This window comes from Coffea eugenioides, chromosome 1, assembly GCF_003713205.1.
Source record: "Coffea eugenioides isolate CCC68of chromosome 1, Ceug_1.0, whole genome shotgun sequence".
Classification (NCBI taxonomy): Eukaryota; Viridiplantae; Streptophyta; class Magnoliopsida; order Gentianales; family Rubiaceae; genus Coffea; species Coffea eugenioides.
This window is the reverse complement of record NC_040035.1, coordinates 8734165-8806253: the sequence shown is the minus strand read 5'-3', so window position 1 is coordinate 8806253 and position 72089 is coordinate 8734165. Positions and strand designations below refer to the sequence as shown.

Below are 72089 nucleotides of genomic sequence, written 5' to 3'. Positions count from 1 at the left end.
GACTGACCAAGTGAAGGCAGGCTCGGGTGTTGATCCCACTGACCAATTTCTTAAGTGAAGGCAGGCTCGGGTGTTATCCCACTGACCAACCAATTGAAGGCAGGCTCGGGTGTTGATCCCACTGACCAATTTGCCAAGTGAATGATCCAGCGAATGGCAGGTTCGGGTGTTATCTCACCGACTGATTATCAAGGCAGGCTCGGGTGTTATCCCACCGACCAACCAATTGAAGGCAGGCTCGGGTGTTGATCCCACTGACCAATTTGCCAAGTGACTGACCAAGTGAAGGCAGGCTCGGGTGTTGATCCCACTGACCAATTTCCTAAGTGAAGGCAGGCTCGGGTGTTATCCCACTGACCAACCAATTGAAGGCAGGGTCGGGTGTTGATTCCATTGACCAATTTGCCAAGTGAATGATCAAGCGAATGGCAGGTTCGGGTGTTATCCCACTAACCGATTATCAAGGCAGGTTCGGGTTCAATCCCACTGACCGATCACCATGGCAGGCTCGGGTTTAATCCCACTGACCAATTCATCACACTGGGACAAATTTTTGGATAATTTTTTTCAAGCAAGCCTTATACAGTTTCTTTATACATGCCCGCATTTCTTTTACTCTGCCACTAGCCGTGGGTCAGTCCCACTAGTGAGCATTTCCTTTTGCATCGCCACTAGCCGTGGGTCAGTCCCATTAGTGAGCATTTTATTTTGCATCACCACTAGCCGTGGGTCAGCCCCACTAGTGAGCATTCCATTTTGCATCGCCACTAGCCGTGGGTCAGTCCCACTAGTGAGCATTTCCTTTTGCATCGCCACTAGCCGTGGGTCAGTCCCACTAGTGAGCATTTCATTTTGCATTGCCACTGAACATTGGTCAGTCCCACCAGTGAGCATTTTATTTTCATTGCCACTGAATATGGGTCAGTCCCACCAGTGAGCATTTCATTTTCATTGCCGCTAAACATGGGTCAGTCCCACTAGTGTGCACTCCATTTTCATCGCCACTGAACATGGGTCAGTCCCACCAGTGTGCACTTAAATTTTATTCGGGTCAGTCCCATGATGTTTTTATTCGGGCCAGTCCCATGATTTTAAATTTTATTCGGGTCAGTCCCATGATTCTAAATTTTGTTAGGGTCAGTCCCATGATTTTAATTTTGTTCGGGCCAGTCCTATGATTTTAAATCTTGTTCAGGTCAATCCCGCTTTTAAATTTCTTGTTGGTGTAGACACCAAATTTTGAATAATTTTATGTGGCATCTATTTCATGATTTTCATTTTTAGATTGCTTGCATTCGTTGTTTACTTTTAGTTTTAATTTTTAGTCTTAGCTTTTAAGTTTAAAATTAGCGTAGAGTTTTTAGAAAAAAAAGGGAAAACATCAAAAATATGTTATAGTCATTTTATTTTTATTCAATGCTTTCTTGAAAAGAAAAATTCAAAAAAATAGGCTTTAGTTAGATCGGAAAAATGAAAAAAGAGAAAAAGGGAAAAGGAAAATTTGTTCACAAAAATATGTTTATTTATTTAAATTCAATCTTTGGGCACTTTAGTTATTTTTATTAAGTTATTTTGGGGAAAATGAAAAAAATGAAACAAAAAGAGATGGAAAAATGGTCATTTTTGTTGTTTTTAGTTGTTCAGTTTTTAAATTATTTTCATTATTATTATTATTATTATTACTTGGTTTTTGGCAATTTGTTATTGTTATTATTTATATTTTATCATTTCTGTATTTATTAAGTTTATTAAGTTAAAAAAAAAAAAAAAAAAAAAAGTGTAATGCGGCATGCAAGCTGCGTTTTGTCGCAGCTTGCAAAAAAGGGCTCTTGGGCAGCTCCTTGGCAGCAAATATGGAAGAAAGGACTGGAGGTTTTAGGGTGAGGGAGGTTCCATATAAATAGAAAGGGAGCCAGTAGCCGCAAAAAAAATAATAACGAACGAACGGCAAAAGAAAAAACTAGAAACCAGGAGAGATAGAGAGGTTTTGGGGGCGGCTGTGGATGAACGAAAGAACAAAACAGAAAGAGGAGAGGATCGGGGGGAGATAAGGAAAAAAAAACATCAAAGAAGAAAGGAAGGCTAAGGGGGTTTGCTGGGGTTTTACGGGCTGAGAGTTGAGGGAAAAATCTGGAGAGCAAGAGAGGTTGATGACGGCAAAAGAGGGAAAAGCTTCGGGAGGAGGAGAAGAGGACTATCGGGAAAAAGAAAAACAGAGGGAAGTTTATGGGCAGGAAACAAAGAGAGCAAGGGAAAGCTAAGGCTAAGTTGACGGAAAGAAACCAGAGAAAAGGGAGGCGGCCGTGAAGACTGGGGTTGAAAAGGAAGGAAAAGAAAACAGCGAAGAGGGCAGAGAACATAGGGATTCTTTTGACGGTTGAAGGGAGAGAGTAGGTGAGGGCTAAAATTGGTTAAGCAGAAATGATAAGGGAGGTTTACGGCTGATAGGAGCTGAAGGTTTAAACTGGCGGCTGAAATCAGAGAGAGAGGAGGTTACGGTAAAAGAACGGCAAGAGAGTGGAAGAATGAAGAGAGGAAAAATTGCCACAAATTTCTACAAAATTTCACGACGAGCAGCCTGGTTCTGTTTCGAATTCAGGCGCAGATGTTAGGTTTCTGAGGAACCTTTTGCTTTCTGCATCTTCTCTGGTCATTGAAGGACAGCTTTGGTGTTGAGTAGCTTCCATAAAAAGGGCCACAAGACTTTCAAAATTCTGCTCTAAGTCTGCCCGTCATTAGTTTCGAATCTTCGCCGGCGAGAATTTGCAGACTTAATCTCTCGGTTTGAAGGCGTTCTTCAGAGTTCACGTTCTTAGGTAACCTCCTTCGTTAAGTGCAACTATCCATCCTGTTGTTTTTTCTGTTCATTTCCATCTCTAAATGGAGCCCAGCCTGTTAAGCTGAAACTTAGTTTTGTTTCTTACGAATTAAAATCTGGCCAATGCAAAGACATAGCAGACCTTCGTTAAAGCAATGGTTGATAACTTTGATTTTCGTTGGAGTAGTTGAAGCCTTGTATTACATGTTTTTCAGTAGATGTTGATGCCATGAAGTTGCGTTTTCCTCTTCCCACTCCCTATCCCAAGTTCACGCATTTGGATTAAGTTGATGGTTGTGAAAATCTGATTTGAATGTCATGTCTATCATTTGAGTTTATTACCTGGTTTGTTTCCTGACCTGATGCCTTGAGAGGAAATAGAATGAATGGTGTTTGGGTTTGCAAATTTGTGTTTTAAGCACTTGAGTTATGATCACAATTTTGCTGGAAAATGAACAACTCCAATTGCCGAATGCTGGCTGGACTTTTCTCTAAGCACTGGTGTGTTTTTTCTGTTTATGTTTTGGCTTATTAGGACGTTGAATTTGCTAATTTTATTGTTAAGGTCAAAGTCATGATGTTTGTTTAAGATTCTAGCTGTTGTTTGAATGGAAAAGTTGCATTAGAATGACCACAAGAATGGCAAGAAACATTGCTGGAAAATGTACATAGCTGGCCGAATCTTCATGTCTTACGGTTTTAGTCTTTTGTTTACTCTTTCATTTCGGTTCCAAGCTGGTATCTTGTCTAGATGACAGTTCAATCAAGCCTTTTATTGGTTGTTTGCATGAATATGTCTAAGTGCAAGAAGAAATTGCATGAGAATGGTTGTGGAAGCAAAGATTTTTCCTGAAGCTGCGAAATGGTCATAGCAGAAATTTTCTTCATGGCATTGGCATGATTTTTCTTTTATGCTTTGGTTTGATTGAATGTTGAAGTTGTTTGCGGAAATGAAGTTGGTTTGATTTGAAAGAATTTTGATTAAGTTTGTGTTGGGGTTGACACTTGTTTTGCGGAAATGAAAGTAGCAATGTTGTTTTGGGCCGCAAAAGCTTTCGGCAAAAATGATTGTTGCAGAAACAAGTTCCTTACGCTTGTTGCATGAAGCTTGCATGAAAATAATTTCCAGAATTTGCACTTTGGTCCCCCAAGTCTCCCCTTGTCCTACTGTGGCCCAATCGATTGGATGATTTCCTCAATTTGGTCCTTGGTAACTTGTAGTCCTACAACTTCATTGCCTATTTATTTCAATTGACTACCATGCCTTGCTTCAATTGCACTTAATTCATGACTTTAGGGGCTTCACGACCAAATAAGCTTATGTTTGCCTATTTTCTTTAATTTTCTTAAACAAATTTTGTTGCTTGACCTTCGTCTTGCTCTGGGGCCTTTAAGGTTTGTAAAACGCTTTAATTAATTTCTGATTGATTGATTAATGGTTGCTTTAGGGATTCTAAATTGCAAGTGAAACCACTCATTGACCCGTAGTTGATCTTGGGCCCTTGAAATTCTATAATAATTAATCGGGCTTAAGGGGTTGTAGAATGGATTTAAAGGATCTAGTGATATCTTTTTCCCACATTTGTAGTTAATTTGGTTTTTCTTGGATTCTTTGGCATTTTGTTACTTAGATACTAATAAATTGCTTCTCATTTACCTTTTTGTGAAATTTCTTGTTGGATTTGGTTTTGATTCTTAATTTTATTTTATGTTTTTTCAAGTCCCTTAGTGTTTATAATAAATTGGCTCTTTAAACCCCTTTAATTTCTCAATTGGGTCGTTGCTTGTCTTAATTGGTTAAGTACGAGTAGTTTACTTTCTTTGGAAGGCCTCAAGTGATTCAATTTGGCGTTTATTTCCATTTTCTCTGATTTATTTGATAATTTAAGTGGTACCTTGACTTTTCTATTATTTTGGAGGGTAAGTTAGTAATTTCACTACGCTAGGGCGTTGCTTCAAGGGAGGTACACTCTATCCTTCATTTGCACTTCATTTGACCCTACGTGCTCCTACGTGCTATGTGAATATGCATGCCTACTCCGCTTTCCTTATCTCCTTGCGTGCATTTACTTGCTTTTACTTTTATTTAAGTTTTATGGGGTATGTGTACACCTCTTGGCTTGTAATAGATAGTGCTCGGAGAGCATCTGGTCCATTCACCCTTTCCCTTTTATGCTTTCATGGGGTATGTGTACACCTCTTGGCTTGTAATAGATAGTGCTCGGAGAGCATCTGGTCCATTTCCCCTTCCCCTTGGTTGCTTGTTTTTGCTGTTACATGTTAAATTGCTTTAGTAGGCTCTTGCATCTAGTCGAGCATGCTAAGTGCTACGTGCTACGTGTTTACGAGCATTTTGGCATGTCTACTTGCTTTCATAACCATGAATGAATAGAATGGATGAATGTACGTTTCCGCTAGTCCAACGCTAGTCGGAATTCATAGATGGGCTAGTCCAACGCTAGACCCAATAGGATTTTTCCTTTGTTCCTCATTAGCATATCATTTGCTTGTTCACCACATATCATGCATTTTTCTTAGTTTTTTCATTTGGCATGATCCTCGAACCCGTTTTCCCCCCATTTTAGGATTTTTGCATTTCATGCTAGTTACAGGGTTCATTTGCTTGAGGGTCCCCTTAAATATGGGATATAGACGAGTGTGGCTTTTTCTAAAGCCTTAGCACGCTTATATCCTCTCTATAAAAGGGCAAATTAAGTCGCGATTTAGGTCTCCCCGTCCCAATATGCATGAATTCCCTAGGCTCATGCATTCTAAGTCCACTCCATCATTACACTTTCACTTTCCCTCTCATTTGCACACGTACACCTTTTTATCCTTTCACTTGCACATGAACACTTTTCCTCCCACTTTTGCACACGTGCACCCTTGAGTTTCTTCACTTGCACACGAACACTTTTATCATTACTTGCACACATGCACTTCATATTATCATTTCACATACCGTACATTGCCCACTCACGTGCACACTTTCATTTACATATTTATTTTCTTTTATTACTTTTTCAAACTCATGTCCTCACATTGCACGCATGCATTTCATTCATTTGCATCCCACTTGCATTATTCGTGACTTCTTCAAAGGATTGATATTGGGCTTCACAATTAATGTGATTGGCACCACTCAACCTTTGAAGGGAAATTTCCCCCAATTCCCCTAGGTCTAGGGTTTGCATTCATGTAGGGCACTCAAATGTAATAAATTCTTTGGTTAAAACAAGAAAATCTTTGATTAAATCAACGCAACTAGCCTTGGCTAGGTCAAAGGGGTGCCTTGGATTCTATCCTTGCCTTCCCCTTTGTCAAACGTGACTCCCGAACCTTTTTCTTTGGTTTACGTAGACTAGGAGTCGTTTTAAAAAGGGTTTATTACTACTTGACTTTAAAACTCATTTTTGGGTGACTTGGTACACCTTAAACCATTACCAAGTGGCGACTCCAAACTTTTCATTTCAAAACCCTTTTTAAAACTATTTTTTGGCCAAATCGTCGCTTTCCAAAGTCCCATGGCCTTTACTTTTACTTTGCACACGTTCACACACCACACTTCACACACATACATTCGACGATCGAAAAGTGGGGCGCGACAGTTGGCGACTCCACTGGGGACATTCGAGAGTCCGAGCAAATTTGATTTAATCAACCTTTTCCTTCTTTTAACCTTTTCATATATTACATTTGGGTGTTTTAGGGTTGCATTTTTTTTCCCTTTTAGGATTTTGCATCCCTCGCGTCTCAAACCAATCCCTCGACTCATGAATGTATGTTTGGATGTATATTTACTTCTTTATTTCGCGCTTGCATTGCATTTGGGAGGGGGTGTGTGTCACCTTTAGAGTCTCGCGTGGTTCTCAACCCCTTCCCTCAAAATAGGGGAACACTTCATACGTGCATGTTTACTTGCTTTATCCCATTTTATTTTATTTTTCGTGGGCGCCATCCCACACCGCCTTGTAGGATTAGGATCGATTGCCTTGGGTAGGCGGATGGTGTGCTCTGCGCCCATAGCGCTACCTAAGGGATCACTCGAGCCACCGACCGAAGGCCCTGGGAGTGATGACCCTTCGCCTTTAGGTCTGAAGGCTTGGGAGCCGAAGCTTTATCGAGTCTAGGCATTAGTGAACCCCAGCCTCATGCATCCATATTAGAATGACCTAAGGTAGAGTCGGCCTCACCCTATTTTAAGCACATTAGGCACGAGGGAAGGGGTTCCACCCCTTTTATTTGCTTTATTGTATTTCTTTTCTTAATTGCTCCCAATGTGTTATGTGTACTATCAATTGCACTAACCATTCTTTTGTTTCTTGGCTTGCATTCATATGCCTTACCGATAAGAGGCCCTTTTGGCACTCTTTTAGTGACTCACCCTCTAGATAGCTCACATGTTTAAATTTCAGTCTTTGCACTTGATTTTCAATAAATATATTTCATTTTTAGACTTTTTCCCCCCGATACATTATTTATGTCCTTTAGGTCATATTTGTCACATATTTACATCGCTTTAATAAACTGGCATCACGCATAAACCCTAGAAAGGGAATGCCATTTGGGGGATCCCGCGTTAGGAATAAACCACCCTATGTCTCGGATATATAATCCAAATGAGACTTGCACGTTTACCTTTCTCGTACCATCCGAAGGGGTAGTGCACAAGGTAAGGTAGGATCCGATCATTTTCATAGAGTGATCTTTGGAATATGAGCATCTAATAATCACTTTTTGGCCATTTTATCAAAAATTGGTAAAAATCCCTTGCGCGAAGGACATTAATTCGAAGGAAATTCACAAATGATTCCTCATTGTTGAGACGATAAATATAGAGGCCAAATTTTGATTTTAGAGGCTCATAGACCAAGGCATTGTAATGATTTCTTGAAACCACCCAGTGGGCGAATAATTCAATCGATTTTTGAACAAATCATCCATCTTATCCAATCCATTTTTTTTCAGTTCATTCAATTTTAGTACAATCTAATCATTTTTGAATAAATTCATTTCATCCAATTCTTTTGACCAATTTACCCTTTTTAGGGTCATTCGGTCGCTTTTGAATAAATTATCATTTCAATTGACCAAATTACCCTTTTTAGGGTCTTTTGACCAATTTACCCTTTTTAGGGTCATTCGGCCGATTTTTGAATAAATCCCTAATTGAATTTCATTCGTTTGGCCAATTACCCATTTTTAGGGCAGCCGAGCCGATTTTTGAACAAATCAAGTTTCGTTCAATCTATTTGATCAATTTACCCTTTTTAGGGTGATCTGATTAATTTTGGATAAATTAAATTTCTTTTAATTCATTTGACCTGTTTCCCTTTTTAGGGTAATTTGGTCGATTTTAAATAAATTGTCAATTTCATTCAACCCATTTGACCAATTAGGATTTCAATGTCGAAATTCCAAATTGGGAAATCTAGTCAATTTTGAAGAAAACCGTCCATTGCACCCAATCACTTGATCAATTAGGGTTTTGACCCGTAATTCACTGAGAAATTTTATCAACGAATTCCAATCTCTTTGATAGGAAGTTCGTCAAGGTCAAACCCGTGCGTTTTTGCAAAATCTTGTACCGATCAAAAGTGATCAATCCTTGCGGACGAGGTCCTTATTTTGACAAACGTCCCTTCTCATTCCAATTGACCAAATTCTTTCAAAATTATTTTTTTTCACTCCATGAGCTGATTGGATCCATCAGGTATGGTATAGTGCCTACTTCAGAGGATTGCATCCTCATTCTAGGCCTACCCTTGGCACAAAAAGGGTTCCCCCATAGGACATGCATACCGATTTTTTATTCTTACTTACTGACTCTGGGTATTTTTCTTTTTGTTTTCCCCTCCCCCTGCATTTATAAAAATGTTTCAATAAGGCGAGAATATTCTTCTATATCTGATAATTTTGATCCAATAAAGCTTGACGATTACAAGTATTGCTTGATTCTTGGGCAGACATTGCCGCGAAAGCATAAAGGGGAAATTCTATTTATTTGATTTGTTAATACATTTTGTTCCCAAAAGAAAAGAGACAAAAAGTGTATATGTGGAGCTCTGTACAAGTCTCTCTCTTCTCATTTGTACCATAATTGAATGAGAAATTTTGTTTCAAACTTTTTCAGCAATAAAGTTGTGGACAATTATTGTTTTGTGTAAATTTATGTACATTTCATTCTTTATTCTTATTCATTGGAGCTTTTATGATGAATTTTGAGAAATAAGACCAAATTGAAGATTTCCTCAACCTCCGGCCTGAAAATTCATAAGTGTATGCTTTCTAAAATCTTTACGTACACTAGATTGGAGATCCAAACTATACAATAAGAGTGGTCAGAAAGGAAAAGGATGAGCGATCACTCAAAAGGCCCAATGAGATATCTTTCAACCCAAAAAAAAAAAAATCAGTCACATTGATTGATGAATTGCAAGTTGGGGCAATCTTTGCTTGAGAAATTTTCACTGTGTCTAATTATATTCAACTCACATCTAAGTGAAAGCAAAAATGTGCATTATTCTTATTTGTTTGGAAAATTTAGAATGATACTTCAAGCATTCGTTTCACTACCTATACAGATTTTTATCATTTGCTCTCCCATTTGAGCTTTTAAAAGAATAATTTCGTTTCAAATAATGGTTTTAATGATCACTACCCTACATTGGGAAGATTTTCAAAAGGGAATGGATTCTCAATGAGCATTTCGTTACTCTGGTTGTCATGAAGTGTAAGAATGATACTTTGGCCATCGCTTCTACAATCCTAAACACTGTTTATCCCTTGCATCCCCATTTTGAGCTAAAATTGGTGGTTCTTTTCTAATGCACTCATGGTCGTACCCCACATTGGGGAGGGAGATTGGAGAATTTTCAAAAAACAAAAAAAAAAGGAAAAGGGAAAAAGCAAAAATGCTAGAATAAGGAGGGAACCGCAAATTGGGGAAAAATCGGTTCCACTTGGGTTCCAATTTTGAAAAAAAGGGAAGAGATTTGTCCGCGTGGATCGTCAACGTTTCACAAATATGGATGAACAAGGGTTTTCCTCAATCAGTTAATTCAGATACACGCAAAAAAATTTCGCATTAACGAAAGTTTCCTTTCAGAGTTATTGTAAGGAACAGAATACAAGTCAGGCTATCTTTTTTTCCAATCGAACATTCTATCCCTAGTTATCCCTTTTGAGCCTTCAGAATAAAATACTTCGTTTGGCAACCCCTGAGAATCGCAAACCCCACACTGGGGCAAGCTGAGTTGAAAAAGGAATATTTCAAGAAGTGAAAAGTGAAAAGCCACAAAATCAAAGACAAAAGAGAAAAGAGAACCTCAGTTCAAAATTAAACTGGGGCAAATTTTGTGAAAGTTCAAAAATGGCCGAAGGCTGAAAAATCAAAAAAAGAAAGAAAATGAAAGAGAAAAAGCCTCAATTGAGCAAAAACTGAGGCAAATTCTGATTTTACCCTAAAATAGGGTTGACGCAACAATGCGATCTCAGATTCTTCAAACCAGTTTCGAAATCCGTTTTCAAGCCTTAACTTTTCTAAGCACCCCACCTGACCCCATTACAAAAGCCGAAAGTCCTGACTTCTGTTCTTTGCAATGGCCCTGTCAAGAAAATTTCTGATGCCGGAAAATTTTAGCTGTATTTCTGAATTGCTTGAGTATGAGGTTGACGCTACTCACCATGTGAAAACCCATCAGCTCGAGGGAAAGGGAAAAGAGGCAAAAAGCAAAGAAAGAAAAGTATATGCAAGAAAATGCAGAAAATTCGGCGCTGAAGTCTCTGGTGAGTGATAAGAAAAATGCAAACAAAGTCTGAGATCTTTTGATTTCAAAATAGGGGCAATTTTGGAAAAATGCGATCTATGGTGCAATATCCTTGAAAGTCTTAAACTATCGTTTGCAAGCCAAATTACAAGCTAATAAAGTCCATCGTTGACTTATTCCTTCATGACAATCCAAAGTGACGATTATGCTCGTACGAAATTCATCAAATCATTTGTGATCCTAAGGGCATAACCCGTTTCCACATGTTTAGCTATCACTTCTGTCCATACGTTACAAGCCTAGAAAACTTGTATGTTGACTAAGTTTTCTTGAAAATAAGGGTAACAAACTCTTTGCTTTCACTAAGATGTGACATTGAATGGATTACATACAACTGGGGCACAAAAATGAGACAGATTCTTATCTCCCATTTCCTTAGCCATTTCAAAAATAAAGTCACTTGATTGGTCCTGAAAAGATGAGTCAACCAGAAGTGGTAACCCGTTACCCTAAGCACCAATGCTAAAAGTAAGGAAGAAATCTTCTTAAATTTGGTGTTATTTCGAGGAATTCATCATGAAATTTCTGCATGAGTTCAAACTTGACGATTAAGGTTTCTTCACATTGTTGTATGTGCACTCTTTTCTAAATTTTAGAAAGTGCGGTTTTTCTTTGTTCAAGTAAATGGGAAATCATCTAAAACCAATTTTTGCAATCAAATGGGCCCAAACTGGGGCAAAATTTTTATTTGCAAAATTTCGCAAAATAAGCCCACACAGGGACAAATATTTTTGTAGTCCAATTGAGGATTTCGTCCAAGAATCAAAATAATGCATTTTTTCAAATCAGTCACGCTCATTTGAGTGCCCGTAAGCCTTGTGCAGGTATTCACAGTTGAAGTCGACGAAAAGCATCTGGCGATGTGGAAGGCCGATGCCGAAGAAAGAGAAGAAAGAAGGGAAAAGGGCCCTACACTGGGGCAAATTATTTTTGGAAAAAAGATTCTCTCGAAAAATCAGAAAAATTCAAAAAATCAAAAAAATCAAGTTCAAAATTTTGTTTCTTGGAAAATCAAATTTAATTTCTTGTATTTTGACAAATCAAATTCAATTTCTTCACCAATTGGATGGCAGGATTGGGTCTTATCCGACTGACCATTCCAAAAATCACGTTGGGCCTGAGTTTCGTGCCGCCAACAGTTCAAATGTCACGTTGAGCCTGAGTTTCGTGCCGCCAACAGTTCAAATGTCAAGTTGGGCCTGAGTTTCGTGCCGCCAACAGTTCAAATGTCAAGTTGGGCCTGAGTTTCGTGCCGCCAACAGTTCAAATGTCAAGTTGGGCCTGAGTTTCGTGCCGCCAACAGTTCAAATGTCAAGTTGGGCCTGGACTTCGTGCCGCCAACATTCTAAATATCACGTTGGGCCTGGATTTTGTGCCGCCAACATTCCAAAGATCCCGTGGGTCTATCCCAATTTTACATTTCTGTCCGGGTCTATCCCGTGGGTCTATCCCAATTTTACATTTCTGTTCGGGTCTATCCCGTGGGTCTATCCCAAATTTAAATTTCTGTCCGGGTCTATCCCGTGGGTCTATCCCAATTTTATATTTCTGTTCGGGTCTATCCCGTGGGTCTATCCCATTTAAATTCCTGTCCGGGTCTATCCCGTGGGTCTATCCCATTTACATTTCTGTTCGGGTCAGTCCCGTTTTAAATTTCTTGTTCGGGCCAGTCCCGTTTTAATTTTTTGTTCGGGTCAATCCCGCTTTAATTTCCCATCTAAGCCAATTTCATTTTAAATTTTTGTCAAAGGGGTCAGTCCCCATTTTTAAAACGTCCACCGTTCGTGACGTTCGCCGCCGAATAAAACAGGTAAGTATTTGGTGTCTACTTCTTTGTCTCAAGTTTTTTTCAAAACTCAGACAAAGAGGGGCAAACTGTAGACACCAATTTTTTGGTGTAATTTCATTTACTATTAGTTTTTTTAGTTTTTTATTTTGTCGTGTTAGTTTTATTCGATTTTTAGTTTTTAGTTTATAGTTTTATTATTTTTTAAGTTTTTAGCATAGAATTTCTCAAAATGAAAAGAAAAGCATTCAAAAAAAATATATGTTTTAATTCAATGTTTTCTTGGAAAAATGAAAAATGATAAAAATGAAAAATGAAAAAAAAAGATGGAAAAATGGCCATTTTTGTTGTTAGTTTTTAAATTATTTTCATTATTATTATTATTACCTGGTTTTTGTCAATTTGTTATTATTATTATTATCATTTCTGTATTTATTAAGAGTTAAGTTAAAAAAAAAAGTTAAAAAAAAAGGGTGCTAGTCACGGCAAGCTGCAATTTTTGCAGCTTGCAAAGGAGGACTTGTGCGGCTCCTTAAGCTGCAAATATGTGGGAATGTTTAAGGGTTTAGGAGGATGTTTTCTGGTATAAAAAGAAGGAGATCAAGCAGCCGCAAAGGGGGAATGGAGAGAGTTGAACGGCAAAAAGAAAAACACAAAAACAGCAAAGGAGGAAAAGAAATAGAGGGATCGAGAGCTGAGGGTTTGGTCTGAGAGATTGAGGGCAGCAATGGGGGGGGGCATACAGAGAAAGAGTGAGGCGGCTGTGGGGGTAGAAAGAAAAAACAAGGAAGACGGGTGACGGCTAAAAATCTGAAATAAGAGGAGGCTTTGGACGACGGGGTTTGGGTAGAAAACCAAATGAGAGCTGAGGGTTTAGGGGCTCGGGGGCAGCTGTGAAAAAGCAAAGAAAGTTTGACGGCTGGAAAGGAGGGAAGGTGGGCTGTGAGGAAAAGGAAAAACTTCAGCAAGGAAGCAGTGAAAGATCTGGGCAAGGCCTGAATAGGAGAAAGGAGATTGCAAAGGAGGCGGCACGAAAGGGACTGAGTCATCATCACCATCCTCCCCTGGCGGTCCTTCGAAGAGCTGGCAGAACAAGCCAAGCCTTTTTTAGTGTCATCCCACGGCTCATTTTGCGATTCAGGTAATAGCCTCATCTCTTGCAAGTCAAATATCATGCAATTTGGATCAACGGTGCCGAGATATTGGCTGCAATGTTTCGTTGTTTTCGTATTTGGTGTGATGAAGAAAGTCTGTAGGTCCGAACTGGGTTGTGGTAGAAGCTTAGGTTTTCTATAGGATCTTACCCAATGAATCCATGAGTTCTGCTCGACGTCTATGATCAATCTTTGTGTGTTTGAAAGAGGCAAACCCAGAAAATAGTTTAAATTGCAGACAGGCCTTTTTTCACGTTTCCTTGGTTATTGTTTTCTCCTTTTACGGTAGTTTGTCCATGGGTTTCAATGCTAAATGAAGTAGATGGTCAGTTTCGGCTGTCTGATTGGAAAATGATTCTTAGGAGCTATACATCTAATAATAAAATGGGTAGAAAATCTTGTTGAAAGAATTTGGCTTGCTGTTTGATTGAATCTTTAGATGTTTTCTCGAAAATGTTGGGTTAGAAGTAGATGCTCATATCAGGAAAAGTTGCATCTTATGCTCCTGTTTTGCTGCCTCCTTTCCCGAAAACAGCCCACAAAGTGGGTCTCATTATCTACTTGATGAGAGGAAATTGGATGAGTGACATTGAGTTTGCATGTTTCGGGGACTGAAATACTTGGACTGCGATAGAATACTTTGCTGAAAAATGAACAAGCAGGATTGCCGAACCATGTCGCATAAAATTCTCCAGCATTTTGCATAATTTCCTTCAATGTTTGGTGAGGAGTTTATTGGCTTGGCTGGTTAAGTTAAAAGTTGGACAGGTAAAATGGTTATGCTCAAAGCTGTCTTAAATTCATTTGTAGACAAAAAAAAATGCAGCAGACCTCTCTTTCAGTTGCAGCAACTTTCGAACATCAAATGTTTGCATGTTTTTTTTAGATTTTGCATAATATCTTGCTAAGTTTTAGCCTGTTTAGATGCTGAAGTTTTTGTTTGGTTGCTTAGTTTAGAGTTTTGATAGAGTTTAGATCAAAGTTGTGCATTTAGATGGGAATCTGCGTTAATGAAACTGCAGAAAGCGTTACCTTTTGCTGCAACATATGCTTCTCTTGGTTATTCATTTCACTTTAATGGTTTGTTGTTTATAATGGAGTTGTGTTAATCAAAATGCTTAATTGTCAAGGGGTTCTGAGAGTTAGTGTTAATTGGGTTTGGTTTGAAGTTTGATATGGGGTTTACAAAAGGGAAGTTTCATTAGATGCGAAAATTTTATTGCAGAAGTTCTTGTTTACGTAACTTGCATGGAACTTGCATGAAAGGTTTTCAAATATTGCCCCTTGGCCCCCCGAGTCTCCCCTTGTCCTACTATGGCCCAATCAATTGAATGATTTCCTCAAATTGGTCCTTGGTAGCTTTTAATTTTACAACTTCATTGTTTGTTTGTTTCAATTGACTACCATGCTTTGTTTCAATTGCACTTAATTCGTAACTTTAGGGGCTTTATGACCAAGTGAGCTTGTGTTTGCCTATTTTCTTTAATTTTCCCAAACAAATTGGTACCTTGACCTTTTTATTATTTTGGAGGGTAAATTGATAATTTCACCTCATTAGGGCATCGATTCGAGGGAGGTACACTCTATCCCTCACTTGCACTTCATTTGACCCTATGTGCTCCTACGTGCTATGTGAATATGCCTGCCTACTTCGCTTTCCTTATCTCCTTGCGTGCATTTACTTACCTTTACTTTTATTTAAGTTTTATGGGGTATGTGTACACCTCTTGGCTTGTAATAGATAGGGCTCGGAGAGCCTCTGGTCCATTTCCCCTTTTCCTTTATGCTTTTATGGGGTATGTGTACACCTCTTGGCTTGTAATAGATAGGGCTCGGAGAGCATCTGGTCCATTTTCCCCTTCCCCTTGTTTGCTTGTTTTGTTGCTACATGTTTAATTGCTTTGTTAGGGCCTCGCATCTAGTCGAGCATGCTAAATGTTATGTGCTACGTGCTACGTGTTTACGAGCATTTTGGCATGTCTACTTGCTTTCATAACCATGAATGAATGGAATGGATGAATGTACGTTTCCGCTAGTCCAACGCTAGTCGGAATTCATAGAATGGGCTAGTCCAACGCTAGACCCTTAGGTTGTCCCTTTCGATAGTGCATATCTGCGTGTTCACTACATGTCATGCATTTTTCTTAGTTTTATCATTTTGCATGCCCCTCGAACCCCTTTTCCCTCCATTTTAGGATTTTTGCATTTCATACTAGTCATAGGGTACATTTGCCTGAAGAGTCCCCTTAAATATGGGATATAGACGAGTGTGGCTTTTTCTAAAGCCTTAGCACGCTTATATCCTCTCTATAAAAGGGCAAATTGAGTCACGATTTAGGTCTCCCCGTCCTAATATGCATGAATTCCCTAGGCTCATGCATTCTGAGTCCACTCCATCATTACACTTTCACTTTTCCTCTCATTTGCACACGTGCACCTTTTTATCCTTTCACTTGCACATGAACACCTTTCCTCCCATTTTTGCACACGTGCACCCTTGAGTTTCTTCACTTGCACACGAACACTTTTATCATTACTTGCACACATGCACTTCATATTATCATTTCACATACCGTACATTGCCCACTCACGCGCACACTTTCATTTACATATTTATTTTCTTTTTCAAACTCATGTCCTCACATTGCACGCATACATTCCATTCATTTGCATCCCACTTGCATTATTCGTGACTTCTTCAAAGGATTGATATTGGGCTTCACAATTAATGTGATTTGGCACCACTCAACCTTTGAAGGGAAATTTCCCCCAATTCCCCTAGGTCTAGGGTTTGCATTCATGTAGGGCACTCAAATGTAATAAATTCTTTGGTTAAAACAAGAAAATCTTTGATTAAATCAACGCAACTAGCCTTGGCTAGGTCAAAGGGGTGCCTTGGATTCTATCCTTGCCTTCCCCTTTGTCAAACGTGACTCCCGAACCTTTTTCTTTGGTTTACGTAGACTAGGAGCCGTTTTAAAAAGGGTTTATTACTACTTGACTTTAAAACTCATTTTTGGGTGACTTGGTACACCTTAAACCATTACCAAGTGGCGACTCCAAACTTTTCATTTCAAAACCCTTTTTAAAAACTATTTTTTTGCCAAATCGTCGCTTTCCAAAGTCCCATGGCCTTTACTTTTACTTTGCACACGTTCACACACCACACTTCACACACATACATTCGACGATCGAAAAGTGGGGCGCGACAAAACACTCGCAAACTTTGCATGGATGCTTTCCTTTTTCTATTAGGACTTTCTTGTATGACATTTCTATTGTGGGCATGATCCATGGAAAACACATTAATGAGCACTTATGTTGAATACGTGGGACAAGTTAAATATAGTTTCAGCTAAGGTGCTGATTTTTTTTTTCCAGCGATAACATAGCATTATATTGCAAAAAGAAACAGTAATACCAGCTACAAAATTGGGGCAACTGCCCCCATATCTCTCCTGACTAAACTAGTTAACCAAGCAGGGATGGAGTCCTTCTACTAGATGTCCGTGACTAAATTTAAGTCAAATTTTGCCAACTCATGACTGACATAGTTGCCCTCTCTTCCTCCAAAAGAGAAGGAACATGTACTAAAATCTTCTTTCATATTCATAATGTCTTCCACAATAGTTCCAATTCTTGCATCTTGGTTGTTTTCTTCCATGATTTTATCTACTACTACCTTACAATCACATTGTATCTCTATTCTGTTCCAACCTTCCAGCTTTGCTTTAACCAAAGCTCTTCTAATTGCACTTGCCTCTTCTACTATTGGATCACTGCAACTTTGTTCAACTCCAGCCCATGCACTTACTACCGAACCATTATTGCTTCGAGCAAGAATTCCCCGGCCAGCTCTTTCCATCTTCCTATTCAAGGCTGCATCTGTGTTAATTTTAATCACTCCTTCCTGAGGTGGTTGCCATTACCCTTTGTCTCGCATGTTCTCCTCTGCTGGATCTCTTACATTTTCCTTTCGGTTGCCACTGTCATATTCCTGCCACTCCAGCATAGCTTTGTTAATAATCTGCTCTGGACCTCTCATTTCCTTGCTGAAATGAAACTAGTTTCTTGCTTCCCAAATCTGCCACAGGATATTCACTGTGAGTACTATATGATCCTTGCCCTCTCTTCGTTTTTTAGCTTCCATTAAACAATTCCACTAATGCCAAAAGTTTTGCCTAAGCTCATTCAGTCCATCCCACTTGATAGGCGCAATCTTCCATGCAAGTGCCGCATGTTGGCAGAAGAAGAACATATGCTCCATTGTTTTTATATACTCTCCATAGCATGCACATTTATCATCACCCTTTCCCGTTCTGCTTTTCACCACTTCATTTACAGGTAGTATTCCATGTAAACATTTCCATATGAAATGCTTCAACTTGTGCTTCATATTTAGACTCCAAAGAAAATTCCAGGCACCAGAATTTTGTTCATTTCGACTACTGTCCCCTCCTAGTCCCCTTCTGATTCCATGTTTATCTTTCAACTCTTTTGCCAGTAAGTATCCTGTCTTCACAGTATATTCCCCTGTAGCTGATAATGGCCACACCAGTCTATCCTTGCAGTTAGTAATACTAACTGGTATTCTTCTAATCCTCCTGCAATCCTTCTTATCAAAGACTGTTTTCAGCAGTTCCACATTCCACTGACCATTTTGGATCAATTCACTCACTTTGTCTAATTGGCACTCTGTTGGTTTCTCTGATCTGATCATTCCTTTCCCCTTCTAAGGAGCCATCTATCCCTCCAAATATCTATGGTAGTTCCATCCACAACCCTTTTTCTTACCCCACTCTCCAGCAGTTCCCTAGCATACAAAATGCTCTTTCACATCCAGGAATCACTTGCCTTTATTTTCATTTTCCATATTGATTCCCCTTTGAAGTATTTGCCTCTTAATATTCAACTAACCATCAAATTTGGCCTCGTTAATATCCTCCAGAATTTTTTAGCTAACATTGCATTGTTAAAATCCATCAAATCTCTAAAGCCCAAGCCCCCCTTTCCTTTGACCTCTGACAACTTTGACCAACCCATCCAGTGAACTCTCCGTTCCTGTCCTTTATCTTCCCACTAGAATTTAGCCATCTCCTTACAAACTTCCACACATAGCCCCTTTGGAAGCTTGCAGCAGGCCATAGCATATGTAGGCATAGCCAGCAAGACTGATTTTATTAGCACCTCGTTTCCTGCCTGACTTAAAAGTTTTTCTTTCCAACCAGTTAGTCTTGCCATCACCTTTTGTTTTATATAGTTAAAAATCTGCCTCTTCGATCTCCTAAAAACCACAGGGAGACCCAGATATTTACTCTACCGCACTTCTTTTATGCCCACCAGCATATCCAACACTGCATTTTTTCTATCATCTCTAGTATTCTTACTAAAAAACACGACCGATTTATCCACATTGATCATCTGACCAAATGCTGCTCCATATGTGCTGAGAATATGCATAATCTTTCGTGCCTCTTCCTCTATTACTTTACAAAAAATCAAGGTATCATCTGCAAAAAATAAATGTGACACAGCAGGGCAATATTGAGCAATTTTAAGCCCAGTTAGCCTTTTGCATTGCGTTGCCTGCTGCAATAAGCTAGAGAAACCTTCAGAGATGATTACAAAAAGGTAAGGAGATAGAAAGTCCCCTTGTCGGAGTCCTCTAGTTGGTTTCACATAGCCATTTTTCTCCCCATTTATGTTAAAAGTGTAAGTTACAGAAGAGACACATTTCATAATCCATTGGATCCACTTTGGACAAACCCCCATTTTTTGCATAACTTTTGCCAAAAACATCCGCTCTATCCTATCATACGCCTTAGACATGTCAAGCTTGAGGGCCATGTGAGTGTTTGTACCAGTTCTTCTGTTATGAAGGCAATGAATAAACTCATGTGCAATAACTTCATTATCCAGAATCTGTCTGCCAGGAATAAAAGCGGATTGGTTGGAGCTAATACAATATTTAAGGAAGGGTTTAAGCCTGTTGACCAATATTTTTGATATGACTCTATAAATCACATTGCAGAGGCTTATAGGCCTAAACTGAGAGACTAGGATGGGGGCATCAACTTTAGGAATCAAGGTAATAACAGTTTCATTTATAGACTTTAACAGGTTACCTGAATGAAAGAAACTAGAAATAGCGGCAATAAGATCACCTTTAACAATATTCCAGAATTGTTGGAAGAAAATGGGAGTCATGCTATTCGGACCTGGTGCTTTGTTTGGGTGTAAGAAAAACACGGCTTTTTTGGTTTTCTATTCTACTACAGGCTTTGTTAGCCTCACATTCATTTGACTTGTAATGTATTGTGGAATTCCTTCAAGGACTGTATCAAATGACTCTGGCTGTGAAGAATTGAAAAGGTTTGCGAAATACCTTGTGATCTCCAATTTCATCTCTTTATCATACTCGCACCAATTACCATCTTCCTTTTGTAGTGTATGTATAGCATTCTTCCTCCTTCTAGCTTCAACAGTAGCATGAAAAAAAATTAGTGTTTTTATCCCCTTCCTGAAGCCACCTGATCCTTGCTTTCTGTCCCTAGAAGATCTCCTCTCTCTTGTAAGCATCAGCCAAACTCTTGTGCAGTTCATTCAGGATCTTCCTTTTATCCTCCCCACCCCTCTCCTTTATCCAACAAATTTGTTTTTTTAGCTCCTAAATCTCCTTTTTAGCATTACTTTTCAGTTTTTTATCCCAATCAAGCAGTGTCATTCTACATTCTTTTATCCTATTTTGTAGCTTGAAAAACCTTGACCCTTGCTGATCCTTGACCCAAGCTCCCTACACCACTTTTTCCACTTCGCTATACTGTAACCATTTTCTATCAAAATAGAATCTTTTCTTCCACCTTCTTCATTATGGTTCCATATTCAATAACATCATGTAGTGGTCTACGGCTTCCTTGTGGATGTGTATGCATCTGGCTCTTCCATACTCAGCTTTCCACTTTCTGCTCACTAATATTCTGTCAAGCCTTTCCTTAATTTCACCTTCATTTTTCCAATTGTTACATCATGTCCATGGTTTACCCTCAAATCCCAGATCAATTAGTTGATTACTCCTGATGAAATGTCTAAATACTCTGAAACTCGCCTCAAATCGTCTATTGCCTCCCCACTTCTCATCATTTGAGACTATATCATTCAGATCCCCTGCTATGATCCAGTATCTTCCCCAGAGTTGCTTTCTTAGGCTAATAAGTTCCCACTGTTGCTCTCTTATGTGATCCATTGGGCTTGCATAAACACTAATGAACCACCACTTTATATCCCTTGCCTGATCCTCAATCAACAACTCTATAGTGAACTGAGTAAACAGGACCTTACAGACTATAACTTCATTCTTCGAAAAAGCTGCTAATCCACCTGATTTTCCCACTGGATCAACGACAAACAGTGAATCATATTTTAGCTTCATTTTTATCCTATTCATGTATGTCTTATTATTTTTTGTTTCTGATAAGAAAATGATGCTAGGGGAGTGGAGTTTCACAGTCTCCTCAAGTTGGGAAAAAGTCAAAGGGCTCCTCACATCTCGACAATTCCACACCAGAGCATTCATAGAGACCTGAGAGCCCCATTTAGGTTGGACTCCACCACCTCCAACATGCAGTTGATGTTTTCTTGGTTCTCTATCCTTCTGACCTTAGCCCGTACCTCATCTTCCCCCCTTACTGGTATCTCCTTCTAGACCAGTAGCTACTATCTTTCTTTTGCCGTTTCCTTTCCCTGCTTCTGTATTGCCATTCCAATCTGACAAAGGCTTCCTACGTCAAACTTCCCTTACCAGTCTCCTCCATCCTTTGCTTCCCTTATATTTACCTATCTTCTCTCCTCTGCATTCCTTCCATTTTTTATCTTCTGGTTCCTTACCATGGTCTTTTATCTTAAGTGCACATACCTTATCCCCAACTTCATTATTCTTCCTGCACTCATTCGGGCCATCAATCCACATTATATCATACTGCTTATTTTCATTTACGTCTATGTTGTCCCCACTGTTTTTCCCCATTTCCAGGTCCTCCTTATGTTTCTTCATTTCCATCTTATTTGACTGCAAATTCCTATCTTCTTCTCCAACTACACGGCACTGATCCTTTCCTAGCAAACTCTCCTGACCCTTTTTTTGTCCTTCCCTTAGGTTCTGACTCAATATATTTCCTTTTCCTGACGTAACATTTGCCATGTTATCAGACCTCCGTTCCTCAGCTCTATCACTACTATGATCACTATTACCTCAAGTAAGCATAAAATTTGAGTTTCCTTCCTTTCCTGCCTGGGATTGTGTTTCCATAGTTCCACTATTATTCTCCATACGAGATGGTCTATTTATTTTCTTGACAGGACTCCTTGGGTTACTAGCTTTCATCCATGCCCCATATTGAGCTTCTCTTTGTATGTTTCTCCCGTTGTCCTTACAATTCCTCTCATTATGTCCCATCATTCCACAGCAATAACAAAAGTCCGGGCAACATTCATATCGAAATTCTACCCATTTGATAATCCCATTCAATTTCACCATCGTTCCCCTTAACAATGGCTGGGTCAGATCAATTTCAACCAAAATTTTAATATGTTTCCCACCCTTACTCCCTCCATTTGGTATTATTACCTCCTTGACCGATAAAAATACTCCCCCAATTTTTTTTCCAGCATCCTTTGTTATCAATGAATAGGCAGATTCCAGATTTGAATCCAAATCCATGTTGAATTAAATGCCTTGGATTCTCCTTCCAATCCCTCCCTCTAGGGAAGAACCACCAATGGTTGGTTGTCATATACCCAAGGTCTCCCACCCAAAACCCTATCTCTATCATGAAGGCTTGTGAAAGTGAACTGAAACAAATTTACTCCAATCTCTACTACTATAAGATTTTTTGCGAACGTCCACATATTATTTGTAAAACTTGTCATTCCTGCTAAATTTGCAACCTTGTCACCAGCAACTTTCCTAATAATGCTTTTCCTACATTCTGCCAAACCTTGTATAGCATCATCTCCCTCTATTTGTCTCCTTTTCTGACAAAACAAATTTCCTCGGGACTTATTCCACTTCTTCAACCATCTTGATACATTCCTTATTGGTTTCCCCAATAGATTACTCATCCAGTATGATTGCCCAACTCACCTGTATCGGAACGAGATACACCAGAAAAGCTGTGAAGGATTCAGCCAAGACACAATTGATGGTAACTTTAGGATAAAAAACAAAACAAAAATCCTTAACAAAAAAACACAAGCTAAAAGGTAGATCTAGACTAAACTAAAACAGAGTAACGCAGAAAACAGAAAAGTAGATCTGAGGGCAGAGACGTCCTAGGGAGATCCGCTTTTGTCTTCGAAGTAGAACCATCGGCTACCTTCCAAGCAGGTCACTTCAATAATAATCTTCCACAGATTCATGATAACACAGTTACCACACTATAGGTTTAATCAATGCCCTTAGAAATTAGTCGAAATCTGGTGGTCTAATTTACGTAAAGGAAAATTTTTGTTGAAATCAATGGTACTGGCAGCCTTGTGAATTGCAATTTGAATTGTTTGTAATGTTTTATGAAAAGCACCCATTTGGGGGAAATTGTACTCTCTGGCTAGAGAGAGAAAGTGCTCTCAAGGAGAGAGAAGAATCTATTCTAGATGAAGCAAACGCTAAGGTGCTGATTTGCTCGAAAAGATTTTAATATCTTATCCGAATACGAAATACAGAGGTTTCTATCATCAGCTCAACTTCTCTTTCGGAGTGTCATGGTGGTTGGTATAACCACAACTCTATTATTTTCCATTTTGTTAGTATAAGTACAACTCTATTTTCCATTTTATCAGTGCACATGTATTGTGAAAAACATTCACCCTTTTTAATCACTGCCTTTATATGATGGTCAATTTTATATCTTGTCATTAGAAGTGAAAGATAAGATGTAAATGTCATTATTATATCCTGTCCTAAGAAGCAAAAGGTAAGAAGTGAAATGTGTGAGTGAGTGTTATGAATAGTATGTATGACAAATAACAACTTTATATCCCTTTGATTAGGTGAATTATTGGCTTTGTCTTGTATTAGACTATTAGTATACCCAACTTATCTTTCAAGAAATAGTTAGGTGAGAGACGCCTGTAACATTACGGATGTGTATAACACTATCCCAACTTTAGTTATATCGCTATGAATTTTAAATAATTCAGAAAGTATCTATAAATTAGGGGATAAAAATACATAAAAAAAATAAGGATAAAAAGGTACGATAATGCTAGATATAAAAAAGTGGCTGATATTGAGAGTGGTCTGTAACTCATAGCATTTGTCATGTTCATATTTTCCTTCGCCTTTTTAAAGCATACAACAACACCTTTTAATCTAGTTTTGCATTTAGACACTTTTTCCCTTCTAATTTTAATTTTCTGAAAATTTATGTATCAAGTTCCTCTCATGCACGCCCATTGACCACCCAGTTGACAAACTTTAAACTACTTACAATGTTGCTTTGTTCACCAAATTAATATTAGAGTCATGATATGAGTCACATGAAAAGTTGGTGAAAATTAGGAAATAAGACTAGAGATACCCATGATTTTTTTTGTTTTTGGGCTTTGTTTTTGGTTGCTAAGTAACTTTGAGTAGAAATTGGTATCGCATTAATTTCTCTAGCCGCTTCCTTCTATTGTTTAAGACTTCAAATTTTAGAACATGGACTCCTATTATATTATTCACAAGTTGCAAGAATTTTGTCAATAAAATTATTTTTGGTTGATCCCAAAGTTTGTCTTATTACTAATATAAATGTATAATTAAAAATAAGTTAATGACACTACTAAAGTAACTAAACAGTGGTATCAACAATACATTTAGCATATTCTGAATCTTGCACAAACAAATTACGTCATTAGCTAAAGATGTTTTCCAATTAGCAGACTCTGACTTTTTGTGGGAAGTCAATTTTGGGAAAAGATTCTTGATTATGCCTAATTATAAATTTGTAACCAATATGTAGTGACTCAAAAATTATGTGTCTCACTTTTGAGCTGATACGGATCCTATTGCCCTCATCCCAAATGATTCCTATGACTACGGCTTCAGAACAGATGACAAAATTTTGTAATGTGAGACGTATCAGAGGAAACGATAAAGATTCTTGGTTCGAGTTACATTCTTGCTTTCATTTCCATGGCATTTGTATTTGCTCTCATAAGGTGAAGTAAAATAAATGTTATGATTGGAAAAAGAGTAAACTTTATATATTAGAGTACCAAGAAATCTCAAGGTGACACTGGCACCATGCATTCCAATGGAATTTATAAAGAGAAATATTTGATGATAATTTTGGAAAACTTAAATTCCTGCAGCTTCTCTAATTAAAAGATGTTATAGTATAATTGCTTACAAATAAGAATAGTCATTTTACTGTTAGTCTTAAATTTGACGATCAAAATTACACTTGAATTTCCTATGAATTAGAAAAGAAAACACAAATCCTTGAATTCTAAACAGAAACATGTCACTTGTTAGCATTTAAATTGAACAGCAAATGGTACACATAAACACCATTTCATTTCTCCGTACCTTGACTGGGAATTAGTCGTTTGGCAGAGTAATTGTTGCTTAGTATATTATAGGTTTTTCCTTTTCCTGTTTTATTTGGGAAACAATTTTCATGCTTTATGTTTGTCTTCTTACATTCTTATACACAATTTCAAGAAATATTATCTTCATCTAGTAGTGACGAATTTTTGTTTAGGGGGATGAATCATCAAAGATATAATAGCAAAAAAAAGTCTACAGCAAATAAAGCATATCAAATGTAAAATGAAAGTTCAATAGACTATAATTAGAAATAAGAAATTTTCAAAAAAAAAAAAAGACAAAGAATAAAGAAAATTGTGAAAAATTAGACTCTATACTCTGATATTTTCTATTAATGTGATGTATTCAACATTGTGATTGAAACTTTTTCGATTCATATGATAGTTGATTTTTTTTTTGTCATTGATTTCCTATGTAACATGTATAGTACTACCTTAGTTGCTATTTTAAAGTTGTAGTAATCACAGAAACTAAGAGTTGGTTTTTTATAAGAACACTACTTTAAAAAAAAAACTTAATGTTTTCGTAACTATTATTCAAAAGTAGTACTAATTATATGGCAAACCAATTGTTAATTTAAGCAAACCAATTGTTAATTTAATACAGGATATTTTATGAAAAGAAATTAAACAAAATAATGAGAAGAACCATTCATAATTTTGTTTGAGGCGCTAAAGTAATATAACTAAAATTATAGGAGGGATTTAAAATTTTAAAAACTTTTGAGGGCAGCTTCCTCTACCTTTTTTTTCAATTTTGATAAAAAAGAAACCAATATTATTAATAAACTAACTGAAAATCGTCCGTACAACTTGACAAAGAAAGTTGCACTAATGGCAGAAAATATGTAGAACACGTCATAGATATATCTGACTTGAAAAATCATTAGATCTAATAGAATTACAAAATAAAAAAGATTACACTGTGAATCACAAACCATTGACCAATTGTACAAGCTGCTCCATAAGTGCATGTCTATTCTCTCAAATATACTATCCAACTAATTCAAGTTCAAAACTGATGCTAAGATTTGACAAGATGATCGAAGAAATTTCAGATCTAACATACAGATTTTAAAAAATTCTTAGATCTAAAAAAAATAACAAAAAACTAAACAAAATTCTCACTAAAATAGCCTAAGAGAGAAGAAAACTCTCACTAGAATATTTTAGAAGATACTTTATTAAATATAAAATTAAAAAAAAGGGGGAAGGGATTTGATTTGACACCAAGATCTCTTTCATGTGGAAGAAGAAAGGTGAAAAAAATGTTAAGAGTAGAGAGAAAATAGAGAAAACGAATAAATAGTGAGAGAACAAATTCCCAATTTTACTAATGAAAATACTCAAATAAAGTTCATCAATTGCATTGACAATAATTTTGATTTGGCAACTGAAGTCCTTTGAAGCTATCAAATTGATAAAAAAGCAACTGTTGGGCTTGCTAAATTGTTAGTCTGAAGATAAGGTTTTTTGTCTTTGGTATAATTAATAGATTTAGAGTCTAAGAGGATAAAGGTCGAACATGAAAAGCACGTCTCTTATTAATTAATTTCTCTACGAATTTGTATTTTGGAAAGGTATTTATAATAAATTTGAGGAGTTAAATTAATACAATGAAAGATTTGAGATCAATATGAGATTACTCAAAGTTTCAGTCCTAAAACTGAAATTCACCCAAAACTTAATTGAACTCCCATTGTATACCCGATCAAGAATCCCATCGCCATCCGGCGTTTCTCCGGTCCTTAAAAGACAGTCGCCGCCGTCGGGAACCATCCCTCTCAGTCTTCCCCCAGCCATTGTGAAAATGTAAGAATCTTTTAAGATATTTTATTTATTTTTTATTTTTAATATCATCGAACTCGTGTGTCATTTGCATTTAGCTATGATTAGATTATGAGAAAGTTGTTCTTCAAGTTTGCATTTTTCTTCGTAATTGGAAAATGGTGGTCTATTGGCTTGATAATAGGCTGGTTTACGACCATAGATTGGGGCCTGAATGTATGCAAATCTTAGAGAAGTTAAGCTCTGTGAATGCCTCCTATTTGTTTGATAAAATGCCTGAACTAATTCTTGAAAGCTGTTTGTGAGTTTCTCTCTCTCTCTTTGGAGTAAGAATCAAAAGCTTGTCTTTCTATTACTTGATAAGTTGCATTCTGAGGATGGAATTTCTCAAGTGACCAAAAGGGGGAAAAAAGAATTAATGTTAGCGGAGCTTAGCATTTTTACAGAATTTGAAGATATCACAATGTTGGATGGATTCTTAATTAGCATTAATGCTGTTAAGTACCAGTTTTAACTTTGCATATTGGGTATAGTTTGTAGATTCTTCACACAATCTTTGGCTGATTTATTTACTGCAGAATCGGCACATGCCAAGTTGTACCCATTCTTGAAATTATTGTACCGTGGAGAAAGATTGTTGTTGGGGGGGGGGGGGGGGTATTATGAGGAGTAGGTGTGGTATTATTCGGTTCATACCAAATTTGGCTCTTAAGATGGACTGTAATGATTCTTCATTTTTTTCAGTAACTAACAGAATAAGTTGATCAACATGCGTTGAATTAAATGGAGAAGAATATTGATCAACTGCTTCAACTATTGCAGTAAAAGAAAATGAGGGTTTTGACGAGAAGTCTAGAGGTTTGGAGATTGGGAGTTCTCAATTACTTGGAGGCACTCAAGTTGCAGGAGAAGCTAGTCTCAGATAGAAAGGGTGGAAAAATTACTGATACTCTGTTGTCATTGCAGCATCCACCTACATATACTCTTGGAAAAAGGCAAACAGTTCACAATCTATTAGTTTCTGAGTCACAGCTCAAATCCATGGGGGCTGAACTGCATTATACGCAAAGAGGTGGTGATATTACGTACCATGGTCCGCATCAAGCTATCTTGTACCCAATCATTTCACTCAGGGATATTGGATTTGGGGCTCGAAAATATGTGGAGACACTTGAGTTGACAATGATTGAATTAGCCTCTTTGCATGGTGTGAAAGCTCGTGCGGGGGAATCAGGGGAAACTGGGGTTTGGGTTGGGGAAAGAAAGATTGGTGCTATTGGCGTTCGTATTTCATCTGGGATTACCTCACATGGTTTAGCGTTTAATATTGATCCTGATTTAAGTTACTTTGAGCATATTGTGCCCTGTGGAATCACAGATAAAGAAGTTACATCTTTGAAAAGAGAGGTTGATTCTGAGCTTCCTGCTGAAGAGTTGATTCATGAGCAACTAATTTCTTGTTTTGTAAGATTATTTGGCTATAACAATGTTATTTGGAAAGATAATCCCTCATTGTGCGACCAACAAAGCTGACATGGATGTATGCATTATTCTGCAATGACACGATCCATCTAATTGTTTTTCTGAAAGTAAATTCACAATTTTGTGTTGATAAGAGTAAGTTTGGCAGTGATCTGGATATTGACTTGTTGATACAAGATCTTTGTCTATACTTTCTATTTTCTCCTTTTCCTAGGAATTGCATTTGGATGGTCAAAAGAATTAGTGGAAGTTAAAAGATGTCAAAATAAACAGTATGAACTACCCAATCTGGCATCATTTGATGATAATTCTTCAGCTTCATGATGTTATTATGCCTTTCCTCAAATACCATAAAGTGAAAAAGATGCATGTAGCATATTTATTAGGAAGTTAGAGTGCTCTGGTTGTATTTCCTGTAATTTTTTATGAGAATGAGGGGTGCAGCATATACATTAGGGCTTTTAGGAAGCTACGAGCTCCATTATCAACAGGCTAGAGTGTTTGAGTTGATGGACTATGTTTTAATCATCGTAAAGCGATCATTCAAGAGGGTGAATTGCAGTCAGCTTGATCAAACAATGTTCTAGCCAAGCTTATTGATGCCAGAGACCTGTTCTTACACATCTAGGGATTTGAGTTTGTAATGCTAGTTTTTGAAGCCTGAAATGATCCATTGCCAGTGACTTATGCTTGAAGTTGGCAATAATGTGATCCTGAAAAAATGCATACCAGTGCTCTATGATTGAAGATGGCAGTAGAGTTCTTTCATGCGCCTGGGGGAATGTGATCCAGTAAGTTGCATTGTATTGTCCTTTGAAAACTGGCCATTAATTTATACTACTTGAGCTATCTTTCGCATTTCTGTTGATGCTGCTCCAACAATTTTTATCTCTGAAGGGTAGTGATTCTGGTGATGACTATTTCTATTAGTGCAAAGTGATTCAGACGGTTGACAACTGAAAAAGATATTAAACAATCTCACTGGCCTCCCTTGAGGTTTCCAAAAGATCAGACACCTTCCTTAAAACCAAGTAGCTGAAAACAAATCTAACCCAATTCAAAAACACAAATAATAATTGGTTTCTGGAGAGAGAAACAATTTGATACTGCCCTCAAAATTTGCTTTAGTGAGTTAATTTGATATGAACAATACATAACTATTGCAACAAGAATAAAAGTTCACGGGGTGTAAGTGGAACTGATGGTAAAGCCAAGATTTCTATTGCAGTTTGGAAACTAGAAACCAACAGCTCTTTCTGCAACCCTTTCTAATAATGTCTATTTGCAACACCCAACGCACGAGACTCTATATAACAACAATATGAAACCGCAACAAAGGACAATTCAAGAGCTGGGTGGTATTGGATGAGTTCAAGCAATAGTTAAATGAAATGAACAACTGCAATAGTTAGAAACGTACACACATGGCTTGTTCAAGCAATACAGGTGAATCCTGGAACTCACCACCATCATTTACAATCAAGAGTAGATACTGTGAACAAAAACTACCCTATATTAGTGATCTTGATTAACTAAGTAGAAACTAGGAAAAAAAAAAGGGTCATCAATTAGCACTTTCTCTATTTAGAAGTTATCCACAACCACCAACTCATACCTCAATTTCATACAAAACAACACCCATGTTCCATGAAAATGAAAATAATAATCAAGAAACTCAAGAAAAGACACTAGAATGCACTATCAAGAAATCTAAAAAAAAAAAAAGATCAAATCACACAAAACATAATACAAACTACATAATATCATATTTTCCATTTTATGCATCGTCGTTTGATATGATTTAATCATGTGTCAGGTCACTATTAAACATGATCAACAACAACTAACTTAAAATCTGCAACCAAATAATAAAATTTATCTTCCAAAAAGAACGGTGCCTTTTTGTGATGGCAAATTAGAAATTATTTTATCTTTCAAATTGCCATTAATTTAGTTAATCCTACTAACTAATGATTTAAGCAATAATGTCAACATAGTTGCCAAATATTTGATAAGTTGTGAGGGTAATTATATCATTTCACTAGAGCTAACGTAAAAATTGGACCTTAGGAGGTGTTTGAAATTTAGGGGAGGTGTTTGAAATTTTGGAAACCTTAGGAGAGGCTAGCGAACTGTCAAAACCTCAAGGAGGTTTCTAAAATTATCCCTTAACTTTACTACCAGAGCTCATCAAAAGTTGCACTCCATGGTAGTTACAAAGAATTTCGTATTTAGATACTTCGAAATTGGGTTTGATTTTAAGAGTACAAATGGACTTCAAATATCTCGAGTTCCTAGCACCTCTCATGCTGCTCAGTGAGAAACGCAAAATGAAAAGTATGCATCTTATATTGTATTAGTGGTCATCTAAATTGGAATGCATATATCGCAGGTTGAAGGGCATTCACAGATACATTAGCAATCTAGAACAAATATGTAACCACGGTTTTCTTTAATCCTGTTCCTTTTAATTTCCCAAGCACTCAGATTATTTACCTTCGGCGCTCATTTTTTGGCAGAAAGATTTGATACATCCAGTCAAAAGATCGATTTGTCATCAAATAAGTAATGCTAACTTCCCCATCCCCTTTCTCCCACATCAGTTCAGTAGAAAGTCGAGTATGAGTGTTTAAGGTCCATTGAAGTCCCTTCCACTCAGCAATTGCCTGGATGTTGGACTTTAGTGAGTCCCCCTTAGATACCTTTCTCAACGCTTTGTTGAAAAGAAGCAAGAGTCACGGTGAGGGTTAAAAGCTAGCTTAAGTCGAGTGTTTCCCCATCCCCTTTCTCCCACATCGGTTCAGTAGAGAGTCGAGTGTGAGTGTTTAAGATCCATTGAGATCTCTTCCAGTCAGCAACCTTCCTCAACACTTTGTTGAAACGTAATGCTAACACGGTATTGTGGAACAGAAGATGCAATAACTAGCAAGAAAATAGGGTAAATTACATGTTACCCCTCCCATGGTTTTGCATAATATCACATGACTTTTCTAAAATTTCAAAATAATCACATAACTTCCATGTGATTTTGTGTAAAGTGAAAAATAGATAGAAAGCATATTTAATTACAATGATTAGACCATATGTGTTTTAAAAGGACGTGTGATAATATCATAATATCCACTTAACCCCTCTATGATTTACATAAATATTCACTTCTTATAATTTTTACATTTATTCACATAATCCCTGTATGATTTTGTACAAGACGACTAAATCATTGTTTAATTTAACATTTTAAGTAAAGACACAGCTAGTATTTCAACTAAGGATGCCATATATACTCTTTTCTGTAAAATTTCCCATTTATACAAAACCATGGAGGTGCAAAGGCATATTTGGAAATGTTAGGGACATTATATGACAATAGATGAAACCACATAGAGGTTACTAATAATTTACCCAAGAAAAAATGACCTTTTTCAGTTCCCAAGTACTCTAGCGCTTAGTTTAGGCAGAAAAGATGTGACGCATTCAGTTAAAAAATCAATCTGTCAGCAAACAAGTAAAATGCGTAATATGACTTCACATAAATAATGTACTGTGGAACAGTAGGTGCAAAAAACTTGCAAGTTAAAAAAATGAGCGCCTTCTGTTGATTTACGCCAAAAAAGGGGTAAAGAAGGGAGGAAAAAGCAACAAAATAATACTAAGCTTCCATGTGCTATTATAAAAGCAGAACTCTGATTTATAGATATGTACAACTATCATTCTCCATCATATTAATACACAGGAAACTTATGAAGAACAAGACAGCATGCACACCCCAGGACGATAAGCCCATGCAGGGGGCAAGCGTGCATATTTCTCCATTCCTGGCTGCTCATCAAAAGGACGTTCCATAACCTTCAATAATCTGCGAACCTCTTCGAAGTCGCCCATCTCAGCAGCATCAATGGCACTTTGGCATAAATAGTTCCTAAGAACGTACTTAGGATTTACAGAATTCATTGAGGCCTTCCTCTCCTCATCAGAGATACCACTAGCAGAAAGCTACAAAAATAAAAATGAAGGCTGTGAAACGCGCGATTCATACAACTTGAGAAGTTACAACATTTCAGCAGAAACAAACAGATACTTCAGTCACAAGTAGTGCACAACAAACAACTTGAACAGCAACACAAACAAACTCTTAAAAAGTGGCCCTTGCTAAAGAAACATTCAAGAAATAAATATCTTGAGCAATAATTTGTTCCCCAACCTAGGAGGCCACAACTTGGACACAAGAAGCCAGCTCCAGAGCCGAGGTACTCTTCACCTGGCTCTGCAGTGGTAAGGAACTACCTTGTTTATTCTCTTCAGGTTTACTTTTACAGAAGACTGTCATGTCACACCATTAAAAAGCAGATATGAACACAAGGTAAAAACAGTTCAAACAACGCCATACTCCCAAGAAGAGATGACATGAGTACCAAAAGCTACCAATGAACTCTATGGTCAGTTCCAGCTTCAATTCCAAAGCTTGTATGTTATATTTGCTCCCATGTTATTAAATCAGTTTCATACAAATTTTCTAACATTTCATGGTATCATCACTTGCAGGTGAAAGAATATCAAAGTTACATCACATGACCATCAACCAATACCATGGCACAAATATTCTTGTAAAACACTAGGTGCGCAAAATATCAAGACGGGGAATTTATTAAAGAACTACGTGTAAACAAAAGGTTAAACTTTTGCTGATTCTAAATTTCAGATAATTGATTCAACATTGGTACATATGTTTCAAGCAACCCACAAGAGAATAAGCCAAGCAGGAACATGGAAAACCTAGAGAAAATAGCACAACCAGATTCAAAAGTAACTTAGGATGAGTTGCCAAACAGAACTTGGTAAAGAGCCAAGAGAACCATAAATATGACTTTCGAGGAAGTCAACACAATAGGCAGACAGACAGAGGGAAAAAGACACGAGGCAACAGAAGATTGGGGAGGAAAAAAATTGAGACTCCTCATAATTTCTTTACAGCATTAAGTTTGCTCCCCATTAAATTACAGCACAAATTTTATCTTAGTCAGTCTATCTGCGAAACCGACAGCTCAAAACATCATATTGTCTCAATGAATTCATAGGACAACTTGCTATCACCAATTTCACTCCTGAGCAACACTTGACTTAACGACTTGTGAAAATCTTCCCCTTCTGCTCGTCTACCCTCTTCGGATATAGGAAAAGCTCTCGATCTAGTTGATGTGGTCATGATAGGGGTCAGCTATACTTGTTGGAGCCAACATATGAAATCAATGTATAAAAAGTTGAAATCGCATCTACATTCTTAGTGTGAAATTCGGCTAGTACTTATTTTACTCCAAACCATGCCTTCTCACTGCAACTCCATTTGTACAAGATGCATGTATAGTAGTCTAGTCCATAAAAAAAATTGAAAAAAAAAAAAATCCAGATGAATAAACAGTTGAATAGCACTTCGGCATGTTGTTTCTTCAATATATTTTCTTTTTGCCGCTCCTACAGCTAACTGTCCCTGACTTTTACAAATTAGCAGCCATATTTCAGGCCCAAAATTGGTACACAATTGCACCAAAATATCTCTATGGCAACACAGGAAAAGGCACCAACAAGCAACACAGAAGAAGAAAATTAATTTCAGACGAGAATAAACTAGAGGCATTGAAACATTTAAGTGACAAATTGAAGATGAGGCAATGAACCAGGTAACTGACACTACGCTCAAGGAGAATCACAATTCTTCAGGCAAAGCCCTACCATAACACGCTCTTAAGAGCTAAGGGACAAAAATATGTAGTTAATTAGACTACAAAATTTAATAAACTACTAGCAAATTCCCACGCACTATTAAGTATTTAATTCAATAAGCATGCCAGATGAAGAGATCACCATATATTAAATAGCACCAAACCAGATATAGTAATGAGATATTTGGAAGATTATGAGGCTCTAGGACTTGGGGTCCCAGGTTATAGACCCCTCTCCCCCTCCCCGCTTCTTAAATCCCATCCCTCTGCTGCTAGAAATTTGAAAAAAAATATTAAAAAATATATATATTTGGAAGATTAAATTCCATAAGTAACACCCTATCGTTGTCTAAAATGGTGGCAGTTACCATTCCAAACTACATTTGCCATCTATCAATATTCAAAGGAGAAATTTTCTTATGCTATGTCAAAAAAATCACATTTACCTCTTCAGTGTAATGATAAGTTCGCCAAATATCAAAAAATATGTAACCTTTGAATAGCATATGTGAGTTTCAATTAAACAGACAATACCTCTTCAATATAGGACTTCACCCAGCTGGTCCATGCCTCCTTCCGTTCTTTACCAATATCAAGCAGTACTGCCTTTAAAGGAATCAATAGCTCATCTTCAGGAATGGCAGGGTCAGCTTTAATATTTGAGAGCAACCGGAAGAAATTTGTATAGTCTACTTTATCAACAGCCATATTGTTAAGAAGTTTGCTGAGCAACTGTTTATTGTACTTTGGCAGGCCAAGTTTTTGAGTCATTATAGCCTGATAATCATCCATAAACTTGGTTCCATATCTGTAGCAAGTCATACCCAGAATGTCACAAAAAATTCTATAAAATTAATTTGAAAAACAAAAGCCATTAAAAGCACCTCTCCATAACATAATTTGACTCCTTATCAGTAATCAACTTGGCAGAAGATAAAGTCCTAGCAAATTGGGCAATGTTCCACAGGGCAATATCAGGTTGATTTGCAAAACAGTATCTCCTCCCAGGAAGATCTGTTGTGTTTGGAGTATAACTTGGATCAAAAGCATCTAAGAAGCCAAAAGGACCATAGTCGATGGTAAGTCCCAGCACACTCATGTTGTCAGTATTCAAAACACCATGTGTGAAACCAACACCCTGCCACTTTGCAATCAAGGATGCTGTACGCTCAGAAACTTCCACAGCCCAAGCTGGTACATCAAACATTAGAAACTCTTAGTACCAAAATAAATAAATATGTGTGTAAGCTTTCTGTCTTTCTTCCTCCTCTTTTTTTTTTTTTGGCCGGGGGGGGTGGGGGGGGTGGGGTGTGTGTGTGTGTGGGGGAGGGCGTTGGGTGTTTAGAGAAGAAGAAGAGGGGATGGGTCAAAACTTGCTATCATATCACATATTTTGTCCTTTTAATTGCAATACTGAGAGAATATGGAAGGTAACCCCCCACGATAAAAGAACTGGAAAAAACAAGCAGAATTCATGTAACAACCAACGTAGAATCTATCCCCAAACTTCATTCTTGTAAATAAGCAGACTGATTAGCAAAATCCTGTAGCCAAAAGACACATGGTGCAAGAAACCTGAGAAAGCAATGGTAACTGATCTCAAAACCTGCTTGGACTGGTCAACATAATCAGGCCAACCCTGTTCCCTGCAGGAACACTTCTACCAATCCTTAAGCTCCAAGAAAACCCACATGGAATATATCTTCTAGTCTCCGAAACCAAATTAGAAAATCTAGGAACCCTCTCATTTTCCTAGGTTAATTAGCAAGAACTAACAGCATGTATCCGTAGTTAAGTCCAGAATGAGACTCATAAGAAACATACAACCGGCAACTTGGACTGGCAAAATGACAGCAACATATATCAAAAAATCATGCCCGAAGGATACTTAATTTAACACCTATTATCACTTATATACTGCCACTAATTATGTAAATTAAATGCCAACCTGCATACTTGTTTGAGGTTAGATCCACCACTTCATTGTCTTCCTCCCCGGTTTGAAAAGATACACTTTCGCTCTTACTCATATTCTCTAAATGGGGATAATGATGCTTAATGGTGTAGTCTGCCAAAGTACGAACAATATCAAGATCCTCTTTTCCTCTAGAAGCATGTATTTGGTATGAACCGAAGCGAAGGAAAGATTGAGCTACTCTGCAAACAATTGCACCAGGTTCCTCCTTTGGATTTCCACTGCACAGACACAGAAATAAAAACTAATAATTCACAAATTAAACCAATAAAACATGACAGATGAAGAAATATTAAATTGTGGTGGCATCAATTTAAATCAAGTTACAGCCCTACCCCTAAGCAATGCATGCAGAAAAGTACAAATTCTCATTCCGGTATCAACCTAGTGTTGTAAAATCAAGACTGTGCTTAAAAAAATATGCTATATTTGGTTAAAGTCAACAAGATCATACAGAAATTTAAGGACCAAGACATCGGAATAACATGCAAACACATCAAACATTGGAAACTCCTTTATTTTTTGAATTACTAACATGGGGCTGTAATGGAATATCAAACTCAGAAAAAACACATTAAAACATAAAAGCTAGAACATATATCAAGCTCAAAAAAACCGCATGAAAAAACCATGACTGAAGAACATACTCATAGAACATGTCTCGGGTGACAAATTTTCCAGTTGTCACAAGACAAAGAGCACGTGTTGTGGGTATTCCCAGAAAATACATTGCTTCACTACAAAGAAATTCCCGTATACTACTTCGTAACACTGCAAGACCATCTGCAAATCGGCTGTATGGTGTTTTTCCAGCACCTTTGAGCTGCAACTCCCACCTTTCTGAATTTGAGTTAAGAAGCTCCCCAAGAGTTATTGCCCTGCCATCACCTAACTGACCAGCCCACATTCCAAACTGGTGTCCTCCATAGCATTGAGCATAAGAAACCCTATAGGAGTGACATGCTGAAATGTTAATCAAGCACCATAGAGGACCTCTAGGATGTATAAGCCGACGTGACACTTACCCTCCAACCAAGGGAGAAGCTCCGGAAAATATCTGCGCAAAATCAGGTCTTTCAAACCTGAAACAACAAATATGTTTAGGAAGATGACATAAGACATCAATGAGAAAGAGAAGAGCCGAACATCAAGATCCAGACAGAAAAAGAGAGAACTAAAAGGAAGTAACCACATCTTAGTAGTATTATGTATATTTTCTTCCAGGAAACAATTCAACTCTATCTGACCTAACTCAGACAAGAAATACCATACACAAACTTCCAAATCAGCTACATTATCATTTAAAATTAGGAACCACCTCCTGATTCTTGTGATAATTTTGAAAATACCAAGCAATGGGAAAAAAGCATATCCTGAAATAACCGCGCTAACAAAAAGGCAGGGAAACTGCAGGCCCACCATGTGCTTAAAATAGCATTGCAGGTTTTGGCAGAGAGCAGAAGAATCCTTGTTCACTACTTCACTATAATAAACTTATATTGCCACCTTCAGGATGCAGACGAGAAAAAAAGCCAGATATGTTCTACATCACAACCTAGTGAATCTAGCTCACACAAACAGCTATTGTACATTCAAGATCATCCAACATAAAGTTGATGATAAAGTCAACTATTAGAACCTCAAAACAGCACAATGGCGAATGTACTCAAGAACTTAAAGCTGCTATGCAAGAGATCCAAACCATTATAAGCTTTATGAAGAAAACATCCTTTTCCACTACTAATGAGGAAATACTGTTAGCCTTTTCCACTACTGCAGCAGATTTATGCAGACAGGAAAAGAGGTCTCATTTCATACAATGGACCTAAATCCCCATTTTTCACATAACTCCAAAAAGAAGCCAATTATCGCTACACCATAGCAAAGCATCTTTGCCTTAGAGATTGTATGTCCAGACTCCTTAGATTGGTCATCACATTCACAATTGAATAATAATGAAAAAGACTGCCAGATAAAGTAGAAAAAGATCGAGAGTGCATTTCACCAGTAAGTAGTGAAGCAACAAATTTCCACAAGGAGAACCTTTTTCTTCCAACTAAAAAAAAACGCCTGATAATTCTCAAATCAATAACAATGTCAGCTGTTTAAAGAGGCTTTAAAGTTACACCATGCACACATCTTTGTGCTGTACCCCAAAGATGCACATAACACATGAAACAAACTCGCATACTCACTCTTTAGAAGCCAAGTCAAGTGATTCAGCAACTGATTCTGACCATGCAACGAGTTGAGGGTTCTCCACTTCAGCTGACGGCGATACTTTTGTATAACAAGCATGTAATACCTATATATCAAATTGCAAAGTCAATTGAAAAACATCAATCAAGTGCCAATATCCCATAAAAAGCCAATCCTGCAAGACCACTATGTATTATGCATTCACTATTTGCTTCCAACATCAACATTTACTACCCTACTGCAGAATTAGCTACAAACTAAAAAGTTAAGTGAAATTTCTGAAAAGGGTGAGTAATCCAGCAAAATGGCCCTATTTATCAAGTTGCAGAGCTGACGTTAACATTGAAAACATCAATTATTGTCAATACATTTTAGGTTAACCCTCCAAAAACTGCTAAGAGTATGCTTTTAGTATATGCTGCCCAACATTAACAGATATCCCTACATCAGAATTAGTTGATGCACAAAACCTTGGAATAAATTTGTGAAAAGGGTAGTTAATCCACCTTGGTGTAATTCTGTGCTATTGCTAATATAGAAGGCAATTACACCTACATTTTTGCACAAAATGTGCACATTTAAGTTCAGATTGAACTAAACGTTCTACAAAGATCAACTAAATGCCCTTTACAATAGAAAGGTCAAAATTGTTCCCTCTTTTATTAATGAGGCAGCCAAGCGCTGCTTTTTCAGTAATTTTCCTTAAATTAAAGCACACAATTTCCTTACCACTTAATATAGTTAAATCCCATTAGCTACAAAAAAGGCCCATTAAACCCTATCCATAAAATTCACTCAAAGAAAAGATAAAAAACAGAAAATATTACATCATTCAGAGAAGTAACAAATTAAACGAGTAATGGCAAGATATCCAATCAGTCCATTTCCACACTCCATATATATTCAGCAAACCCTAAAAAGAAGAAAAGATAAACATTTTGCATAAATTAAGAAAATATAAGCACAAAAAAACTTTAAAAAAAAAAAAACTAACCTCTCTTGGCATAATATCAGTTCGGGGGTCACCAGGGAGCTCTCGAACAAATGAATGATCCCAATTAAGTTCCTCCAGCTTCAATTTCACCCCTTTATTTTTACTAACATTATTAATACCATCATGATTTCCACCATGATTATTGGAATTCAAGCTCTGATTTCTGAGATCATCGGCGATGGAATCAACGGCTGCGATTGACGGAGAATCCATAGCAGAAGAAGAAGAACGAGGAAAGAAATTGGAGTAGTGGCGTTGCTGTGATTTGGAGAAGATGGAAGGGCAAAAATGGAATCTTGGTTTGGCTAAGAGAGAAGAGCGGAGATTGAAGAAGAAGGCGGTGGTGGTGGAAGAAGAAGAAGCTGATGAAATGTAGGAAAGCATTTTTTTTTTTCGTTTTTATTTCTCTTTTGTGGTTTTTTTTTAGATTTTTTGGTTTTAATTTTCTGCAAGCGGCCGCCGCTTTTGGTTGTTGTGTCTTTGTGCTTTGGATTGCGACACGTGTTTATACAACTGTGTTTGTTTGACTAGTTTTTTTTTTTTTTTTTTTTGGGTCAATTGTTTTGGTTGGTTTTGGAAAAGGGATAATATGAGAAACCTCCCCCAATATTACCAGGCATCCATGAGGTTTTGAAAATATCATTTACCTCTTCTAATAATTGCAAAAAGATTATGTCAATTGTCACTTAACACATAATTCATATGTTAAATAAATATAGCTCAAAAAATTAAAAAAAGAAACAAAAGCCACTTAGTTCTCTTTTTCCTTTCTCTAACATTCTCTCTTACTTTTTTTTTATGACTATATGATTTTTATGTGTAATTTATTGTAAATTGAAATTTATTGATCTTTAACTTTTTGTGTTGTGATAGAATGGGGTATAATTTTGCAGTTTATTTTGAATTAATTTTTATAATATTCAGTACAATTTAAAAATTTGGGTACGGGTTAAGAAGTTGAAAAAAATTATAACATTAAAAAGAAATAGGTTTTAAGCATATAGAGTTAATTTTGCAGTGTATTTGTTTGCAAATCTCCTTTTTCTTTTTCAGATTTATATTTTTACGGATTATAGCATTATGTTGTGATAGTACTACTTACGATTATTTTTTAGGTGGTGGTTTTCTTGAAATAAACAAAGTGGCTTAGGAGGATATTTATTTAGCGAGCAAAAGCGTAGTTTAGGGTTTTTCAAAATTTTATTACATAAATAACAACGGCTCCGTTTGGATTTGCATTTTTTCCAAAAATTGTTTTTGTCTTTCAAACACACCAAATGTTGTGAGCCCACAACAATTATGGCTACAGTTAAAGAAATGCGAAACTACGTCGTTTGGGCAAAAGCCCCAGTTGTCTATTTTTCGGCTATTGTTTGCAAAGGCAACCCAAAACCACTTTCCCAAAATCACACGAGTGTGAATGCCGAGAGATTCAGGACCGCGAACAGCTTCTGCTTCCTCAAAATGCTCCTCTAAAGCTAAATTGACGACTGAGTTTGTCAGCTCAAGCTCGATGAAGAAGCGAAGTCAGAACGCATCCAAGCTCCCTCCTCGTTGCGCGACTTCAGCTCAAACATTGTTTGAGCTCTCCGACCCCCTCTTTAGCTCTTTAGCTCGATATCCGGTATGTTTTTTTTTTCTTTCAAAAGCTTCTTAGCCTTCTGTTGTAAAGACTAATTTCTGAACTAGATTGTTAATTAGCAGTGGGGAAGGTTGTACTTTCAGATTTAATGTGGCCAAATCGCAAATATATGCGATACACTTGTGATCTGGAGTATGAACAGTGTTAGGGTTCATCCAAGAATGGACTTCATTTGCAAATTTTTTCACCGTTTTCGAAGAAATTTGGACTGATTAAACAAAAAATTGCTTGCTTTATCTTTTGATGGAACCTTTTTGTGTGTGCATCGTCAGAGCTGGCTTTCTCTGAGGAGCTATGAAATGCGAACATTTTTTGACCGCATTAATTTGGTTGGATAAAAGAGAAATTAAACTATGTCATACCATTTAATTGTTTGCTTAAGGGGAAGAGAACTTGACTGATTTGCCTAATTTATTTGGCTGTTTTAAATGTACTTTATGCCATACCATTTAATTTACTCTCTGGTTCTCTCTCTCTCTCTCTCTCTCTCTCTGGTAATTTTAATTTTACAGTCTCTTTACTAGAATTTTGCACGTTTGGGAATCATCCAGAAAACTGTAATGGAGCTGCATTGCCCTTAACATGTTTATGTGCAATTTGTGTTTAGTCATACAATGCTTAATCTAATTTAATAGTTAAGATTTTCATATCTGTATTCCTTTTATTGGTATCTGGATCTGATTGCAACATGCTTGAATAGAATTTCTATCATTATTCAGCCTAATTTGAGTCATGTGTTCCCTTGTAATCTGACAAATGCCACCTTAACGTAATAATTTCTAGTTGAAGTGTCTCTGTGCTAGATGTCAATGACACGTTCTTGCAATTAGCAATCATATGTGAGATTGTGAAGAATCACCATGTTTCAAACATTTATCATATATATAATAGCTGCTACTGTTTAGAAAGAGCATTTTCATTGCATTTGTCCTTAGTCAATTAACTTGTAATATCAAACCTTCATATGTCTAGTTAAGAATTTACCCGCCGCTTGTTATCTCTATTGTTCATTTAGCAGTTGTTTTTGAGACTGTTCTATGTCTCTGCTGGCTGCTGCAACAGAATCCTTGGCTACCCTCCTGCTGCCACACTATAGTTTTATGCCTGACCTGTAACTGACTTTCTTGAAACATTGAAACAAAGGATATTTGATTTCAAGGCCAAAAACTTCATACCCTTGTTTATGATTTGCCTCCAACAAAGTTGTAAACTTACTTATCTATGCTATCTGGTATGACATAAAATTGAACTTCTACTTCAAATATGCCATGGATAAGTGTAGGATACATAGTTAAGAGACTCTTACGTTAAACAATCCTTCGTTGCCTTCATCAGAACTGAATAATTTTATACTAGGTGCATGCTTGATTGGAAAGTCAACATAAGAAATTATTATGCGGAGAGAGCTGCCTTTGACTATCCAGACTTGCCTTCAATAGGCTTATTAAGCTCTCGTTCTGATCCTATTTTATCTAGTTCTAGATACTAATGACTTTAGTTAACTATTTTGATGAATATCTTAAAAGAATGATTGGGTTTATTTGCCAAGTCCTCAAGTTCTCTTCCCCCCCCCAATATTGTCATTATCTTTTTTTTAATGTCATTCCATTTAGTTTGCTGTTTTTTTCTTACTTTATGGCCTAATTCTGTGTTTTTTTCCCTGAATGAACTGCTGCACGCTATTTTAGGCTGCTAACTTTTTTTTTTTACCTCGAAAACACTTGATGTCTTTGTCTAACTTCATACTGCTATTCGGTGCTAAAAAACAGGGTAGTTTACTGCTCTGGTTGCCATTTTCTAAGGTTATATGCCCCCTATTATCCGCCGTGCTTCCAGAGGTATATTTGCTTGGTTCTTCTTTTTTTTGGCCTTGTTCAGTGCTGGTAAGTAATTTTATATCTATGTCAACACAGCATTGAAGTAGAAAATCATCCAGAATTCTCGTTCATCCAACTCAGTGTGGGGGGAAAACGATTTAAGGAAGTTGCATTTCTAACTATTACAAGGTAATTCTTGCTCCTCCTCTAGTTTGGTTATTGTTATGTCGTCTCTTGGATAATCAATAATCATGCCTGTAACTTTATTTTTTTGTTTTGATAACTGGATTTGTTTGTGGGTTAATAAGATGAGAAAACAAAGGCGCAATCCAGGTGGGGAGCGTATGTATTTCTCTAGGCAGCACAAAATTGATTTTGCCAACCACCTTGTGAGCATGCATAGAGCTAGTGAAATTAGGGACAATAACATTACTAGCTATGTAGTTCCCGAAATCCAACGCCGGTTGAACGGCTAATATGGCACCTCCTTCTCCTCTAATAGTATAAGAGGCAAGTACTATGCATTGCGCGAGCTGACCAAACTCTACATTGCCTTCAAGAGGCGGGGAACGGGAATGGGTTGGGATAGCCAGAAGTTTACCTGGCTTATGGACGATAGCCAGTGAGCCGAGATGGAGCAGGTATAACTATTTTGGTGTTTTTATATCTTTTAAAATTTGTTTTTAATAGTTATATATGCTGGTTCCTTTAACTCCTTTTTGGCTGTTTTTTTTTTTACTAGGTCAACCCAAAGTTTGCAAAATTTCAAAATAACTGTACCATCTATCATTTGCTTGAGGAGGTCTTTGTCAATCAAGGCGCGACGAGAGAACGAGCCCAGTACTTCAGCCGAGGAGCAAGACATGAAGACTGCTGCACGACTTGCACGGGGAAAGGGAAGGTCGGACTTTGCGGCTGAGGATGCTGAAGTTGAGGTAGGAGGGGTCACCTCAGTGAAAGGGAAGAGGGGGAAAGGAAAGCGGAAGTCGGGTGATTGCTCAAGCGGTAGTCCTATGTCCACTGCCTCTGGATCAGTGACTGACAGATACCTCAGGGCTCTTGACACCATTGAATCGCTGGTTAGTCGAAAGAAGAGCTCCAGCATGAGTGTCTCAGTTAGTTCTCCGAACAAGCATCGTTCTAGCCGTGATGTCTCGAAAAAAACCGACTATGACGTTGCCATGGATGAACTTCAGGGATTAGAGAACGTGCCCTACGTAGCCAAATTTGCTGCTGCTGCTGAAATACTGAAGGATAAGCAAGAGCTGGCTGTTTGGAATTTAGCTGGATCTGACGCCGACTGCATCACCTGGATGAAGTTAAAAGGCTATTTCCCGCCTGACCCTCAGGAGCCCTATCCCCCACCCCTATTTTAGTTGGTTGCCTTGTTCATCGGGAGCACTTATTTGGAGCTTGAGTTGTTGCCTTTGTTTGTTTATACTTGAGACAATTAGTTGTAGCATTTGCTACCGGAACTTGGACTTTAATTTTTCTTAGTGTTATCATTTGTTTATTTAAATTCCGGATGCTATGAGGCCATGACTTTGTTGAGGATTTGACAATTCTTAATGTTGAGTATTTAAATTCAGGATATCTTTGTGATCATGACTGATTGTTGGATAGTATTTAAATTCAGGATAATTTTTTTTGGCAATGAATATGTTAGATATAACTTGAATTCAGGATGACTTTGTGGCCATGAGTTTATGGTCCATAGTTGCCTCATTTGAGGATGACTTTTTCGAAATGAATGTGTTGGCTAGTATTTAAATTGAGGATGACTTTGAGGCCTTGACGGTGTTGGCAAGTATTTAAATTTAGGATGCTTGAGGGGCCACCTTAACTAGTTAACATTCATTTTTTGGTTTTAAGGTTATTGTTTGGAACTATTCGGGTGATTGCTCTAGTATTGCTTAATCTTAGCTGGCCAATACATTTTAGCATCGAAGGTATTACATAGTGACCAAATGATACTATTTGCCTTCTTAATATTAGCTTTTCCATATTGTCTTGAAAAGGAAGTTAATGACTAGTCTTTGTAAATCGCATATAATTTCCTGCGAACTGATTATTGCATGTGTATAGGTATTTTTAAGTCATTTTTTGTTAATGCATGCAGTCAATTGTTAACAGTATTGATCATTACTGTTGTCTCATTTTTCCTCAGATTCACCTTTGACGAAACTGAACCAATAACACCTCAAATGGAGTTTGATAATTATGTGCATGGTGGGGATTTCTTTGACAAATCGACGAGGAGGAACTCATTTTGACCTTTGTCATGTTTGTACTTGCTGGATTGGCCTTATTCGACCCATACCTAAACCTTTTGCAGCGGCGACGAATCCGAGCTGGTGCACAGTCTGGTGCTCAATAGGTTGCAGAGCTGAAAAACGGTCGTCGAGACAGAATATTCGACAACCTTCGCATGGAAGCTCCCCTTTTCCTCCAGTTATGTGACTTGTTGCTTGATAGGGGCTATTGGGAGCCCCACCCGACACAATGGGTGGGAATTGATGAGTCTGTTGCCATTTGCCTTCTGTGTTTGAATTATAATGAGCGACATAGGGTGCTAGCCGAGAGATTCCAACATTCTTCCGAGACAGTGGACCGCCATCTACGACGCTGCCTTCGATCTCTCGTTCGATTGGAACGCGACTTAGTCAGACCGATAGATTATCACATAATTCATCCAAGAATACAGAACAAAGCACTGTTCTGGCCCTGGTTTAAGGTTAGGGGTTATTTTGTGAAATTAGTATTTAATTTAACCTGTTGGAGACATAACGCTGGTATATTGTGATTAGGATTGCGTTGGAGTGATTGATGGAACACACGTTTCAACTTGGTGTAGAGCCGAAGACAGGGATCGTTACCAGAATAGGCATGGCAGCTTATTACAAAACATTCTAGCCATGTGTGATCATAACATGAGATTCACTTATGTCAGGGTAGGGTGGAAGGGTAGCGCACATGATTCCAGGATCTTACGAGATGTTTTACTTGATCCTAATTGTGCCTTTCCATGACTACCAGCAGGTGAGTAAAAATTAAATGAAATACCGCATTGCCTAATTGAGTTTTTGCCTTGTTTAAATATATATATTTATAATGGATTTAACTATAATTACATGATATGCAGGGTAGTATTACGCGGTGGACACGGCATACACAAATATGTCAGGATTTATGACTCCCTTTAGGGGTGCACGGGGAACCCATCAAGAGCGGGCAGCGCGAGCACTTTTCAACAGATGCCATGCATCGTTAAGAAACATTATAGAACGCACGTTTGGTGTCTTGAAGAAGCAATTTCCGATATTTAAGGGTCTCATGCATAACTATTTAATGGCAACACAAAATAATATTGTCCTGACTTGTTGTGCCTTGCACAACTTCATGTGCGATCATGTTCCCAATGACGTATATTTTGTTGAAGAAGAAGCAGATGGAGCATTGGCAGATAATATAAACCCCTTCAACCAAATGGCCAGAGCACAACAACTAGATATGTCGACTCAAGGAATTGCTGGCTGGAATGAATATAGGAGAGCAATAGCCGATCACATGTACTATCACCAACATTTGTAGAACATGGTGATCGTTATCTATTCGGTGCTTATGAAACAATAAGGCGGATTGTCAAATTTAAAATAATAATTAATGTTTCTACGGACATATTATATCTGGCATGTACACTTATGAAACCTCTATTTTCTAAGTACTCAATTAATTGTACCACTACGAAAGGCATTATGTATTTTAGGACATGGTGATCGTTATCTATTCCGTGCTTTTCTTACAATAAGGCGGATTGTCAAACTCAAAATAATTGCTTAATGTTTCCACTGACATATTATATCTGGCATGTACACTTATGAAACCTCTATGTATTAAGTACTCAGTTAATTGTACCAGTGCAAACGACATTAAGTATTTTAGGAAGGATATTTAAAGAGAAAGAAAATTTTAAATGTTGTTTTTCAAAAACAGTGAATCCAAACAAGTTTGTTTTTCAAAAAAAAATCTGTTTGTGAACAACAGCTAATCCAAACAACATTTACTATTTTTCAAAAAATGAACAGCAAAGTTTTTTTAAAACACTCCCAAAAACAGTTAATCCAAACGGAGTGAACAGTAAATGAGGTAAGTGATACTTTTAAAATCTTAGGGATGTTAGGTGATATTAAGAGAAACCTTAGGAGAGATTTGTAATATTATCCCTTTGGAAAAATGTAGATGTTTTATGACAAATTGAAATTGGCCTTTATGGAGAAAAGAATGAAATTAGTGAACTTGTTTTCAAATGTGTGCTTTTCTTTGTAATTTTTTTTGGCAAAAATTTGGGTAAAGCCGATCTACGAACCCACCCATAGATCAAGTGGTGTAAAATTTGCCACATCATCATAATGATTAAAATATTTAGAAACTCTATTGCACAACATCGGAAGCTCCTTAACTTCAGGCATCTCTTCTCAATTCTTTTTCTTTTCTTTTATTTCCTTTTGAAATTCCAAAGCAAAGAAACTTCTAGTGGCAACAAGTTTTTGAGATAAGAATTCTTTCTACTTTGTTCACTTCATCTTACCCATTTAACAAGATCTACAAACCCCTCAATTGTTACCTTTCAAGTTTTGCTTTTGTTTGGCTTGTACTTTTGGGTGTAATTTTGCTTAGATTTTGATTTTGTGAAAAATAGGGGAAGAAGAAATGGAGAAGAAGGGCACGACGGAGGATTTGGTGGAGATTCACGAAAACAAAGTGGTCTCGGCACTAGATGCAAGAGAAGGGAGCAGTGGGAAGGGAGATGCAAGGAAGACTAAGGAAAGAGAGGTAAAATATCAAAAAACTCCTTGTGATTTATCGAATGTTCAATTTAACTTTCTCTGATTTGGAATTTTATACTATACCTCCCTGTGATTTCGACTAGATTGAAAATTGGACAAAAAGTATCCAATCTAATGGTTGTACGTGAAATATTGATAGTGCCCTTATATAACTGAATGCATCAGGAGAATTTTTCATTATTCTTGGACTTGAAATTTGAAGAATCGAGAGAGATAGAGAGAAAGTGAAAGCAAGAAAAAATCCTAAATTTGAAATTTTCCAACTTCTTTCAAGAATCAGTGGAGAATTCTAACAAAATAGGAGGTCAATTGCAAGGAAAATTCATCCTAATGCTTGTGCTGATATCTCAAACCCCTTAACATTCCTCTGATTCAACGATTTTCACTTAGCATTCCTTCCACAATTACATAACTTGCATTGATATCTCAAATCCCTACTTCTGTTGCCACTTCGATAGCTTGAGGAAGATATTTTAGAAAACATCTAATCCCAAATGAGATTTTGAAATCAACAATTTCACTCCTAATCCCTTATCGTTGTATCTTCAATCCCAGAAAGGGGAAGGATTTGGAGATCGATTTGAAAATTAAGGGAATAAGGATTTGGAACCCTTCCTCTATCTTTCTTCAGCTTTTAATCTCCATATAGGGGTATTTTCGGCAAGTGCAAGCATTTTTTTCTCTTCAACATTATTTATTGCAAGTCTTACTCTCTCTCTCTCCCAAGGAAGTTAAATTGAACATTCAAACCACAGGGAGTTTTTTGATATATTTCCCAAGGAAGGAGTGTCAATACTTATATATTTAGAAATCAAGAATTTTGTTTCTTAACCATGCTCAAACTCTCTCTCTCCTATTGGTGTATTATTTTTGCGCTGAAGAGTGAAGTTGGAATTTTCTTGAAAAATCAAATCCATGTCAACGAAATCAAGAATTTCTTTTTCTTCGCTTGGACCAAATGGGAAATCAAAAGAATTTGTGAAACAAACAATGGAGAAGCATAGGGAAACTTCAAGAGTTTCAACTAAGAATCTAATAAAGCGACTCAAATTGGTGTAAAAAATCTAGATTTATTTGTTTTTGCCTGGTTTTTTTATGTTGGGTATATGTTTGTTTTGGAAAATGTAGCAATAAGTAGAAAGATTGTGATGAAAATTGAAGAATGGTTGGGAAGTTCATTGACTGAAAGTTACTGTGAATGACTAGATGTAACTGTATGTAAGTGTGTGTTTTGAGGAAGGAGGAAGAGTTAGTGACGAAGTGACAAATTTTGGATCACTTGGTCTATGAGTGGGGCTGTAGACCGGGTCTACCCAAATATTTGCCATCTTTTTTTACCTCCATTTTGATAAGTTATTGTTCAGGATATTGAAGATACAACATTTAAAAAGAAAAAAAGATACAACAAGGTGAAGTCTTATAAGAATTATGTGTAATATTTATGAATTATTAGCATAATGATTGTGAAATTGAATGTGCGTATGGGTTGTGAAAATGAACATAGAATGCATTTGTGTAGGTGAATTGAACGTTAGTAGATTGATATGTGAGTTATAAGCGTCATATATTTTTTTATGCATGTGTTACGATTAGTTAGAAGGGTTTTTATCTTTTTATTGGAAGATACATATTATGTTAAATTGCATAAAATTAGTTTTTGTTATAGTAAAATACAATCTAAATCACAATTTTTTCCCTATTCTCGAGAGACTCTAAAAAGAAAATTTTAAGGAAATTATATGAATTTCACAATAATTTATTATTTCATATTTTCAAGTGTTAATTGCACTAAATCTCCTGAACTTTACCCTTTACCTCTTCTATTCATTAAATATATACTTTGTTCCTTGTTTGATTTGTTAGAACAAAAGTGCCCTTGATATATTATTTTATTTTTCTTTATTTATTAATTCTTTTGTTTTTCTTTTCTACTTGTTTCTTTAAATTCTATTTCTATTTTTTTCATTTATCTCATATTGCTATATCCTTCATTTTTCTATTAGTATTACTAATTGCATAGCAAAGGGGAGAATTGCACTCATTACGATTTGTTTATTAATCATCTTTGCTAGAAATAATTAATTAATTATAAGCTCTAGATGTACTAATTTTAAATACTATGTGAAATATTACTTATTAAGAAAGCTCTCCATTACTTAAATAGTGATAAACAGGTTGATTTGAGTCATTATTTTGATCACATTTTCATTTCTTTTGCAAACTACATATTTTATTTTATCTTTTTCTACTTTTTCACCCTTCAACCTTGTTCGTCAATGGCATTTTTCAATTTCAAATTCATTATTAAAATTGGTTTAAAATACTCCTGGACAATTCCGAACCTTGTCCCATTATTTTAAATTTACACCCCAGATGTCAGAATTCATGTGCAATTATTTCTATATAAACTTATCATATAAAAATAAATTTGTAACACATACAAATTTGTAAATTCAAAAGTAAAAGGTTAATAAGTATGTTGGATTTCAAGAAAACATGACTCAGTAGCAAATATAATGATTGCAATGGTTTTTTCCATGTAAATTACTAATCCAACCTCAATTTTTGGCAAAGGTAACTTTACTTGAAAATTATCACAACCATTATTGTGTAATTCTTTGCAATCTTTCTTTGTTTGTTGTCTCTTTTTTTGTCAACACAAATAGGTAACGCATGATAGGGATTCAGCGCAAGTTTTGGTCATCTAATCACCTACCATCTATATGGAACGCTCTTTTGTTTGCACAACATACTTTTCTTGCCTTTTCTTTCTCTTTGATCTTATCTTTATTTTGTCTCTTTCTTCTAAGGTTAGGTAGTACACACACATAATATCTTCTCTTTGTCAGTGCTCCTCTCCAATATTATATGCAAAATCTCATTCTCATCTAATGTTTTCGATCTTTACTTCTCTTACTGTTGTTTGTCTTCTATTCTTCTCTTTGTTGTCTTCATCATTTCTTTCTTTTGTCTAGTTGCTAATAGAACTAAGCTTTATATTCCTTTCAGATCAAATATGGAGCATCAAATGCTATGGATTTTCACATCTAAATAAAAGACCCACCATAGGTTACCCAACATTGGTAACTCTATGGCTCTGCCCTCCTTACTTGTTTTAGGCACAAAGTTCAACTAAGCCCTAAAGATTTAGAGTTAATTTGTAGCATACTAAGCTAATTTAACTAAAAGCAACTGATAAAATGAAGGATAAAATTGGCAAAAATAAGGGAAGAAAATGATTAAGAGAAAAGATATATAATAACAAGGAGAAAGGAATTGATCAAATGAGCTGAATCAGTCTACTAAAGCGAAAACAAATTAATAATCATAATAATGAATAATGAGTCATACAAGTCTTCTAAAGAAGAATAGAGTTACAATAGGCACATTACTAACTCTAACGATAGTCTAATCCAATTTCCCCATATGTCATTTTTCAAAACTTCTAACTAACTGATAAATACTCTACCAAATGATGACATCCCGTTAAAGCTCTGTTGCTAATAAGGTTATTATGATAAATGCTATAGAGTTGAATTAAATCCAAAAACTCATATTAACGTGCTGTAGAAAATATTTCTATATAATAACAAAGTAATTGAGCAACAATCAAAATCAATATCTCATGAATAATAAGTTAAGGATTTAGAAAGTATAAAGGGTGGAAATGGTAGAATTAAGAGAGCAATTGTTCAAGAGGTAAGAAAATACAAAAGGAAAGGGAAGAAGAAAGAAAAATGCTCATAAGTGCAGTTTTCACTCATTCAATTTATTAAAATATTTTTGGAGGCTAGAAATGAGAAAGAACTCCATGTTTTATAGCTGAATTTGGTTATTGTAACTCATCCATGGACATAATATCTAAACCAATAAAATTCTATCACTCTTCCATTCCTAAAATTATACTATAATTACTAGTATGACAATCCACCCCCTTAGACTATCCTCATCCTCAAGAATGTCAACAAATTTAGGATCTCAAACCAAATCCTTTAACTAATAGTTCAATCTTGTTAGCAATTATGCACTTAGCCATGGAAACAAGTCTACTAGTTACCCTAAGATTGTTGTTGTCTCTAATATCAGTGAAGAAGAGTAACTTCCTTTTAGTTAGTAGGTAGAAATTGTTAATTAATCCATAGCAACTTCTTCACAATTTAGTATTGTACCGACTATTTGTAAGTAATTCCAAGTCCCGAAAATTGTCTTATTCACAAGTTTATAAAGGTTTTTTAAAGATAAACTTGATATCTCTTCTTTTATACTTACCATTAGATTTTCTCACAATGTAAGCATGGCAGTGGCTAGTAGCTTGTTTCTAACCTTGTTAATTATCACTAAAGTGCACAAGAGCAATTTCCTTTTAGTTAGCAAGTAGAAATTGTTAATTAGTCGATAAGTGCTTCTTCACTATTTAATATTATGCCGGCCATTCATAAATGAATGCAAATCCCAACAATTATCTTATTCACAAGTGTATAGAGGCTCCTTAAATATAAATTTGGTATCTTTTCTGTTATACTCACTTTTAAGTTCTAAACTTTTGTTGTGCATGTGATTCCATTACATTTTCTTATAATGTAAGCATGATAGCAGATAGTAGCTTGTTTCTAATATTGTTAAGTATCACTAAAAGCATCCTTATTCTTAGAATAGGCCAACAAAGTTTGTGGATAGTTTGTATCCCCTTACATTTCCTTCTTTATAGGAATTTATTCTACTCCTTTAACTAAGTACTTCATATTCCAAAATCTAGTGAAGGTTCTTTCTTGTCTAACACACATAACCTTAATTCTATCTTACTTGCAGTTAACCATCTCAATATCAAATTTCTACAATATCTCATATTCTACACTGATTGTTATTTAAATCTTCCTCAAATTGAAGACTAATACTAGTTTTCTTTTTCGTGTGTAAAATTGTGACCATCTAGTGAACAAATTAATTTTAAAATCTAGACCACCTCAAACTTTGGAAACAAATCAATTATAGTTGTCTCTCTATATTAAAAATAACTGCTGCATTTTTTCTATCCAAATTGAAGGCAAATATTGGATTTTCTAACATTCAATCTTTTCCCAAATTTTAGTACCGCAACAATATCTAAAATTCCAACAATGCTCGACATAGGAATCTGAATAACATGTTGCTTCTCAATTTTATATTCACAATTTCTTGGAATGATTCCATATTCAAAATCTTTAGAGCTCTTCTTTATCCCTATTTAGAGTCACTTGGATGAAATATCATATTGGCAATTATCCCATCATTCATATTTGTGTAGCAGTTTCCTTTATTACCTACTTTTGTCATATAGCTAGCATAATTTTTTCTTTAATAGCATATAAGTTTAGATAATATAAACCAAATGCAAATATTGAAAACTTTTCTCTTAATGTCAAATCCATTGGAGTAACAAGTAAAATTTCTTGGTTAGAAGGCATATAGTAAAATCTCCAACATTTTGATTATGTCTCCTCTCCAGCCTAAATTACTTTGAGACATTTTATCAAACATATGACTACCTTTAGTTTGATCCTCTAAGCCAATATCTATATCCCTAAATTCAACTTTTATACCTATATCTTTCTACTTTATTTATTCTTTAATTAGTACAAGAAGAGCAAAATCAAATTTCTAAATGATCAATAATTCATTAGTTTTCTTATTTGCTAAAAATTATCTTTCCAAAGATACATCCGATAACAAAAATCCAGTTCGCAACTCCCAATATGATAGAATTTTGTTGAGATAATTTATCAAAAACCTTAGCTATTTCCTGTTTTGTTAGGTCGTCTGTAGTTAAGATAACTTTATCTTCCATCAATTCATCTCTAATTGAAGCTAATTTGTGATTTGCTTCTTTAATAGTTCCTTAATTTCTCCACTACCAACTACATATCCACATTCCATAGTACCAGCCTTTGTAGAGTTAAACTTTTCCATTTCACCTTCTTTTATTTTTGCATGGAGATAAGTTTCATATAAAATCCGAGATAGGTTCCTAAATTCCTTTAGCTTCATCTGGATCTTTAAATCAAAGCCAAAAGCAAAGTTATTAATAAATTACTTCTTACTCAATTCTGGTTTTAAAGCTAGCATCTTAGACCTCCGATTACCATAAATTTTTAAAGTACTTTGTTATTGAAATTATTTGTTTAGACCTTTTGTCTTCTATCAATATATAGTTCATCATTATAGAAATCTCTTTTAGGGTTTTCATACTGATTTTTTAAAAATAATATTTGTGATCAAAAAATAAGATGATGGTGATAGAAAAAATAAAAATTTAGAATGAAGGAAAGTTTAGGAGAAGAATTTATCAGTTTTAATTAACTATATTCCAAGTTGAATGTAGCCGCTCTAATACCACTGTCATGGAATTTGATTGAATCCATATATTTGGAGCAACTTGTAGCAACAAAAAAAAATACTCCAATATAATAGCAAACTAATTAAACAACAATCAATATTTTAAAGTGCTAATAGATTTATTTTTGTTTTTAATTGAATAAATTAAAATAACCACAGCTGCTTTAGATTGGAAAATATTAGATAGTTTAAAATTTTACAAGTTTTCTAGAGTATGTCTTTTTGTTTTACTTGGTTGTTACAAGGGAAGTTGTTTTTGAAGTCCTATAAACTATTGATCAATCTATAAAATTAAGTTATGGATATCAGTATATAGCAAATGCATTATCTTCCTTCAACAATCTAATGACTTCATTGCAAGTGTATTGAAATAAAGGACATATGGCCAAGGAAATTCCTCCATCTCAAGTACTTGAGTAATCCGTGAATAAGTGTTAGATTGTGTTTTCAAATATTACAAACCAATTTTTGGCAAAGTTCAAGATAGTATTAAGAATAGACTTTAGTAGTTCCTCTAAAGATAGAATTTAAATAGATTTTGCCAGTTTACATTAGTATTACAATTTGATAAAGACAACAAACTATTGTTATAAACTTTCCTTGCAATATAATAGGATAGAAAATATAAGAAAAATGATGGTTTAGACTATGTTTTACTATATACATAACTTGAGAAAATTTTATATTCTAAACATCTTTGTCATCTTGTCAATAAAATTATCTTTTTTTAGATAATTACCAAAAATTGTTCATTGCTATCAAAATACTAACAATTTAAACATTATCATTTTCAAAACTCTTTGAAACTTAAGTTTTGAAATATAATACCAATTTCTATGAAATTTTTTCTATAAATAGCTATATATGTATATATATTTTGTTTTCTAACTATAATTTTTCTTATTAGCACACCCATAGAGTGTGGCTTGACTCGTAGTATAGATAGAAAACTAGTATTAGTTGATTGCATTGGATAATTTTTCTGAGCAAGGAAAGATTATTTTTGAGAATATATTTCTAATGTAATCAAAATGTCATGATTTGTTCAAGTTATTCTTTAAAATTGATTTCATCTTCTGATTCAAAATTTTTGTATCATATAATTATACAAATTTAATATATAAGATAAATCTATTTAGAATTCCTTTTCTTTTGAAATCATGAAAGCATGAAATTCATGATTGAATCAAAATTAATAGAAAACATTAATACCAAATTTTATGATTCATTAATACCAAATTTTATGTTTATTTATTATATGATTCATTATTACTTTTAATTTATAAGATTCCTTTTCACATATAACTTGTAATCAATGTAGGTTCACAAACTATCGTTTGGTAAATTTTTATAATAGAATTTTGACTTATATGACCAAAGCATAACTTACCATTTTTTTAATAGTGATAAGGTGCTACATAAGTTAAAAAACACAATTTCAACTTATCTCATCTAAATGAATTTTAGGAGCAACAAAAATTGTAATGACTTTTTATATATTTATTTACAATATACCTAGTCAAAGTATTTTAAGACTAAAAGTTACGAGAAGCAAAGAATGTGCTACCTAGTTATTAGATGTAAAGAAAATTGTGATCCTTTGAGATAAATTATTACTAGCTACTGAGAACTTATTTGCACTATATAAGTGGACAATTGATATGGTTTGGACCAGTATTTGGTGTGACGATAATAAATGAGTATCTAGCTGCTTTTTTTAATCAAATATCTCAACCAAAACTAGTATTGAATATCATAATATATTCTATGTCTACACCAATTCTTTAATTTCTCAATATTTTGCGAGATTAGGAGGAATCTTATCCCCACAAACTAACCTTCGAAAAATTTGCTGTCCCTTTACCAATTCTGTACTGACTCTGTTTTTGAACTTGATAAATTGTGCATTAATGTCACTTTCCTTCATTTGACAGTACCTTATTGGCTGCATATTCTTGTCCACTATTTTCAATAAACCAATACATAACAAACAATACGGGCTATTTCATTTTGTACTATTATAATGGCAAGGATTTGTAATGCATAATAGTTCTCCATTGTTTTGGTCCATCAATATTATTGAGCACCTTATATTAGATAGGCATAATACTTTATAGGATTGCAAGTGTTTATTCCACAATAAAGTCAATTTACACATAACTCTTACATAATGACATGGGTTTAAATAAAGCCTTCCATGTGGACTTATCTAGAACAATACCTTGCTTCCAATTTCAATTTCTTACACAAAAATCAAAGTATTGATTGATTTGTTATTCCAATTTCCACTGTCTTCTCCGCTTTTTCCCATTCCTATTCCTATTTCCAAAATCCAAATGCCACATTATTTTTCAAGAATTTTGTAGTAGTTCTGATAGGAATGCTACTTGATTATTCATTCAAAAGTTGCATGCTTTATGAATCCCCAAATTTATGGATGTCAACTTTAATTTGAAATTCTTCTCCAGCATGTGTATCAATTACTATCAACCTAAAATATAGTCCAAATGCTCATCACCATCACCGACAATCTTCTAAATAGCATCAACATCTCGTGGACCATTTATGGTGTCGATGTCCTCCCTATTAATCTTGTAAAGTATCAATTTGTTATGGATAACAATGTAAGCACAAATTTTGTTGCCTAAAATAAAAGATAAGAAAACTTGCACAAATATCAAATTGATTAAATCAAATAATAAGCGGGTTACAATCTCTGAAGGTTCTTGAATCAAAGAAATTAATCCCCTGATTCTTTTCTTCGAATAGCTTCAATTGAAGGGCCGACAAGACTTGTTCTCCAATCGAAATGGTGTTTCCTACAATTTTGGCGTAGAAAACAATTGATTCGATGATGGCGTCAAACACTTGGAACTTCAGGTCTTCAACACCGATAGTAGGAGGATTTGTTTGATTTGAATTGGACTTGGATTTGAGGAAGAAAGCTCTTGAGAAAATTTGACAGAGTTTCTAGGGATTTTTCTTATGTCTTTGCCTTGAGGGAAGACCTCTATTTATAGCCAAAATATGTAGGCTAGGTCTTCAAGAAAACCCTCAGAATCTTCCTGCATTTTGGACCACTTGTTACCCAAGAAATCCATTTAACTTGGGCTTAAATATTGGGCCAACCCAAATAGTCCACTGTGAATTAATAAAGCAATCAATTCACTCTAACTTAAATGGACACTATGAATTTAATTTGATTTAATATCCCATATAATATTGGCCCAATTTGCCAGTCCAAAACATAATGGACTTCTATAATTTAATTTAATCAAGATCGATTTAATTTAAATAAATCTTGACTAAAATAAATTAAATAAATTTTCTTTGTCTACAAATGCCCCCACTTCAAGACTCAATTGAGACTTGCTTGTCAAGGATTGAAATAGAGACTTGAAGTACTTGATTTTTTTTTTTTAATAAAAGGAGGCTGATTTCCCTTGAATCACGTGTGGTCTACACCAAGGTGCAATGCATGGGATCATTACCCAAGTGATTACAATGAATCTATTGCTTGCAATTAGTCTCGTGCATTTGGGAAACTTCTATGACCATTGCACCGCCCAACATCTAATAATCAAAGCATGGCTATTACTTTGTTCGGTGGAATACTTATCATGAAACTTCCACTTTAGAGAGCCGAGACGTGGTGCAAAGATTAGGAAATGTCTTCATACTTCGGCACTCAAAATTATATGCGGCAGACTTGCTAAATCGAAGATAATTTCCAATTCGCATCTCAGCTAATTGGAAGTTACTCGAATTTGGCAGCTTCCAAGTTCATGATCTTGTTATAATCAGCCTTTGCAAATTCCAGACGGCCATTGGTTTCTTTTTTTTTTTTTTTTGCAACCTGGCACCAGCTCAATGTAAAGGAGCAAGACCCATTGAATTTTATACTTCCAAATGCTACGAGAAACTGGTCACAAATATTTGGAACATTCTCAACTTAGGTAACCGCCAGCCAAACCTGCTAATTTTCACCACCTTGCATGAGGTTTCAAACCAGGGAACAAGATCGACGGCTGCCGAATCCTATTCCCAAGCAAATTGGAATTGATTCCTTAAACTTGATTTAAAGAAGTATAACTGCCGAAACTTGTAGCTTCCAAGTTTGCTTTCTAGTCTCACAATGCAGTTGAACACTTGTGAACCAAATTGATTCATGTATAGAATCATAATGCCGTGGCACCTTCAATCATTTCCAAATTGAGCACTGCCGAATTCATTGAGCACTTGTAATTAATTGGTAATTGGGCAAGTGCCTGCCGAATTCATTCGAAATTGAACAAACTTCATTGAGCACTGCCGAATTCATTGAGCACTTGCAATGAATTAGCTAATTGCCAAAACCAACTATTGGACGGTGTAGAAGGTAGGTGATTTCTTTCCTTCTGACCTTTACTTTCACGTACCAATCAAAATAGGTCCACCGCCCAGAATCAAGCACCATGGGAGCAAATCGACAATTGCTAAAATCAACTTGTAAACCATTGGAAACTATCAACCGAATGACTTTTGGAAACTGAACCCAAGATGCTAAAATTGTAGTTGTATCATCGAGGTGGTTTGGTAATTATCAAACCAATGGTATTGTCTGCAAGATGGCTTCATTGATTTTTAGAATTCCAGATGTCCCAAGAGACTAATCGCGGACCCTTAGGCAACCGAGCTTCTGAGCAATTGTTCAATCAAACCCCTATTGCTTCACTTTCCAAACCCCTCAAGCGTCAAGCAAGATACTGAAACCAGAAAGTGCTAAGACCAACTCATGGCCTAAACGAGTTTTTCGGCAACACGGCACTTCCCAAATTTCACCAGCTTCCTCAATTGAATGAGAAACTGACTTCCTCTTTTCTAGCATATATGAGTTTTATATACAGAGGTAGAGCTGCCCGAAGCTATACCGAAATTTTTTTCAGCTTTCTTGAAGAATTACAACTTGCGAAGCTCTCAAGCTTGTGAGGTTTCCCAGCTTTCATCTTGATACTATTCCAATCGCACCAAAATTTTCCAGCCTTCTTGGTGAATTACAATTTGCGAACTTCACCCCAGGTAACTCACAATCTTATCTGGAAACTTTCTTGCTAAGAAATTCAATTTTCTCACGTTTGATGTGGCTGGAATTTTTTTTTTTTTTGGCACTTGTTGCTGCTGAAAATTCGATTTTGTCAAACTTTAATTGTTGTCAAAACTCCCATGGCGTAGCTTCGCACTCTAGTTACTTGTCAAATTGACTCGATGCACATGCAACTCATAATATTGAATTAGAATTCATGTTAAACACGTCAATTTCCATTGTATTGAATGACTCAATCCAATAAGTACACATATAGCCTAACGGATAGACTTGTGACTTTGTAGCAACTAGAAATCCAAAAGACTTCAATGATTAACATGCCCACTTCTCATGACGAAATTGGTGAATTTTGCTTGATTTGGACTTAATTGATCTATTTTGTTGACCATCTGTGCTGCCTTTACCATAGTGATTAAGCAATGCCACACTTGACATTAGAGACGAATATAGCCCACCAAAAGAGCTTGTCCCATCAATGCATGCAACACGTCCCCCCCCTTTTTTTTTTTTTGCGTGTCTCTTCTCTTGAATATCCCTTCTTAGGAAGCAAGGCAAAATTTTGCTCTTGAAGGACTCCCTTTTTTTTTTTTCAAGTTACAGCTGACATTGACGCTTCTTGCTGGAGCAAATTGACGTCCCAATTGTGTCCACAATTTTAGGACCGTAGCTCTTGGACTTCAAAACGCTAAGGTAATTCACATACTTTATGGCATTTATTTCTTGTCAATGCCATTTTTTTTTTTTTGCCACGAAGGGAGGATCCCTCGTTACAACATACACGGTGGACACTCAATTTGAAGAAGGTGCAACTACAAACTCCCACGAGAGCCATATTATGGCTTGAGGAGTACATGAAGACGATGCAACCAAGAAATTTGAAGAAGGTGCAACCGCAAACTCCCACGAGAGCTATATTATGGCTTGAGGAGTACATGAAGGAGGTGTGACCACTCAATTTGAAGAAGGTGCAACCGCAAACTCCCACGAGAGCCATATTATGGCTTGAGGAGTACATGAAGAGGGGGTGTGACCACTCAATTTGAAGAAGGTGCAACCGCAAACTCCCACGAGAGCCGTATTATGGCTTGAGGAGTACAAAAGAAATGGCGCAACCAAAATTTGAAGAAGGCGCAACCGCAAACTCCTACGAGAGCCATATTATGGCTTGAGGAGTACATGAAGGAGAGTGTGACCACTCAATTTGAAGAAGGCGCAACCGCAAACTCCCACGAGAGCCATATTATGGCTTGAGGAGTACATGAAAAATAATACACGACTACCCACTTCAATAAAACTCACCCCAAAATTCAAGAAGCTTTTACTATCTTCGACCATGCCATTTTAACTAAACCTTCTTTTTCCTTCCTTTTGCTGCAGGTTAGTCTTGATGCAATGGTGGTGTTCAAGGAAGTCGCTTTTTCAAATGAAAAGTATCTCCTTATCACTGACAGCGATGGTGACTCTGGTGACAAAGGAACGAAATTATTGGTGCATCCCCCTATACAAGGAAGTTACTCAGGTAAGTGGCCTTCTCACCAGTACCCAGAGTTAAAGGATTGGTCACTCAAACTTCCTCAAGATGATGGCACGAAGGTTCACTCCTTGAAATCCCTTATTCATGATAAGGAGCCAAGGACAACTCCTTTTCAAACCCTTGGCAGGCGGATCATAGATGGAGATGCACACTGGGGTCCTTCCTTGAGACTCAGTGGTGCATTCAGTTACATCGAGAATTATTGGGAGTGGTTGGAGGATATTCTCGGCAGGAGCAAACAAGTGCTCCGTGAAAATTGCTTGTTTGATGCCTTATATGCTTCGCTTTTCACATATGATAGGAACCTCCATGTACTTAGAGCATTCTGCGAGACGTGGTGTCCGGACACTAATACCTTGCATACATCTGTTGGAGAGCTGTCTCTCTCACTTTGGGATTTGCACAAGTTAGGGGGACTTCCAATCATCGGGGGTATCTATGAAGAGGTAATCCCATGCGCAGATGAGCTAACTGGGGTTAATGAAAAGAAATTAAGGCATATTCCACAAAGTTGTGAGTATCTGTTCGCAGCCTTACATCATCTCCAACGTGGGGAATCCAACAAAGCTGGAGTTTCTGCTGACCAATGGATTAATTTCTGGTTTAAAGGCAAAACCAGGTACTCAAAGCCAAAGCAGAGAAGGATAAAGAGGGCATCTCGTGCTCAAGCAACCCAAAATCCGGATGGCGAAATTGGACAACCGCGCAAATTTTCAAGTCAAGACAATGGTGTATTTAATACCATCGGAGTTAAACTTCACTTGCGGGAAGAGAGTTATCTTGCAGCATTTATATCTTGCTGGCTCTGTGTCTTTGTTTTACCAGATGAGGACCCCCATTATATTAGATCATCTACTTTCAAAATGACTAGTATGATGGCTGCCGGTCGTAAGACTTGCCTTGCTGTTCCTGTCCTGCTAAACATATACCGTGGGCTTGATAAAATTTCAAACTTAGCTACCCCAGGGTGTGCACGTCTGGCTTTTCCGGTGCACTACGTATATGATTGGTTAGCGAGTTATTTCTCTACCCATTATTCGACTCCAAATACCATGCCTGGACCTACCATGACCAACTATTCTGGAGAGGGTGGCGCACGATACTTTGATGAAAATAGTGCTCGCGACCTCATTCATCAGGGAGATAAAGTAACTTGGGGAATCACTTCTCTTGTGAAGAATCGCAATGAACTCTTTATTGACGATGGCAAACTAGCAAATCTCGAACTAAGTTATTTTGTAAACGCCTGCTCAAATTACTTAGTTTTGCATGCTGAAGGGAATTTCCTTGTTGAGCCATATAGTCCATATAGATTCGCGCGACAATTCGGGTTTTATCAAGTTCCTCCACAGGAACTCGGGGCAGATGTGCGTTCCACAAATTATGACTTGAGTCGAATACTCTGGCGCACTGCCATTCGTAGTAAAACAGAGTCAAAGATACTTTTTCCTAGCTATCCCTTGAATGCTAGCAAGCACACATCTTCAGGCTTTCAAACATGGTGGTCTACGGTACATGATGATTATCTCCTCAAAAGGCGTGATACTTTGATTAAGAGTGTCCAATCAAGTGGGGAGCAGAAGAGGTCAAAAGGGAAGGAACTTGCAAACCTGAACAATCTCTCCAAAGTTGATAACAGTCTTGATATGAAACAAAAGACTGTGAGAAACGAGAAGGAAATTTTGAAGAGTTCAAACAACAAGGTTGCTACCCTTGAGAACCTTACCCCTAATGAACAATTTTCGAAGGGTACTTCATTTCGTCTTCCTTCAAAAATTGTGAAAGCCATTGATCATGATTCTTGCAATTCACATGAGAAGAAGAGGAGCGAGCCTTTTGATGAGGAGGATGAACAATCCACTAGCACGGACCAGCATTAGAAGCGCAAGAAGTCCAAGGTAATGACTTTCCCTTTGGATGATATTGGTTTAGATCCTAAAGAACTCTTTAAAGACATTCCGGATATATCTGTGCCTGGTATAAGCCGTGCCAATATTGTAAGGACCCCCCTTGCCTTCTTTAATTTAGCATTTGAAATCTACTTGTCAATTTCATATACATGATTTGTCTCATGACGTTTTCCCTACAGTTGGATGATCAAGACTTGATCTTCATTGATGATGGAGAACCAAGTCAAGTATCAGTTGAAGGACCTACTGCATTTGAACTTTTGGCCAAACAAGTGGTCAGTTCTACCCAACAAATGGGTGCTAGTGAGAATTCCAAAAAGGCAGTAGAGGATGAAAATGTGATTCAGCAAATTACGCCACAGAAGGTGGAACATATGACTCCATCGGCCCAAAAGAAACTCAAAATTTTCGATCCACCATCGTGGCCAAGGGCACCTCAAGTGTCTGAATTTTGCCCCCAAAGTGTGATCTCAACATGCCGTCGAGACTATATCCAAATGTTGTGGAATAACTTGAGGGTGATGATATCTCAAACAGCCTTAGAGCGCATGCCTGCTCTTGAAATGAAAGCAAGCGAAATCATGGAGGAAATGCAAAGTTTCAATGCCACGGATATCTCAAATTTGCAAGACCTTTTAAAGGCTTTCTTTGCAAATGCAGCTCGTTACGTCGCTGTGAAATCTTCCCTCTCAAATAAAATTCCAGTTGAATCATATAATGAGTTGCTTTCTACTGCCACCCAACATCTTAGAGATGCTCAGAGTAAGGAGAAACAACAAGCGGAAAAGATCTCAACGCACATGCTGAAACTTAAGGAGATTGATCGCGAGGAAGTCGAGTTGAGGAAGCGGCTTGAGTTCTTGGATACTCACAGGAAGGAGACACTTTCACGGCTACGAGAAGAGCAAGATGAGCTTACCCGAGTGTAAGGCATGATGGTCGACTTACAAAATGAAGTTCGAAAGATTGAGAATTTCCCGTCCCTACTTGCTGAGGAGAGTCAAACTTTTGACAAGATGCAAGCATTACTTGAAAGCAACCGAAAGGAGCTGTCGTCATTTGAATTCTAGGAATAGTTGCAATCTTTTACTTTGTTTCAAATTTCATCTTTTGTTATCTGCTCAAAGCGTGTAGCTATGAGCACAAACATTTCATAATGAAGCTTGATCTCTTTTTTTTCACATCCTTGCAGACGTCCCCGTTTTTCCTTATTCTTTCAATAGCCACCATTTTAAGCTATTAATTGCAATACAAACAATTCCATCTTTGCATAAGTTTGATCACACTTGAAAAGGTAATTATCCAAATAATTTAGTAATCTGAATAATACACTTTCAAGTATATACCACAAAATAATTCGAACTGTCTTAAAGAGAACCGCTCTTCTTTTTTTTTTTTTTAACAAAAGAATCATCCGGACAAAGGATTTAGTTTTATATGATTGTAACTGAACTTAGAAATTGCCCTCTAAGCTGCCTACGTATCCCAACAGGGAATCAAGTCACACGTAGTTCCTACCATTCACAGTTTAAACTCTTGCGGGTCAGGAGTATCCTTTTGTTTACCACCTTAGATTTGGTGGAGTGTTTCAGCAGTTTAACCACGTGCTACACTATTGGTGGTTGTTATCCACAGTTTTAGCTCATGCGGGTTTGGAGCAACAGGCAGTTTAGACTTATGCGTCGTGGAGTATTTCACTTTTTTTTTTATGGCATGTATAGCTTCACGAATTTCCCATTTATAGGACCAACTTTCACGCCATCTTTGTCCACCAATTTGTACGCACCATTCATGTAGACTTCTCGAACAATGTACGGCCCATCCCATTTAGAGACGAATTTGTCTTTAGTGCGATGAGTCATAACTATTGGCCTTCGAACGGCAAGTACCATGTCCCCGACTTGAAAGGAGCGATGTCGAACTTTCTTATTAAAAGCTCTAGAGAGACGGGTTTGATAGCACTCCAGATTTTGTTGGGCCTCCAATCTCTTCTCATCCAAAGCTTCCAATTCTTCAAGGCGCAGGCGAACATTTTCTTCCTCCGTGAGCCCTTCTTGGATAGCGATTCTCAAAGAAGGAATTTGTTGCTCAAGGGGCAGAACAGCTTCTACACCATAGACCAAGGCATATGGTGTGGCTTGCGTCGGAGTTCGGTATGTGGTGCGATAGGCCCAAAGAGTTTCGCCTAACCTTTCGTGCCAATCCTTCTTTGACTTTGCCACCACTTTCTTCAACAAGTTACATAAAGTTTTGTTGAATGCCTCTGCAAGACCATTGGCGGGGGCATTATACATGGAGGACTTGCGTTGCTTGAGATTAAATTTCTCACATAACTTATCCATCAAGCCATTGGAGAAGGATTTTCCATTATCAGTGATAATGTACCGGGGAACTCCATAACGGTAAATAATATTCACACGAATAAAATTCACCACATCTTCCTTTCTAACTTGCTTGAGCGGTATGGCTTCAGTCCACTTAGAAAAGTAGTCGGTCGCAGCCAGTATACATAAGTGTTGACCGGACGACTTTGGTAATGGCCTCACAACATCAAGGCCCCAAGCATCAAAAGGCCAAGAAGCAACGGTCGGGTGTAACGGCTCGGGTGGTTGATGAATGTAATTTGCATGAAACTGGCAAGTTTGACATCTTTGAGCATATTCTATGCAATCTTTGACCATAGTAGGCCAATAGTAGCCCATCCTTTTAATCCGAAAATGTAACTTGGGACCGGATTGATGTGCTTCACATATTCCAGAATGTGCCTCGTGCATCGCCCGATATGCCTCGTCTTCGCTCAGACAGCGCAACAGTACACCTTCAAATGATCTTCGGTACAGCGTGTCTTTGTACAAGATAAAACGAGGGGCTCGACGACGGATGTCAGTTCTTCTACGTTGCTCCTCAGGTAATTTTTGATACTTGAGATAATCAACGAGAGGTTATCTCCAATCTTCTTTGTCAATTTCATAGGTTGAGAGCACATGAGCGTCGCCTCCTTCAATATTTTCATCATCAATTAGTGATGGAACTACCCACTTTTGACATACACGAACTTGTATCTCATGATCCGGCATGGCAAGCGAAGAGGCTAGCACAGCTAATGCATCAGCTTGCTTATTTTCCTTTCTAGGAACATGCTTAATACTTGCACCTCCAAGCCGCTTCATAAGTCGCGTTGCATATTTGTGATACGAAATTAACTCGGACTTTTTGATTTCATAACTCCCTAAGAGTTGGTTAACCACCAATTGAGAGTCACCATAGATTTGAAGTTCCAACTGCTCCATGTCAACAGCTATTTCAAGTCCGAGTATGAGAGCTTGGTACTCAGCGACATTATTTGAACAATGTTGACTTAGGGTAAAAGAGTATAACAATATCCCTCCATCAGGAGTCACAAATACAATCCCCGCTCCAACCCCATGACGATGAGCAGCACCATCAAAATACATTTTCCATGGTGGACGAATCTCAATAAGGAGTACATCCTCATCTGGTAGTTCATCACTTAACTCCCATTCAGCAGGTATAGGGTGATCAGCAAGAAAATCCGCCAGAACTTGTCCTTTCACAGCTTTCTGAGGCACATAAATAATCTCAAACTGTTGTAGCTGAAGATACCATCTAGCTAGACGGTCAGACAGCACCGGCCTGCTCATCACATATTTTATAGGATTCGCCCTGGAAATGAGCCTCACACTATGCGCTTGAAAGTAGTGCTTTAACTTCTGTATTGCAAAAATAAGGGCTAAACACAACTTTTCAATTGGCGAGTAGTTTAGTTCGTTGGGGGTCATCATTCTGCTTAAATAATAAAGGGCAACCTCCTTTCCTTCATTATTTGCTTGAGCGAGCAATGCCCCCACCGACCGTTCTTGGGCAGCAATATAAAGGAGTAATGGCTTTCCATGAATAGGTGCAGCCAACACAGGTGCTTTCATAAGATAAGACTTAATGCTATTGAATGCATTACTACATGCCTCATCCCATTGAAATGGCACATCTTTTTTCATCAAGCGACTAAATGGTTGACACCTCCCTGCTAAATTTGAGATAAATCTCCTCAGATAAGCTAATCGCCCTTGAAGACTTTTCAATTCATGAATGTCACGAGGTTCAGGCATCCTCAATATAGCATCAATTTTGGCCTGATCAATTTCAATGCCTCGATGGCGAACCACAAAACCAAGAAATTTTTCCGACGTGACTCCGAATGCACACTTGAGAGGGTTCATTTTGAGTTGATACCTTCTCAACCGATCGAAAACTTGTCTCAAATCTTCCAAGTGATTACTTCTTTTTTTTGATTTCACAACTAAATCATCCACATAACACTCGATATTCTTATGAAGCATGTCGTCAAAGATACTTTGCATTGCTCTTTGATATGTGGCACCAGCATTTTTGAGACCAAAGGGCATCACTTTATAACAATAAATACCCTTAGGAGTACGAAATGCAGTGAGCTCCTCATCCTCCGGTGCCAATCAAATTTGATTATATCCAGAAGAGCCATCCATAAATGACAGAACTTCATGCCCAGTAGTTGCATCAATCATGAGTTCAGTGATTGGTAAAGGGAAGTCATCTTTGGGACAAGCATTGTTAACATCCCTGAAATCGACACAGATGCGGATTTGTCCATTCTTCTTTCGCACAGGCACGATACTCGAAATCCATGTGGGATATTTAACTTCACGAATAAACTCGGCTTCAATGAGTTTATTGACTTCAATTTCGATCAACGGAATCAAATCGGGTCTAAATCGCCGTTGTGCTTGCTTCACAGGTCGAACTCCCTTTTTAACAGCCAAATGGTGGACGGCCACTTTTGGGTTTAAACCCAGCATTTCTTTATAAGTCCATGCAAAAATATCTTGATACTCCCACAAGAGTTCAATATATGCCTTCTCTTCGTCAGGACTCAATGAAGCACTTACATATATTGGACGTGGGTCCTCTGAAGTACCAAGATTGATCTCCTTTAGATCATCCACAGTGGCCTTAACACCTTCCTCCAATTCAGGTGGAGCGTCTTCAGCATCTTCTTCTTCTTCAGGCGAGTCACCGTCAATTATGGTTATATGATTGCATGAAGCAACACTCTCTTCATCATCCTCTTTTGGTCTTGTGTACACCACGGTATGCTCCCTGACCCTCAATTCAGTCCCACACTTTATTACAAGATCTGTGCATCTTCTCATTCTCGAAGGAATGATACTACCAAATTTATGAGAACCATTAGAAGGTTTTTCAAGATTTTGCAATGACTTTGCCATTTTTCCTTTACTCTTATGAGAGTTTTGAGGCTTTTGTCTTCTTTGTGGTCCTAATCTCTTAAAAACAGATACCCGTGGAGTTTTATTCTCCTTTTCATGAAAAGCTTGAAATTTACCAACTATTTGAGAAGACTCATCCTCTATAGCAATATATTGGCTACTAACTCTATTGATCTTGATGCGGATTGGTGTAGGAGAGGAGTAGCCAAGGCCAAATTTGGGATTTTCAATGGCGTATCCCTTTTCCTTCAACATCTTTTGGGTAGGATTCAACCCATGAATCATGTCACTGGTAGATTGACGGGATGAAACATTTAACACCGCAGATTCTTTGAGATCGTATCCAGCCTTAGCGAGAAGCTTATAAGCGATAGGATCAAAACCTTCTTTAGTTCTTGACTTTGGTATGGTGTCTTGTTCAACTTCAGATTCTTTGCTTAAAAAGTTAGACCTTTTAAGTTGAGAAGATGACGCCTTTTTTGTATCAAGATGAGCTACCGGAAGAGTCAAATCTTTTAGAGTTTCATGCTGAATTGCAGGTGACTGTCCCTGTTCCATTCTTGATTTGGGAGGGCAGCGAAAGACAACTGATTCATTGTTTGGCAATGAAACATCAGTTTCTTCATGAACTTCCTCTTTTGATTTCGAAGTCATCACTTTCTCCCCTTTTGCATTTGGAGATTCGGGGTTCTGGATTTTATCCCCAGATAGAGGTTGTTCAGTTTTATCCTTCGCAATGTGCCTTTTGATGTAAAATTTGGCATCGGCGATATATGCTTCCGCCTCAGTGAAAGGATTATCATCAGCTTTCACACTTCTTGCCACCCCGTTTTGACAGTACTTGAAGCATTGATGAAGAGTTGAAGGTACAACTCCATTTTCATGAATCCAGGGCCTTCCCAACAATACATTGTATGTTGTTTTAGCATCTATCACATACAATAGTGCTCTGGACGTCATGTCATCAATGACTATCTCCAAATTTAGTGACCCAAGAGCTCTTTGCCCTCCTTGATTGAAGCCTTGAATCATCAGTCGGCTATTGGAGAGTTCATCAACCGGGATACCAAGCTCCTTCAGAGTTTTTAAAGGGAGAATATTGACTGCGGAACCTCCATCTATCAACATTCTATTCACTTTTTGCTCCTTTGCATAACCAGTCACAAACAAAGGACGGTTATGCGGTGTTGACCCAAGCAACAAGTCTTCACTAGTAAAAGTGATACTTGTGACGTTCACCTCTTCATTGCTGGTAGGCACACGACCTTCTTCATTGCCGGTGGACGCACGGGCCATCTCACAGAGAGATTCGCAAGTATTATCTTTTTGTTCCTCGATATGATCTACTCGCGTTGTGTGACTTGCGACCACATCAACATCAAAGAATTCCTTTGGCAAAAATTCTTTTAAAGTGATAGGAGTTCGCGACTTTTGCTTGAAGATTCGGCCTCCTTGAAGATTATGACAATCATTAGTTTTCTTTACGTCTTTCTCTTTCCCCTTCCAAATCACCATACTTCTTGTTAAGACCTTGCTCGCCCTACTAGATGGACAAGACTTCCGCCTCCTTCTTCGCGTGACTAGAATCCATCCTTCATCATCCACATCAGACTGTAGCGCCTTTTCATCTTCATATACATGTTCCTGAAGAGTTGAAGGAGCACCTTCTTGTTTGATTTCTATAGGATCAAGTGATCCAAATTGAATTATTGGCGATACAGGCACCATGACCCTTTTATCCTCCATGGACTGCAGGGAACCAATGGACGTTTGATTCACACTCGCCTTGTCTTCTTCAAGGAGAATTTTTCCCTGTCTTGCCAACTCCATTACTTTGTCTTTGAAGACAAAGCATTTTTGAATAGGATGCCCGACCAATCGGTGATACTTACAGTAATTTGGATCGTCAGTGTTCCTGGCCTCATCAGGTCGCTTCATCTCAGGAAGCGTGATCAAGTTTATACTTAACAGATCGTCAAACATACCAGGGACATCAGAATCAAGGAAAGAGTACTCCTTATCCTGCATCTCCTTGAGAGTTGGTTTCCTCTTTCCTTGTTCTTGATGTGCATTGATTTTGCTGTCTTCTCTCCTGGCAGTTTTGGGAACAACCTTAAAGGGCGTTACACTTGTAGCCATAGCCTCCTTCTTTTCATTTTTAAATGGTGGCTTGCCCCCTTTCCTCGCTTCTTGTCTCTCTTTGGCCTTGTAAGGGTCAGGAACTGGCGGTTCTTGTCCATCAAGATTAATCTCCAACTTATGGGCTTTTGTGGACAATTCATCAAATGTTTCTGGTTGTACACCTTGTAAGATGTATCTGAGTCCCCAGTGCATACCTTGAATGCACATCTCGATCGCGGAAGATTCAGAAATTCGATCTTTGCAATTTAAGCTTAGATTCCTCCAACGGTCGATAAAATCAATGACAGGTTCACTCTTCCATTGACGTGTATTAGAGAGTTCAGTCATGCTGACAGTTCTCTTTGTGCTATAGAAGCGACTAAGGAATTCATGCTCTAGCTGCTCCCAACTGTCAATGGTTCCAGACTCCAGATCCGTGTACCAATCAAAGGCATTACCCTTCAGCGAGCGAACAAACTGCTTAACGAGCAAGTCACCATCAGTGCCCGCATTGTTACAAGTTTCCACGAAGTGTGCTATATGTTGCTTAGGGTTGCCCTTGCCATCAAATTGTTGAAATTTTGGAGGTTGATACCCCACAGGCATTTTCAAACTTTCCACTCTAGCGGTGTAAGGTTTGGTGTAACCACTATATGACTTGGCACCTCCACCAATCTTGTCCTTGATTGTGCCTTCGATAAATTCCTTCAGATTGTCAACATGAATGGTGCCATCAGGGGAGATCAAAAATTCCTTTGCGGCTTGTGACTTCGCATCCTCTTTTTCCTTCTCCCTTGATGACGAGTCCCCTTCATCTTGCACTTTGAATTTCTGTTTGGACATACTAAGGCTATTTTCGCCTATATTTTCCACCATATCCATTAATTTGACTATTTTGGCATCTTGACTTTGGGCATGCACTACTAGCCCTTCGACAATTTTGGCTAGATTTGAGATTTGGTCTTCCACAGTTGTGGTATTGGTCATCATGACGGGCATCACCACAGAGGCAGCAGAATCACTTGGGCTACCAATGGATTCATCATGGGCTCCTTTCTTGTTAGAAAACATCTCGAGATTTGCTACTTCAGTCACAACGTTCGCCTTAGCCTTCTCTGCTAACTTCTTGGCCTTACTCCTTGTCAGAGGTGCAGTATACTGCGTCCCTTGAGTGGTTGAGACATCAGCAACTAAGCCTTCAAGAGAAAAGTTCACCTTCTTGAACTCCATCGAACTTTGAAACTTTGAAGTTGTTGGAAGAAAAGAGATGAGAGGCAAAGATAGTCCCACTGGGCGTGCCAGAAATTTGTAAGCACAAATTTTGTTGCCTAAAATAAAAGACAAGAAAACTTGCACAAATATCAAATTGATTAAATCAAATAATAAGCGGGTTACAATCTCTGAAGGTTCTTGAATCAAAGAAATTAATTACCTGATTCTTTTCTTCGAATAGCTTCAATTGAAGGGCCGACAAGACTTGTTCTCCAATCAAAATGGTGTTTCCTACAATTTTGACGTAGAAAACAATTGATTCGATGATGGCGTCAAACACTTGGAACTTCAGGTCTTCAACACCGATAGCAGGAGGATTTGTTTGATTTGAATTGGACTTGGATTTGAGGAAGAAAGCTCTTGAGAAAATTTGACAGAGTTTCTAGGGATTTTTCTTTTGTCTTTGCCTTGAGGGAAGACCTCTATTTATAGCCAAAATATGTAGGCTAGGTCTTCAAGAAAACCCTCAGAATCTTCCTGCATTTTGGACCACTTGTTACCCAAGAAATCCATTTAACTTGGGCTTAAATATTGGGCCAACCCAAATAGTCCACTGTGAATTAATAAAGCAATCAATTCACTCTAACTTAAATGGACACTATGAATTTAATTTGATTTAATAGCCCATATAATATTGGCCCAATTTGCCAGTCCAAAACATAATGGACTTCTATAATTTAATTTAATTTAATCAAGATCGATTTAATTTAAATAAATCTTGACTAAAATAAATTAAATAAATTTTCTTTGTCTACAAACAAGACCATATGGAATCTTTGTGAATACACCATCTAACTGGAACTTTAGGATTGGCATCTTACTCCTGTCAATTGCTTTCAACCCAACCAATTTTTCCTCCAGCATATCATATATTGAGA

General features: G+C 37.1%; 4 protein-coding genes across 5 annotated transcripts; 3 read left to right on the top strand and 1 right to left on the bottom strand.

Annotated features, from left to right (window-relative positions):
• Positions 1–26923: 26923 nt before the first annotated feature.
• Positions 26924–28586, top strand: LOC113782364 (octanoyltransferase LIP2, mitochondrial). 2 transcript variants are annotated; one of them, XM_027328259.1, is made up of 2 exons: positions 26924–26988; positions 27709–28586. In XM_027328259.1, exon 2 carries the CDS (start codon positions 27796–27798, stop codon positions 28495–28497), a length of 702 nt encoding a protein of 233 aa, XP_027184060.1. In that variant the 5' UTR covers positions 26924–26988; positions 27709–27795; the 3' UTR covers positions 28498–28586. The 2 variants fall into 2 exon arrangements, with proteins under 2 accessions (XP_027184060.1, XP_027184063.1); XM_027328262.1 differs by having other exon boundaries at positions 26927–26988; positions 27787–28586.
• A 3366-nt stretch (positions 28587–31952) lies between these two features.
• On the bottom strand, positions 31953–39727 carry LOC113760927 (UPF0061 protein azo1574). Its single transcript, XM_027303682.1, has 8 exons — positions 39332–39727; positions 38334–38443; positions 37164–37220; positions 36786–37085; positions 36112–36359; positions 35048–35354; positions 34698–34971; positions 31953–32439 (listed from the first exon to the last, which is right to left on the bottom strand). The coding sequence occupies exons 1-8, from the start codon at positions 39713–39715 to the stop codon at positions 32185–32187; spliced, it is 1935 nt and encodes a 644-aa protein (XP_027159483.1). The 5' UTR covers positions 39716–39727; the 3' UTR covers positions 31953–32184.
• A 3606-nt stretch (positions 39728–43333) lies between these two features.
• Positions 43334–44338, top strand: LOC113751660. Its single transcript, XM_027295751.1, has 2 exons — positions 43334–43431; positions 43533–44338. The coding sequence occupies exon 2, from the start codon at positions 43654–43656 to the stop codon at positions 44164–44166; it is 513 nt and encodes a 170-aa protein (XP_027151552.1). The 5' UTR covers positions 43334–43431; positions 43533–43653; the 3' UTR covers positions 44167–44338.
• An 880-nt stretch (positions 44339–45218) lies between these two features.
• Positions 45219–46381, top strand: LOC113767220. The gene is made up of 3 exons (XM_027311336.1): positions 45219–45524; positions 45746–45829; positions 45938–46381. Exons 1-3 carry the CDS (start codon positions 45219–45221, stop codon positions 46379–46381), a joined length of 834 nt encoding a protein of 277 aa, XP_027167137.1.
• Positions 46382–72089: the final 25708 nt, after the last annotated feature.

Excerpts from the sequence above, each read along its gene's own strand:
- LOC113767220 (XM_027311336.1), top strand. The coding sequence starts at position 45,219 with ATGGAAGCTCCCCTTTTCCTCCAGTTATGTGACTTGTTGCTTGATAGG. Across the intron at positions 45,525-45,745 it reads TGTTCTGGCCCTGGTTTAAG|GGTGGAAGGGTAGCGCACAT; the intron begins GTTAGGGGTTAT and ends ATGTCAGGGTAG. Across the intron at positions 45,830-45,937 it reads CTTTCCATGACTACCAGCAG|TATTACGCGGTGGACACGGC; the intron begins GTGAGTAAAAAT and ends TATGCAGGGTAG.
- LOC113760927 (XM_027303682.1), bottom strand. The coding sequence starts at position 39,715 with ATGCTTTCCTACATTTCATCAGCTTCTTCTTCTTCCACCACCACCGCC. Across the intron at positions 35,355-36,111 it reads AACCTCAAACAAGTATGCAG|CTTGGGCTGTGGAAGTTTCT; the intron begins GTTGGCATTTAA and ends TTGATGTACCAG. Across the intron at positions 34,972-35,047 it reads TCAAATTATGTTATGGAGAG|ATATGGAACCAAGTTTATGG; the intron begins GTGCTTTTAATG and ends GACTTGCTACAG.
- LOC113751660 (XM_027295751.1), top strand. The coding sequence starts at position 43,654 with ATGAAGACTGCTGCACGACTTGCACGGGGAAAGGGAAGGTCGGACTTT.
- LOC113782364 (XM_027328259.1), top strand. The coding sequence starts at position 27,796 with ATGAGGGTTTTGACGAGAAGTCTAGAGGTTTGGAGATTGGGAGTTCTC.